The following is a 60,948-nucleotide window of genomic DNA, read 5'->3' on the forward strand; positions in this document are numbered from 1 at the left end:
ATGATAAATTTTAAAAATAGACCTTGGTATAGCTTTATCATGGGGAAAATAGACTCATTATTTTTGCTTTTGTGTTTTTAAATGTCCGTTGTTTTTGTTAATTCCTGCTCAGTGCTTTACCTTTCATGAGTAAATGAGTAGATGAGTAGGCAATTGGACTGAATAGTTGCTATTTCTCCTTCTGTTCTATCCCTGATAAAAGCACCTGTTATGTTCCAGCTAAATAATTGTTTGTTTTTTTAAGATTTGATTTTTAAGTAATGTCTACTCCCAACATGGGGCTTGAACCTACAACCGCAAGATCAAGAGCTGTACACTCCACTGACTGAACCAGTCTGGTGCCAGGCACCCCTAAATAATTGTTTATTATTTTGAGGGTTTATACCCTGCTTTATTTCTAAAACATTTTTTTAAATGTATTTATTTGTTTTGAGAGAGACAGAGACAGTGTGAGTGGGAGAGGGGCAGAGAGACAGAGAGAGGCAGAGAGAGAATCCCAAGCAGCCTCTGCACTATCAGCACAGAGTCTGATGCAGGGCTCCAACTCGGGAAACCCTGAGATCATAACCCCAGCTGAAACCGAGAGTCGGGAGCTTAACCGACTAAGCCACCCAGGTGCCCCTATTTCTAAAAGATTTTAAGTAAGAAAATTGGAATAAAGGGANNNAAGACGAAGACAGAAATGAAGTCAGTTCACCAAATAGCCTCAGCACTTGCCAGCGTCAGGTCACGGATTCGGCCAGTGCAGAACTCCTTTTGACAAGGAGTTCAAAACATCTATGCAGGGCTCTGTCAGAACCTGGCTTTTCTGAGGCTGTGATCATCATCAGAGGGTGTGCGGAGGAGACTTTTCCTTCTTTCGGCATTCATGCTCCAGACTCCAGTGCCCTGTGGGACTAGAGCAGCAGAAATAGCATCAGAAGGGAGGAAGGTGGTCAGCCGATGGGAAGAACAGAGGAGGAAGAATAGCGAGGTTGTAAGGAGAACAAGGCAAGGGATGGGGGGGGTTGGGGCGGGGCGTGGGGGGGGAGGTGCTCAGAAAGTGCACTGGACAGGGCTGCCTGGGTGGCTCAGTCAGTTAAGCGTCAGACCTTCAGTTCAGGTCATGATCTTGTGGTACGTGGGTCCATGGGTTTGAGCCCCACATCCGGCTCTGTGCTGACAGCTCAGAGCCTGGAGCCTGCTTCAGATTCTGTGTCTCCATCTTTCTCTATCCCTTCCTCTCTCACGCTCTGTCTCTCTCTCTCTCAAAAATAAACAAACATATAAAAGAAAAAAAAAAAGTGCACTGGTTAGAGGCCTTCAAGGTTTATCTAAACGTGCACATTTTATCAAAATGTAAGAGCTGTAGCAAGTCAACATCAGCTTAGTTCTACCGAAATTCTTATCGTCCCGTGTGGCCTGCTTTGTCTAAGCCCTGACCTTGGTCAGATTCCTGTTTGGCATCCTGGCTTCATTTTCTGGCCAAGCCCTACTTGGAGATGAGCTCCATAAAGGAAGAAGGGATTGTGCTCATGACAATACATCGTGAAAAAACATTCCAGTTCCTAGCAGAGGGGAGCGTTGTTCTGAGGATGTTGAGGAAACCTGGAGACCATCTTCATGTCTGTGTCAAATGACAATACTTCGCTTTCTGGTATTCTTTGTACATACATTGTCACCTTAAACCCAGATTGAAAAACTCGTCATACTAGGATTACAGCTCTGGTAAGAGATATTTGCTTGTAGGAAGGGGTAAGGACAAAAACACAGTGCTAGAGCAGTGGAGTAAAAATTACCAAAAAACAAAACAGAACAATGTTGTTATAATTGTCTTTCCGTATGCACAAAATCCCAGCCATTGCTCAGCGTCAGAGTCAACTTGTTGTGTTTCGTCTGGTGCAGATAAAGTTATCTTCACTCCAGACAGACCAAACAAACCCTTTCACTTACAGCACAATATTTTTGTCTTTCCAGGCATCCTATAAGCCATTGTTGAGGCAGGTCGTGGAGGAAATATTTAATCCTGAGAAGCCAGATCCGGCGGATATCGAACACATGTCTTCAGGCCTCACTGATCTCCTTAAGACTGGATTTAGCATGTTTATGAAGGTAAAGTAACCATGAAGAGGTAATCCTGACCGTTATGCTCCCTTCACTGGGTGTGAAAGCACGGACACCATGCTCATCCTGGTGAGGACCATATAAGATAACAGCCAGTATTTTGGCTCTTCCGAAATCAGGTACAATCTTTATTTAACTTGGGTTATAAACAGCCCGACCTGCCAGCCTCGTCCAGCTACTTTTGACCTAAGCACCGTGGTCTTTTCCAATCCATTTTAAGGGCACCAGCCCTCCAGGATAGCAGTGATGAAAACTTTTCTCCTCCTGGCGCACAGTTCCACCAGATCCATATACTAGTCACGGCTCTTACCGGTGGTCTGTTGCTCTTAATTCCAGAACTGACATAGGAGAATGAAGAACTCTGCTCAGTCATATGACTAGCATCACCCCAAAAGCCATTTGAAAATGACTTTTGTCTTAGTCCAGCAGACTCCCAGGTGGCAAGTGCTAGACTTTCTCTGGCTTATACCGGGGTAGGTCAAAAATGACGGAACAGCCTTTGCCATGGGGATAAAAGGAGGCAAAGTACACAAATGAGACCTATTTTTAACCTACTATAAAGTTTCTAAATTTAAAAGGATCTAAACAAGATTACAGAGCTGGCCTCCCTGTCGACACCAGGATTTCAGTTGTAATAACTCTTGGAAATAACAAAATGTTTTGCCTACTTCAAAGCGTCTTTGAAATCACGAATTAATCTACATAGAAGATCTGGCCTTTTCAGAGTTCAGTAAATGCATATGCCAGGAAAACCGGTCTACTCTGAAAGCCAGAGGACAGAAGCCAGACAATCAGACTCTAGACAAAGCAGTAAACCGGCTGGAGGGGCCACCGGGTCTCCTTCCTGCTGCCCCCCGTTATCGGCTCTGTCTGCTGCACCGGTGGGGCTGGTAAATTTCCCCTTCTTTATTTTTTTTTTTAAATAATCCATTACAGATCCACTTCTTGAAAATGTTTGGGGGCTCCTGTGTTGAATGTAAGCAACACAGTGGCTCTTCGTGATGGCCAGTCTGTGTAGAGACTTCCAGGCTAGACATGGTCTCAGAAACCTCCTCCAGTTGAGCACCCTCTTCCTTCATTCACAAGCTTGGACTTAGCCCTGAGAAAGACTAAAATAGCACATGTGGACTTTCAGGCGCTAGTCAGTGGGGTCTGAGGGTGGCCCCACAGGTTGCGGCATTCATGGTTCATGGTTGGGCAAGGGTATAGTGTCCACTCCAGCCTGTCCACGCTCTGCCCACCACATGTGTTTCCAGTCTGCCAAGAGACACGGTGCAGGCGAGAGGAGGCCTCTGACTCGGTCTTGTCCAGCGACATTCCATAGAAACACTGTTTCTTAGCAAAAGGATCCTGTGACCAAATACGTTTGGGGAACATGGGGGGAAACCACAAATTGAATTGCTTGGGAAGGCACAGTGCCTTTAATATCCTAATGGACTTTGCAACTATCAGGCCAATAGAGAGCCTCCCTTGTGGGAGAGCAGCCACTTGGTTTTCCATTACTGTTTCATGAAGCATGACACATCACATTTTTAAATTACCCTGTTAAACTCTGCAGAGTGTGTTTTTGCAGCTCTTCCCTGGGATCAGAACCTTCACTGTCTTAAGGATTTGGCCTAGGAAGGTGTGTGGAGGTCTCCTGGGATGCTCTGTTTCCCTCTATTCAGATCCCTGGAGTTAGGGCTCATGAAGAAATGCTCTGGCTCCTTGAGACTGCCCTCAAAAGGAGGTTTCCAAGTAATGAATTTCAGAAAAAGGGGGAATTTGTGATTTCCCAGCAGCTGTCAGAATCCATTCCCCCAGCTGCCAGGCCTCTGCTCTCAGTTGCCAGGCGATGTCATTTGTTTGCAGGGGGTGGGAAGGGTCTCAGTGGGCTGGTCACAAAGCCCTCCCCACCCCTGAACCCCAAGAGAGAGTCATTTGTTCTGTTTCTACATGGGCTTCAATGGCTTCCTACCACACCACGGAACTTGAAAAGGAAAATTACCTCTGGCTTCTACATTCAGGACTCCAATAAAAATAAGTGGAAGAAATGTAAACAAAAACAGCCAGAAGGGCTTTGAAGAATAACTGCAATTCCACAAGGAGCTATGTCTTTGAGATGGAGGGAAACCATGAGGAGAGAGTGTCTTCTCCTCTGCTTAAAGTCCCGCAGAGAGAGAAGATACTAGCTGTGTGTCTAGGATTCTCAGCATGAAACAAAAACTGTGTGAGAGGGGACTCAAGGCTGCCGGGTTTTACCCTTACTAAAGTCAGCGTCTCATCTGTAACCTACTGCAGCTTTTTCCCATGACGTTCCCACATCACTTTCGTGTGCTTTCCTCCATGAAGACTGTCCAGAAAAGTCTCCCATCCCCACCTGCTCTGGTTATCTATTGCTGCACTAGAAGCCATCCCAAAACATTGACTTAACATACTGCGGGTCATTGATTTTGTTCATGAGTCTGCACTCTGGGCAGAGCTCAACAGAGAAGGATCACCTTTAAGATGGCCTCCTCACGCTGTCAGCAAGTTGATGTAGACCATCAGCTGGTAGTTCAGCCTGGCCTGTGAGCCAAGGGACGCAGATCCTCTCCATCTGAGCTTCCTCACAACATGGTGGCTGCATTCCGAGGGCAAGCGTCCTGAAAGAGCCAGATAGAAGCCTCAGAAGTCACACCGCATCCCCTCCATAATACTCTGTTGAGGCACTTGCACAAACCAACCTGGGTTCAAGGAGAAGGGACTTCCTCTCTTCCTCTTGAAAAGATGGTTGTGACCACTTTTGGAAAACACAGTCTGCATTCAGCCTGCATATACCATCCAGCCTGACAGGGTAGTGTTGGGCGAAGTCTAATAGTGTTCCCCCCAGTCCAGAGGACAGAAAATTCACCCCTGCTCCTGACCTGGTTTCAGGAAAAGTGCTTCCAGAAAGGCTTTGATAATGGAAGACCTGCCTGTCTGCCATAACTTTTTTTGAACAATATCATTTCAAAACCAACCAACCCAACAAACAACAAAGCAAAACCTTCCTAAGTGATTAGACACTGCATGACTTTCCTCACCCTCTTCCCTCTCCGCTGTGTCAGGCCCTGGGGAGAAGAGGGAGTATGCCCACAAGATCATTCTTCAGGCAGTTCTGAGAAAGCGTTTCAAGTCAGCCAAAGGCACTCCTCCACCAGAGGGTAGACTTGTGGTTAGCCACATAAAGTCGTGGGCTTCAAAAGGCAATGCCTGTGGGGGAGGGGGCTATCAAAATGGGGAGAAACAGCTCCGGCAGAACCTGACATTCTTCAAACAATCAAGCATTTCTCCAAGCGGCTTGTGCATTGAGTACCTTGATCTCCTTACAGGAAAGCTTGATAGTGATCTAATAAATAAATCGAAACATGCCTTACCCCTCTCGCATCGACGTTAATTTAATTTAAAACTAGCATGTCTAATAGGCAGCACTTTTAAAATGCATTTCTGGAATTTGTGGTTTGGATTTCAGTCTCCTGAAAATAATATATTTTATATCTACTCCATGTGTTTGGCCCCCAACTTGTTTTGACTAAAGGACATGATTTGTCAAGATGTTTTCTGTGTCAGAATTGGAATGAGGAGGGTGGGTTTTATCTAATGAAATTGCATGAGGTCCTTTTACCTCCTTTCCTGTGTTTTTTAAGAAGGATTTTGTTGCTGCTGTTGTTGTTGTTGTTCCATGTCCTACGTGGTCATGCTTCATTGGAAAACAATAAAAGATTTGTGAAAAAGACTCGAAGAAGACCCAGAGCTTGCCTCTGGGCCCTTCTCTGAATTGACAGGAGAGCTCCGTTGTGTTGGGTCCGTAGGAAAAACTGCTCAAGCCTGGAAAAGCTGGTAGTGGGGAGGGGATCAGAACTGAAACTCTTCCAGTTGCAGTGAAGATGCTCAACTGAATCATTTACTGTGGATCATTTATTGTGAAGACTAAGGAGTGTGTCAGGGAAGTCAGTTGCTATGCGGTGGGGCCTCAGGAAGGACTGGGACTGACATCTGGAAAGCCATCAGGAAACCAGACAGTTGTTTGAGACTCGCTCTGGCCTGAGAAGACGTGAAGGACGGTGGCCAGCATATTGTAGGTGCTCAGTGGTAGTTGAATGAATGGGTAGCTGTGCCATAGCTTTTGGTTCTGCTTAAGAGCTCTGCTTTGGCTGAGCCTCCCCTATCTCAGGGCAAGTCTTGGTTCCCAAGGGAGCGTCTCGAATTGGCCCAGCCTTGTTCAGTGGCCCATTCCTGAACCAATCTGAGGGGCAGGATCACACTGTCGCTACGTGGCTGGCCGGGAGCCCACCCCAGCACTGTGAGGATAAAGGAAGCCAGCCACGTATGTGTTAGAGAGATACCTGTGGAGGTATCCACAGCAGGGGCGAAGGATCCCATGGGGATGAAGGACAAAAACGGTGAGCCTCAGATGAGATATGATATCTGATCCTTGAACTATGAGAGCTGGGCATGCATGTGGGTCATCTAGCCCAGCTCTCCATTGTTTACACAGGAAAATAAGACGGAGAGATGAACTGTTGACTTAGGTCCATGATACTTAACGACATTTCTGACAAGAAGAAACCACGTCAGCATTTGGCGTTTGTTGATTAAATCACCACACGTCCTAGAATTCCTGTTTGCAACACTATAACCGTTGTTTATGTTTTCTTCTTCTTAACTATACCTCATACTATGCTTGATTTTTGTCTAACACTAGCTAAATAGGATCCATAAGGTCTTGTGAGATGGATTCTCTCATGGTAGGGATAATCAAGCAACAACAAAAACTGGGTTTGGGCAGCCTACAATTTTTGTCTGCCTGTGAGCAATTGTTGAGAGCCTCTTTTGTGTGCTCCCCACTGTTGCGGGCAAGGAAGACATAGAGACAAACGAGGGAGGTACCCCACTGGCCATGGCAGAGTTCACGTTGTGGAGCCTGTCGTTTGTTAGGGAGATGGACAAGAAAGCTGAGGACTGTGGGGCGGAGAGAGGAGTGGGGTGCCAGGTGGGATGGGAGGGCGCAGAGAAGGAGGGGCCAGGCAGAGAGTCAGAGAAAACTTCCCAGAGGAGTCGAATGCCATCACAGCAACAAAAGTGAGGAACAGTCATCAATGCCATGGCACATTGAAGGAATTACGGATGGGTCCCAGTGGCTAGAGCTGAGGGTGGATGGAGGGAGTGGAAGAATATGAAAAGAGAGCTAAGCAAAAGCCAGCCAGATCAGAAAAGACCAGAGGTCTGAAATTTGACCAAAGCACTGAGGCGCCATTGAATGGTTTTCAGGAACATATAAGCAGTTTATATTTTACAAAGGTGGCCCTGGAGGCAAGTGAGGGGGGAAAGGTGGCCAGACCAGCATCAGGCTGCAGGGGGAAGGTGAGAAGAAGGGGAGACCCAGGGCTCAAGCTGGGCTGGCGGTGTGAGGGCAGGGACGCAGTGCTGGCGGGTTCCATGGGATGGGGTGTTGCTTAGATATGGAAGCAAATGAGAAGACCCTGCCTAGGGTCGTTTACCTGATGTGGGGAGACTGGATGAATGGTGTTGATGTTCCTGAGAAGCAGGAAGGGAGAGTAAGATAAGCTGCATCTGAGAGTTTAGCTTTGCAGCTCAGCAGAACCTGGGCCAACAGTCGCAGTCTGGGGCCGCTGGTGCAGGTGAGCTGTGAACCATGGGCAGAGCCCAGGTCACCCGAGGGTGATTGGGGGACCAGCAGGAGCCAGAGGCCCGAGCAGTCAGGGACACAAGACATATTGGAGCAGGTCAAGCACATGGAGCCCTCTAAGGAGAGTCCAGGGATGAAGGAGAGAAACTGAGGAGGCTTCGAAACTGGACAGAGTGGGGGAAGTTTCTGGAAAGAGGAAGCCATCCACTGCAGCAAATGTGACAGGGGAGCAGGCTGCACCACAGAATGGCTCTGGAAGCATGGAGACCTTCTACAATGCGATTAAATGAGTTCCACCAGGAACCCTGTCATTGGCTGGTGCTGCTAAAGAATGAAAAGTATGCCCTTACGAGATGAACGCTAGTAAACATGCTTTCAGTTTAAAGAATCGCTTTGTAAATGGCAGCGCGTGGAGCGGTCTCACTCTGCAGTGAGAGGGACGTGGATTTCAGTGTCAGCCCTCCAGCTTACTGATTGCGAGCCTTAGGACAAGTTACTCAACCCCTTCAAGCCTCACTGTCTCTCTCTGTAACTTGGAACCTCTACTTCACAGACTCTCAGGATTGCATAAAGTCACCCTGGCCCTGCTCTATTTTCCTTCACGGCATTTGCCACCTTCCTTCCTTACCAGTTTACATATCTACCTTGACATTCTCCCTGACTGAAGTACACACGCCAGCAGGAATTCCTCTCAGGTCCGTCCGCTGCTGAATCCCTAGAGCCGTGTCCCACCGCATAGGAGCTTCTCACTAAATATTTGCTGAATGGATGAATAACTGCGTAAACAGCACAGTGCCAAGTGTTCGATGAAGGCGGCAGTGTGCTTACTAATTTCCGTTGGGACAAATCCATTGCCAAACCATCTTCAGAGTTGGCACAGCTGTTCTCGGGGCCTTGTGCCTTGTAAGGCCAATGGTCCAGTCGCACTTTGTCCCTCCTCCAAGGCTCTGCTCTTGTTGTAGAATGGGGGCCTGCCCCTTGCCTGGGCTGGGGACAAAGGGGTCACACGCAGAGAGAAACCGAGTAGAGGAGATCAGCAGCAGGATCTCCAGAACTCCTGGAAGGTGCCAGGGAAACGGGAAGCAGAGGAAACCCTGCTCCTTGAAACCAATCAGGACGTCAAAGAGCTCTCTCGGGGCCCACAGCTGCACAGGTTTTGGCAGCCTGCATCTCAAAGGCTCGGATGGATGGATGGATGGATGGATGGATGGATGGATGGACGGATGGACAGACGGATGGATGGTGGAGAGAGACTGTCTTCTCTGACCCAGAACCCACGCCTGAAAATCACAGCCAGCAAAGGTCTGGAGAGTGAAGGAAAGAGCAGTGAGACTGACTCGCTTTATTAATCTATGCGTTTGCGATGGCAATAGTAACATGGAAAGCTTTTGTCTTCCATGTGCCTTGCACCATGAACTCACACACAGGCCGCAGCCATGTAGGACCAAATAAGGAATGTGTTGTTCTGATGGAAAAGAGTTTAAAAGACTCTGCCTCCCCATAGCCTGCCCACTCAACATGTTCTAGAAGGAAAGTCTGGTATCAAAACACGAATCTAAACAGCAACCACAAGAGCAAACAGCAACGCACATTAATTGGACCCTTTTATTTGTACCAAAACCAACATTCCCTCAGCTCCTTGGCCCCAGGGCATTGTTCTTTGTTATGAGTGTTCTTTGTTTCCTTTTCATCTTTCAATATATCCTTCCAAGACTCTCGCCAGTGTACTTTAGAGTCCAGACTCTCTTATGGAAAGCTTATGTCTTTTGGGAACATACTGTACCACTTGAAGTTGTGGAGCCAGTTGTCTTTCTGTTACAGGAATAAGTGAGAAACCACTATTTACAGGGCAAGAAGGAGCCTCAGGTTAGCTGCTCAGCCAGCAAGAGCCACACGTGAAGCAAAGAAAGACTTTCTAAAAGATCTCTAAGAACTAAGAAGGGCATCTCCAGTTAACCCGTGGGTCTCATTCATTCCTCTATCCATTTATTGTATCCATGCAACATTTGTTGAAAGTTTACCGTGAGCAAGGTCTGTGCTCAAAGCCACAAATACCAAAACCCCAAGATAAATATGATCAGCCCTCACCCTCCAGCAGCTCACAGTTTAGGAGAGGAGTCAGGCAGGTGTGTAACAAGTCTGCGGTCCAGGTGGACGAGGCCAAGGCAGAGGTACGTGTTAGATTCGGGTCATGGAGCAGGAGTCAAGAGACAATTAGAGAGAACTTTTCAGAGGAGAGGATGCTTTTAAAAGAGAGTTAAGGGGGAAGGAGGTAAAGAAGAGGAGAGGGTACTTTAACACAAAGGAAACTACACATGCTACACAAAACACTATGATGCAGTCATAGTCAAAATACTTAATAACTGTAGTGCCGTGCCGCAGAGGCCAAAACCCGCTGGTATGGTCCCCACCAGTGCCTGTGGCCCCCAGTCTTTCCTACTAACGTGGCCAGTCTCCAGGGTTTGTAGAAAAAAAGCAAAGTACGATGTTGAGTGCTAGAAGTCAGGTAGTTACCCTTGGTGAGGTCATGACGGCAGGGGGCCAAGGTGGGGCTCCAGGGTGCTGACTTGCTATTTCTTGATGGCTCTGTTTAGTTTGTGAAAATAAATCAAACCAAACACTGCGATAAATGCAATTTTCAGGGCCAGTGTTCAATAAAGGGACATATGTTTACCAAAATGTTTTAAAAAAATACCCAAATACCGGGCAGTTAGGCACAGCTCAAATTCTTATGAATGCCTCCAGCAGACAATGTGCATAGAAGACGGAAACAGAGACATGAAGCAAAGCCATGTGGAAAGAGCTTATGTGCTGAGTTAAGGGGCTTGAACTTCAGCCTCAGAGACTCTCAGCCTCTGGAGCTTGGCCCCTGTAGCCCCAGTTGAGTTAATGCATGTAAATTTCTAATTAACAGGCTTGATCTGGGAAATGAAAGAGAGTCAGGTCTGTCAGGTGACTGTCAGGTGTCTGGCTCAGGGGACTGAAGATGGTGATACTGGTAGAAAGTCAACATGGGCAAGGGTGCCTGGGTGGTTCAGTCGGTTAAGCTCCCGACTTTGGCTCAGGTCATGATCTCATGGTCCATGGGTTCAAGCCCTGCATAGGGCTCTGTGCTGATAGAGTGACAGAGAGTGTCTCCCCCACTCACACTCTGTCTCTGTCTCTCTCTCTCAAAAATGAACGTTAAAAAAAATTTTTTTAAGTCAACATGGGCAATAGACTTGGGTGAAGATCATGCATCAAATGTGAAACCTGTTGGGTTTAGGGTCCCGGGAGACACCCAGGTGGGCATGTCCACAGGAACTCAGTAGAGGTGTTTGTGCTAAGGACATAAATTTGGGAAGACTATAAAAGATTGTGGAAGGTGAAGAGTGGTGAGGTCCTTCAGGGATGCTGCATTGAGTGAGAAGAGCAAGGGGCCAAGATGGAGCCCTGGGTTACATGGACATGTAGAGGGGCAGACCAAGAAAAGAGACTCATGAAATTTGAGAAGAAAATGATCAGAAAGGTAGAAAGAGCAGCCAACAGAGAGTGCTATTGGAGTAGCCAAGCAGGGTGTCATCAAGTATGACAGATGCCACAGATATGACCTGTTAGATGAAGACAAAGTAGTGTTCCTTGACTCCTACGTGTGCTGGCCAGGATGGCCTCAGTGAGAGCAAATCCAGGCGAAGAGTGCGACCAAAGCAGGAGTGTCTTGGGCCTGAGTTATGTGGCTTGGAAGAAAGCACTCAGCAGATGCAGAAGAAGCTATAGGACAAGAAGCTAGAGTGGGATGAGGAGTCTGGCTCCCTAAAGACCAGAGTTCCCAATGTTCACCACCACCCACCTGTTAGGGAAAGATTAGACTTCTCTCTCTCTCCCCCCGCCCTCTTCCTCTCCCTGTTCTTCCCCCTCACTCCTTCCCTCTCTCTCTCTCCCTCTCCCTCCCTCATCCCTTCTCGTTCCTTCTCTCCCTCCCTCTCTTCCTCCCTTCTTTCCATTCTGAGTTTTCTCTCCAGAAGCCAAAGCATAGCTTATATAACTGGAAACACTAAATGTATTGCCTTCCTAAGTGTTTTTAAAATAAGATGTTGAGAAGCGTGTATATTCAGGGGAGCCAGGGGAACCCAGGTGAGAAAGGGGCCGGAGCGGGGGCAGGAAGACGGGCCTCCTCCAGGTCTGCTGCCCGCCCTGTGGTCTGGGAGCCGTGTGCGTGGCTGGAAGATGGTCTGGGAGTTAGCATGGATGAGTGGATACACCGCCCGCCTTTCTCCACCCTCCCTTCACGGAGCCACAGCCTGTCTCTCCCACCTCTGGCTGAGGTGGCCGTGAGGGCAGTTGGCAGCATGCCTCCTGCAGTGGCGCCATCAGACACCATGCGGACGCCTGCAGTGATGCCAAGACGGTGCTGTCCTGGCTGGGCCCCCAGCCTGCCCCCCACCCCCGGCCGATGACCATTTGCGACTGGAACTTGGGTCACACCAGTTCTCCTGCCCCCTCCTCCTCAGACCTGCTCTGGCTTCCAGGAAGGGCTCAAAACATAGTGTCCTCAGGAAGTGTCTCCCTGTTGGGCCCTTCCATGAGTCCCTAAGTCTGTGTGTCGGTCATTTTGCCTTTCCTGGGGGATTCTGCAGGTCATCCTAATTTTGGTTTATAAGACTTTGCCTTATTGGTGTAATCATAAGGCCTCAGGAGAATTCTCCATGACATCTAGGGGGCCATTGCATGCGCAGTAGGTTCTCGGCTAAGGTTGGCTTGCTAGACTGTAAGCTCCCAGGGTGGGCGCTGGGCTCATGCTCCTTTTTACCCTCTCCATCACCAGCCCCCAAGGCTCTGACCATCCCTCCATTCCACAGGTACATACTAAGCACCTACTATGTGCCAGACTAGGTAAGCTGAGAATTCAGCGGTGAACCAGATCCCCACTTCTAGAAGAGGAAACAACCAATAAGGAAACAAACACACAAACAGATCCAATAACCACAGACTGTGGCAAGCTCTTCGAAGGAAATACACAGAGCTCTGTGACGACCGAGAGGCGTGTGTATGCCGACACCTGAGAGCAGCCGAGGAGGGAGTAAATAAGTTGCCCCTCAGCCTTCTCTTCCTATTTAACGGCCCCACGACTTAACTTTTCTTTCAGTAAAATGCTCAAAGGGGTATAACACGGTGACATGGTCTGCAGTTTTCTGGTCGGTGGGTTCCCAGCCTGCTAACACACCTGATCCCTCACGAATCACCCTCTCTCTAAGGGTTGTTTACGTCACCTGCACTAGTGGGCGGCAGCCCTGGGGTCCCCTCAGAGGGACAAGAGAGAGGGCACCCAGCTGCTCAGCGCTCTGCCACTGATACCTGGGGGGGTTTCTTTTGCAGGTGAGCCGGCCTCATCCCAGCGACCACCCTCTCCTGATCCTCTTCGTGGTGGGCGGGGTCACTGTCTCAGAAGCCAAAATGATCAAAGACCTCGTGCCGTCCTTGAAGCCAGGAACCCAGGTACTGAGACCTCTGTGAACGAGTCCTGAGGCAGAAGCGAGAGGGTGGGTGAGGGCCCTTTATTCGGCTCCCTGGCGCCTCTCCCCATCTCCATCCTGCCTTCCTTCTCCCACCCACCCCTCCCTCTGCTCCAAGGACAGCTGTCTTCCTGATGGGGGTGGAGGAAGGAGAGCTACCCATTACAGTCCCCTCTTCTGCCTCTGGGCTACGGTGCTAATGCCCCATCCTGATTCCTGAGGGGCCTGTATTCTCGTGTGGCCCGAGGGGTATATAAACTCTTAAGTACTCGAGTTTTCACTGCTTTCCAGGCTCCAGATAACGAGGGCAATCCCAGCAACCATCTTCCCACTGTGGCAGTTAGAGGCATGTTGTCAAGACAGTGACAAATGTTCTATCTTTCTCCTCTGTCGCCTCTTGCCAGGTCCCTCTCATTCCCCCTTGTATGTGGCCCCGTGGTTAAGAACACCAACCTCTTGATTTTATAGGACTGTCTTTGAGTCCTGCCTCTGTCATTCACTAGCCAGCTGCTCTGGGAGAGCGAAGCCTTCAGTTTTCTCATTGATGGAACAGGGTGAGGGTGGCTGTGAATCTTAGATCAGATAAGGGGAGAGAGTGTCCTTCCTAGCACAGTGCCTGACCCTTAGCGCTCAATAAATGGTGACTACTGTTGTTAGCAACCGTCTTTGAGCAGCCTCCACCCTGCTCTGTGGGAGGGGTGCTAGCTGCTGACCTGAGGGCCGGAGCCAAACGGAAGGGGCTTCCGGAGAAGGAGAGCCCCTCTTTCTGGAAGTTCTGATCTGTCCAGGGAGGCTGAGCCTGTAACTCAGTAAGACTTCAAGTCCTTGCTTTAGTGGGCTTCCCAAAGCAGGCCATGGGACAGGGACGTGAGAGCAGGTAGTTTACATGGTCTCAGATGATCCCAAGAAGCAGAAGGCAGGGAATCCGTAAGGAGAGACCGGAGAGAGAGAGAAGCCAGAGAAGAGTGCATTATTGGGCTGGTCTGTGCCACAGGCAGCTGAGGCTGTATCCTCTGGGGACCCGAGGAGCCGGGACCACATAAGACATCTTCCCATTGATTCTCCCCCTCATCCCCATGTGCAACTCGCCTCTGGAGAGCTTAATCTTCAGCTTTGTGCCACCGCTGCAGGCAGCTGAGCAGCTTTCCATGGTCTGGAGAAGGCAAAAGAGATGTAGGGACAGTGCTCTGGGTGGAACGCAGGCTCACGCAGGGGACTGTCCACCACAGCTGCTCAGAAAGCAAATGGGGTTCCAGCCCAGGCCCAGGGCTGGTGGCGCTGGTGCCTTTGGCTCCCACAGCACCCATGGCCGTGTAGCACTGGACTGCCCCCGGACTGCCTCCCATTCGCTGCCCAGTCTCCACGGACAGCCATGGATTCCTTGAGGACAAAAGGCTGGGGCTTCCCAGGCCTGCGCACGTGGCAGGAGCTCTGGAAGCCTCGTGGCCCGCCGGCTCAATTGGCCACAGAGCTGGTCTGGTGTCGCTGAGCGGCCAGGCCACCTGGTGAAGTAGAGAAGGGCCCTGATGGTCTTCAGATGCCCCACTGGGGGACGGACCCGAGTATCTAGGCAGCTACAGTAAGTTCCTGCACAGGGAAATGACCACACATTGGCTGTGACCATTTCTGCCCCTACTACCGCCTGTCGTGGTCATAGCTGGTGAAATTTCTGGCCATGTGGTAAATTCTGCTTCATTTAACACCCTTTCAGCAGTGTCAAGGATCTGTTTAGTGAGCAATCATCTTTTGGAGCAAGACATTTTTTTAAGCCACACACTTCTCGCTGCCCCTAACGAGGCGAACCGAATTCTTAGCTCTCCAGAACAGTGCTGCGTTGTAACACCCCGACGGACATGTTAATCCGCACTCTCAAAGGATAAAATGCAGACGTTTTTAAAGCTGTGTGACCTGCGTTTGACAGCCCAGACCTGGAATCTGCGGCGGCTTGGCTATCATCTGACCGCACGCTCAGAAATCTGCAGAGAGCGTCTCAAAGAATTCAGGGCTTAACGAGCAGCCTGGATTGCTATGTGTCCCTCGTGCAAAAAGTTCCCCTTGAAGAGCTAAGAGGCCCCCAGGGAGACTCCAGAGGCAGCAGGGAAGGCCGGCGGAGGAGGCAGGAGCACCATCGTGCCCTTCTTCTCCAAGCTTCTGCAGGCGGGGGACCACCTGGGCGTTTGCTGGAGTTACGCCCGCGGAAGCAGACCTCCCTCTCTTGACGTCAGAAGACACAGCTGCCCTGTTCAGCAGCCAGCTCTGCCCAGATCTGGGACAGGAGCAGCTTTCTGCTTTTCGAAGTGTGGCGGAAATCAGGCCTCGCTGCTCTAGCTGCACACGGAATGGCATGCGTCCCGGTGTCATTATTGACTCGGACCTCCGTGCGTGTGGAGAACACAGGGGAACTGACGGAAAGGAGTAGGTTCTGCTGAATCTAGGTACCCAACGAACCTTCCACCAAGAAACTAACCCTGACTTGACCGTCGGTATAAACAGCGATAATGTACATATCTAACACTTATATTCTGTCTTTGCCATCCAGCCTGCCCTTGAACATCTCCGGTGATGAGATGCCCCCTCCCCCTGCGGCCTACCTGAGTCTTGAAGGGCCTTACTGATATAACTGTCTCCCCTAGATGCAGCCAAATCAGCCTCCTAGAGCCTCCCCCATTAGCGCTGGTTCTAGCTGGTTCTGGCTCCCGGCCCCACAGAATTGACAGGCAAATCAGGCTCGTCCCTCTCCCACACCTTCTCCCCTGGCTCTGCTCTTCTCCAAACCGAGGCTTTTCGGTCCCGTGACGGGCACCTGGGAGTGCCCTGACGGTGCTGGCGGCTCTCCTCAGCCCCACTCTGCCTCTGCCTCTCACACTCGGTTGGAACGGAGAGCCATGCCTCCGTGTGGACTGGCCCGTGCAGAGGCGGGTGGGGCCCCCTCCTCCTCGTCCCCCAGGCCCAGCACACAGTGTGAGAGATGGATGCTTTCAGCTCGGTGCTCGCTGCTCTACAAGTGTCGACATCAGTGGAGTCGGTGGCCTTTTCTCTCCAAGTTCCTCCGGCTTGCCGGCAAGCCTTACGCGTCCTGGGAGACCCCAGCTAGCCCTTGTCCTTGCCTGCGCCTCAGCCGGAGAGGCTCCGCCATTTGGGCTCCGGAAGGAGCACGGCGCCAACAGGGGTGGGGGTGGGGGTGGGGGAACCGGTGAGCCACGAGGGCGGGAGACGGGCCTTGGGCACACTGGCTACACAGGCCTCGGCTGTCTCACAAGAGTCCACTGCCTCCCTTGGGGTCTTTTCCTACCACTCTTCTGCCTGCTTGCTCCCGTCCAGCGTCAGGACCTGGGCTTTTTTACTATTTTATTCCCAGCACCCCAAACAGGGTGAGGATGGCTGAGTGTCACGATTCAGTGTGAACTACTGGACACTAGAAACTTCCACTTGTAGTATTGTAGTATAAGATAGAAGTAGCTCTTCTGGAGAATTCGCCAGCCTGTCAATTCATTCTGAGATTATGGACAACTAAGGCCAGTCGGACTTTGGTACCAATTGCCACGAATCTCTATCTTCTCTGGATCTACCTGGGTGCTTTTTGGACCCAAATACAGGAATCCACAATCACATCCACTAAGTGGGATTAGTTGATTATTCTGCAAGCATTTGTTGAATATCTGCTGTGTACCAAGCCCTGTTCTTGTGCTAAAAATAGAGCAGGGAGCAAGCCAGACTTGTGCCTGCTTCCGTGGAGCTTCCGCGCTAAGAACGAATGACTGATGTTAAACACGACAACTCCAGCCAGAGGTGAGTGTACTAAGAAGACAGACAGGTGCTGTGGTGGCCATAAGCAGGGGCTCGGGGTGCCTTCAGATGGCACAGCCCCTCCTGGAGGAGAAGCCCCGGGGGCTGAGTTTGAAAGGCATTCAGCGACCAGCTCTTCAAAGGAAACAGAACCCATTGAAGGTGCATCCAGCAACGAATTCTCTTCCACAGGACGTGACAAGGGTGGCGTGAAACAAGGAGTCCAGAGACCACACCTGCACCTGCTCGTCTCGTGGGGCTGTCGTCGTATTCTGCACCTCCACTCTCTGCCCCCGGTTGTTGGACAACGTGCCCGTGAGGCAAAGTGGGCGGCTGCAGAAGGCCCTGGGTCCCAACTACAGAAAAAAAGGGGATCGAAGNCCCCTGGCTCTGGAGTGCATGCGCCTCGCTCCGGCCTCCGTCTCACTCGCCGCCTGGTGTGGGGCCCTGTGCCCAGACGGCTCTGCAGGCTAAACTCTGTGGCTGGATGGGGGCCAAGAGGCCTGTAGAAGCCTGAGATTGTGGGAGGAAAATAACAGGGAGGGACCCTCCCGGAAAACACAGGGACGGGCCAGCTCAGGAGACAGAGGGAGGCCGTGCGGGCAAGCGGGCCCCGCCATCCACTGCTCGTCATAGGCAGGTGCACGTTGCCCTCCCACACTTTCTAGCAGTTCTCTGTTTCTGGAGCTGACCATCTAGTGAGAATGTAATAGGAAAAAAAGGAGATGGAGAAATATGCTCGCACATACACGGTTTTGCATAACTTCAGGGATTTAGGACACCTGAGTCTTGTCTCTAAAACCTGGCTCCAGGTGATTCTGAAACTGATTGAAAGCCCCAAGGAGGAGTCTAGTGACCTCCTTCTGTTTTTTCTCTTTTCAGTTTAGGTTTATTTTATTCTGAAGCTTCTTACTCTGAGGAAAACATTCATGGGATTTTAAATTTATCTTTTTTTAAAAAAAATGTTTTAATGTTTATTTTTGAGAGAGAGAGTGTGAGCAGGGAGGGGCAGAGAGAGGGGGAAACACAGAATCTGAAGCAGGCTCCAGGCTCTCAGTGGTCAGCACAGAGCCCGATGTGGGGCTTGAACCCATGAACTGTGAGATCATGACCAGAGCCGAAGTCAGATGCTTAACCTGCTGAGCCACCCAGGCACCCCAGAATCTCCCACCTTTAAAAGAAAAAAGGAGAAAAACCACTGTCCTACCCTGCTTCTTTCAGTGCACAATGTTAGAAATCAGATGGATGTGGAATCTAAACCCTGGGCTGCCCGCTTCCGCCGTGTAAGCAGAAATAGAACAGGAAGAGGCTGGCATCTACAGATTACAGTGGAGGCCGGCAGGAATGGAAAACGGAAAGAACGCCAGAGGGCAGGGTCAGTGTCGGAGCCTGGCCTGCTTCTGTGGGAGCCCGGGGCCGTCCGAGAACAGAGACTGAATCCTCCTCTTCCCGCTGGAGCGCAGGCGGCTTTCGTGCTTGCTCAGAGGCTCTGGGGAGCACTGGGCTCCTCCACCCCTGTCTCATGGACGGAAGTCCTCATCAGTGCGCTTGGCTGCCTGGCAAAAACCTAGTTCTCTTAAAGGAATTCTCTCCCGTTTAATCTGCCAAGTATCACACCTTTGGTGGCAGTTTATGAAATTTAATTTTATACCTAACAGGCTGATTTCAGGCTCTTGTAAGCATTTTCTTTCTCATTTTTGACTGCCTTTTTGTCCCAATTTGGCTAATTCTTTATAGTTTTTAGAACTATGTTAATCAAATAATACAGAAACTCCTTAGTTGAGTGGGCTGGAACCTCTAAAAATGCTCTGATGAGTCTTAAGACCAAAAGATGCCTAAGATGTGAAAATGCGCCAGGGCTATCAGCTATCACAGGGTAAATGAAGTGTTAGCCATGCAATCCTGCTCGGCTTCCCAGTAGGAGCTCTAGACAAATAGTTGGAGTGATTTGAAACAATTTTCCCAGAGCTATTTGAGCTATCTTTTACTAGAGCCTCCCAGTGTGAAAAGCTTCCTGCTGACCATCGCTAAACTCACTGCCTCCTTCCTTGTCTAACCGTCTTTGTTCATTCATGCAATCATTCACTAACTCACTATATCCAGGACCTGCTACACTTCAGGCACCGTGTTAAAAAACAGCGGGAAGACTCAGTTACGGCAACAAGGAATATAGTGTGAAACCAGCAGCCGTGGGAACGCACGCCATCTTTGGGGAGGGGTGGTCTTGGAAGGCTTCCTGGAGGTGCTGATGCATGAGTAGATTGTTGGAGGACTGAGAGGACCTCAGGCAAAGAGTAGGGTAAGGAAGCATCCTCAAAGTTCCACCTGTGAAATTGCAATAGTGTAGGGTGGCCACAACGTACAACGTAGGGGGTGTGGCAGCGAGGGGATGTGGCAGTGAGGGGGTGCCATCTGGAGGGCCAAGCAGCCATCGGATCCTCCAGTCCTGGGATGCTCTCTAGGAGGGTGGGGTTTATCAGAGGACAGGGAGGAGGCAGTCAGGATTTTAAGCCAATGAGTGATATGGTCAGATTTACACTTGGATAGAGGGAGTGCGGGCCGAGGATGAAAATAGTCAGGATGGTGATGATAAAGAAAACAATAATAGCAGGTACCATTTTAAGCCCTTCTAGAACCTGTCAACTGTGCTAAATAGTTGATATATATGTTCACATGCAATCCTCGTAAATAAACATGCCGAGGGATATCATTCCCACTTTATAGATGAGGACATTGAGGCTCAGAGTGATGAAGCAACTTCTCCCGAGTCATTCCTCCAGCAAGGGGCCCAGTGAGGGTCCAAGTCAGATTAGCCACTCCTAAGCCTGTGCTCTTAACCACTGTACCATCTGGCGAGAGTCCTCGGTCTCAGCTTTCTCCCCTCCTCAGAGACCCCCTAGCTCACTTCACACACAGCCTTGGCTTTCCATCTGTTTCTTTTCAGCCCTCCACAAAGCATGTCTCAGACACCCTCTGATTCAGCCCTTCTAAATACTTGCCTGTTTAGATGTCAGAGGCCTGGTCTTCGGCTCCAGCTCACTGGATGTGATGGATCCCCCCGTCTCCGTCAGCCGTGGCTGCAAGCCCAGCACACGATCTGAGGGATGGATTCTTTCGGCTAGGTTCTCATTGCTCTACAAGTTCGACATCAATGGAGTCTGTTGCCTTTTCTCTCCAAGTTCCTCAGGCTTGCCGGCAAGACTTACGCATCCTGGGAGACTCCTGCGAGCCCTTGTCCTTGCCTGCGCCTCAGCCGGAGAGGCTCCACCATTTAGGCTCTGGAAGGAGCACGGGGACCTGCAGTGGTGGGGGTCACCGGCAAGCCATGAGGGCAGGAGACAGGCCTTGGGTACATTCGCTTTGTCTCTGTGCACACATTCTTAAAAATATCTGAAGAAGGGTTTCTTACCTTGTGGTCTATGAATCCTAGTTGTACACAAGCCTCATCTACAACTATATTCAGAATCTTGTGTGTGTGAACAAACACGCATTTTTCTAGAGAGTTCTTAGCTTTTATAACATTCAGAAGGAGACCTATGACCCAGTCACAAAACCACGTTAAAGGTGCGGCTCACAATTGCTGAGCACCTCCTGTGTCCTACGCACTTGACCTTATGTAAACCTTGCCACGATGCTGCCCGCTCAGGGCTGTTGTTTTCCTTTTTTTTTTCTTCTTTATTTTTGAGAGAGAGAGAGAGACAGCGTGAGCAGGAGAGGGTCAGAGAGAGAGAGAGGGAGACACAGAATCCGAAGACAGGCCCCAGGCTCTGAGCTGTCAGCATAGAGCCCGACACGGGGCTCGAACCCACGAACTGTGAGATCATGACCTGAGTCGAAGTCGGACGCTTAACTGACTGAGCCACCCAGGTGCCCCAGGGCTGTTGTTTTCCATCTGGGACACAAAGCACGAGGCTCCAAGTGAAGTGACTTTCCCCGGGGCACATGGCCAAGCAGCAGTGGAGGGGCCTCTACCTGGCTCTGGGGAGTGTGCGGGCCTGGGAGCCACCATTCTTAGCCACCCTAACGGCTGGGCGTAGAGAACCCTGGGGAGTCAGTAAGAGCCGCACCAGAGCCACACATTCAAATGGTGTCTGCACCTTGTGTGTGCTGATGAGAGCGGATGCTAATAGTCACTTGCTGCTCTCAAACTCTCGTCACATGGCTTCCAGGACAAATGTGAGCTCAGACTTCAGGGCCTTTCTTTCTGCCACAGACATAACTTGGCTGACGTTAACCATATATTGTGTCAGCTCATTCTCAAGAAAAAGTGAAAGAGCTGCTTTCAAAGGCTAATTTTTGTTTTAAACAGAAAACTTTTTAATAATCCACACTTCTTTAACAAGAAGAAGAAAAGTATAAAGTGCTTTCTTCTCTCCTTCTTCCTTTAACTTGGGCCTCATCTGCCTCTCTTCCGCAATGGGGTACGGACTCTGTTTTTGAGCAGTGAGCTGGGCATTGGTTAGGTCATTGGTTTGGGTGCGCCTGGAACGGTTTTGGGGAGCAGGAGGGGAAGCGAGTGAAGCGTGCGGTGCCAGCCTGCCCATAACTGGTGGCAGGTGGCTGGGTGAAGCCCGGTCGTGCCACCAGCCTGGCCGTCCCCTTGGCTCAGAGCTGGGCGGCGGGATTCCGGCTCCAGTCCCTCCCTCTCCATTTCCCATAGTCACCTCCCACGCAGCCGCCTGCGCAAAACCTCACCGGCCCTTACACAGCGCATCACAGACCCAGCCCGGCCCTGGGGAGCAAGTACTACAGAGAGAAATCTGCCCCAGAGGAAAGGTCCAGAATGAAGGAAGCAGGAAGGGTCACCACAGCGACAGGCCAGAGAGGCCCAGAGGTCCCCACAGGCAAGGGGAGTAAAGTGGCCTTGCCCAGACCCCTTGACACTACCAAAGTGACCAGATGGGCACTTGGGCACTGGAGTCAGCCTGCCTGGGTTGTAATCCTAACTCCGCTATCTCCTGTCTGTCCTTGGACAAGTGATTTAACCTTTCTGTACTTTCTTTTCCTTGTCTACAAAATAGGAATACTATTTCTATTTCATAAGATTGTAACAAAGATGAAATGGATGTTAAATGAGATCATCCTCAGTGCCTGGCATGTCATAAGCACCAATAAATATTAGCTAATGGCATCATTATTCCATCATTGTTGTGGGTTGAGTTGTGTCCCCCTCCCAAAAGATCTTGAAATCTGAACACTGTGAGTGTGACCTTATTGGAAATAGGTCTTTGCAGGTGATCGGATTACGAGAGGTCATGAGGGTGAGCTCTACTTCAATATGACTGTGTCTTTATAAAAAGCAGAAACTTGGACGGAGAGGCAGACATGCATAGATAGAGGATGGAGTGAAGACACGGGAGGCTTAGAGGGGAGCATATGGAACTGACGTTCGCTCATAGCCCATGGGAGGAACTAGCCTTGCCAACCCCTTGAGCTTGGACTTCTGGCATTCAGAGCTATGAGATCATAAATTTTGGTTGTTTAAACCACCCAGTTTTGGATACTAGGAAATTAACACAGGCATCATCATCACCACCCACAAGCACATCCACCTCTTGGGTGTGCCTTCTCGGGCTCCCTGAAGGAGCAAAGGCTTCCTGGAGAAGAGAAACCTCTATATTGAGGTCAAATTAGAGGATCACAAAGCTGCAGTATTTGATTGGATTCCATTCAGCAGTAAGGTGGTGGCTGGGCACAGCTAATCTCAGTGACAAGTGGTCAAAGGTTCAGCAAACACAGCCCTGCCTTCCTTCTACCCAGGACTCTAGCATCCACTGGCATTCCAGCTGCCACCTTCTGCCTTATCCCCACGGTCCCCACCCCCCACCCCCCGTCCCTTTCCCNTTCCCCATAGAAACACATTGCCTTTTATGTCTTGTCATCCAGTAACCTGGGATGGGTCTCCCTAACTGTCCCTGTATGTGTGTCCTCTCCTGCCGATAGGTTATCGTGCTGTCCACGCGACTCCTGAAGCCACTTAACATTCCTGAGCTCTTATTCGCAACTGACCGGCTGCATCCAGACCTTGGCTTCTGAGCATCTGTGAGGATGAGACCTACCCGAGCTGGAAATACCAACACTACTTCCCGTCACCATTCAAGATACGCCGCCGGAACCAAAGTCCTCTTACTAATCGTGGGTATGACGGAATTCTGCCCGGAGGGTCCTGGTAGCCACGCAGCAGAGTACTTTGCGTGGATTCCCAACGATTTTTTTTTTTAATTATTTTCATTTTTCTAAAGGTGTCAAACTGTCTTTCAGCTGGCCTCGTTTGACCTACTCCCCTTTTCTCCTTAACCCTCTACTTGTGATCTTCCAGTTTCCAACCGCAAGCTCACTGATTCTAAATAAACGCCTGTTGGCGAGCATTGGTAGATTACAAGCCATTTGATCTGCAGTTGCTCAAGAAAGTTGACGTGCTTTACATCATGCGTGTGAAGATACATTGGTTTTCCTTCAGATTACGTAACTGGGGAGGGGCCATTGCAAATGGAATCTGAGACCTTGCCAAAAAGGCAAGGAAGGGAGAGTGGGTGGCAGCTAGGACCAGACAAAGCCCGGCACCGTCCCGGTGTGCTCACCAGGCCAGCCCACCAGTCCACTCGCAACAGAGGTGGAGAGAGGTCGACTGGAGGCCTGTCCCTGCCTCTAAAAGGTGTCCTCCCCTCCCAAAGGAAAGCCCCATAAAGATACCTGGTCCAACACAGTCTAGATGGGAGCCCCGCTCCCTGGGACTCGTATGAGGTAGTGTTTCTATTGAAATAGAAAGCTCTCTTTTCTGTTTGCCCAACTTTTCCTTCTGGTCATAGCAGAAAAACCTAGACCCAACTAGGGAAATTATTTAAGAACTCTGGCGAAAAGTAACTGCGTCATCCACACATCTATAGGGGTATGGTTTGTGGACCTTTCTGGCGTCTCTAAAAGATGTTTGTAATAAAGAAAGCTGACAAACAGTTCGAGAGTGGGTGAAACAGGTAGGGGGAGTCAAATGTAGATCAAAACACTCGCGTGTCTCTAATTTTAGTTCTCTGCAAACTAATGTTATTTTAGGGGCACCTGGGTGGCTCCGTCAGTTAGGCGTCCGACTTCGGCTCAGGTCATGATCTCACAGTTCATGAGTTCGAGCCCTGCTATGGGCTCTGTGCTGACAGCTCAGAGCCTTGAGCCTGCTTTAGATTCTTTGTCTCCTTTCTCTCTGCTCCTGCCCCATTTGTGCTCTGTCTCTCTCTCAAATATAAACAGTTTAAATTTTTTTTTTTAATGTTTTATTTATTTCTAGGAGAGAGAGAGAGAGAGAGCGTGAGCAGGGGAGGGTCAGAGAGAGAGGGAGTCACAGACTCTGAAACAGGCTCCAGGCTCCGAGCTGGCAGTCAGCACAGAGCCCGACGTGGGGCTCGAACCCATGAACCGCGAGATCATGACCTAAGCGAAAGCCGGGCACTTAACCGACTAAGCCACCCAGGCGCCCCTCAAATATAAACAGTTTAAAAAAATTTTAATAATAATGTTATTGTAGAAAAAAACTGTGAAGTTGGAAATCATTCTGAGATACCATCAAAGCAGGTTTTATAGACACCAATGTTCTTTCTTTTTTCTTTTTTTTTTTTTTTTGTGGTCCAAGTATGTTTTCCCCCTAACACGGGTTCTCTCATGGTGCTAAAATACAGTGACTCCAGATGCTTCTTTCATTCCCCTAATCTAGAAGTCTGAATTTGAATAAGGAAGAAAATGGCAAGCCCGAAAGAAGTGATCATCAAAGCAGAGATCACTATTTTCCAAAATAAGAAAAAAAATGTGTAATCTGTTCTGTGTCTCAGTGTATATCCATTCATTTATTCAGCCATTCATTCATTTCCAAATATTGAGTGGCAGGTCCCAGGCACTCCTCTAGGTTGCGGCCATGTTCGTGAATGAGCCAGACGCGCCCCTGACTTTGTGGCTCTCACGGAATGAGCCACTGGGGCTTCTCCTGATGTCCCAGCACTTTGTGAGTATCTGCTCAAGGTTAAATGTTAAACCATATGTCCGGATGGAAAGGAAACTTTCTGGAAATACAGAAACCAAACTGCTAACAAGTAGTTACATCTAGGAAGGAGTATAGGTGGGAGGCCTCAGAAAAGGGCGAGTCTCACTCTTGACATACTTCTGTGTGGTTTGAATTTTCTTCACAGCAAACATGTAGATGTGTATTGCTTTTGTGGCTTTAATGTATTTGTACAAGTTAATTTTTTTCTCTAAAAAACAATGCTCCAAAGCTTCTAATATGGAATTAACGAAAGAAGGAAGTTCCTAATTGTACACATTGTCCTTTAGCAATTACCATGGCCCCCAAATGCTCTCAATACTGTATTAAATATGGTCAAAGGCAGTCTCTGTGTGGCGGGGGGAGATGTCACAAGTTAGGTTTATCACCATCTTTTTCCATCTCTGCGGTCACTGGTTGGAGGAATTGAGCTAAAAGAGGCAATTAGGCAGTGGAAGCCTTTGCAGAAAAGAGGAAGTTCATGGTGGCCAGAGTTTGGTTTGAATAAGAAGGTGGGAGACACAGGACAGAACCCTGTCCCTTGAATTAAAAGCAGGAGCATAATGGAGACTTGGTATAAATCCTGCAAAGGGCCTTCATCAGATAAGGAAAAAGAAGGGACTCAGGAAATGGCATGTTGGCCCCTTGTTAGAACCTCCTAAAAGCCCTTTGGTGTTGCCTTCTTCTTGTGCTCGCTGCCCAGGAGTGGGAGAGGACAAGTGACAAAGGGATCGTGCCCTTGACCTCCTACGAAGGTCGGTGGACAGTGCTCCACAGTCTTCCCTGGCTTCATTCTCACCTGTGCCACAAACAGTGGTGTGGACCTCGCAGAGCCTGAGGGCCTCCGTGTGGAAATTGCACGTACTAATGCAAGGTGCCCACCTCATGGGAGAGGCTGCTGTAGATGGAAGCCAGCCCTACATGGCAGCTCACACATGACACCAAGGACTGGGCTTTTACCAGCGGGGACACCAAAGAAGTCTCCTCGTGAAAGGAGAAAGTCTCAACAGGAGAATAATGTCAAACGAAGACAGAAAATTAAGAGACATTGCTGGGGGCCATGGAAGATGAGAAAAGAGAGGAGGAAGAACACCTCGAATTTTAAGACAGTATCACCCAGAGGCCAGGGGCCTGTGGCTTGGATTCCAATCCCATCTCTTCCACACTGCAATTCACTTCTTCTGGCCTCAGCAGACTGAAATCTTATGATCATAAGGCCAACCTCATCAGGTCGGTGTGAGAATGAAAATGACAAGTCCATGTAAAGCACTTAGAACATGGCACACGGCAAGCTGGCCAAGAGCCTATGAGAATCACCATTATTGGTGGCAAATGTCTACTGATTGCCCATTCAGGGCCTCATGTTGTCTCTAATAGAAATTTCTCCATCACCAATGTTAGCCATGAAGTTTGTGTGGATTCTGAACTTGACCTCCTAAGGCTGACGTCCCATTCGACCCCGTGCAAATGTGCCAATTCTAAATGTACCAATTCTAAAGGCTCTGAAGGTGCCCTAACGGGCTGAGCTGAGTGGCAGTGCTGGTGTCTCCTCTCTCAGGCCCGGGGCTGAGTGCTCGCCGCCTGCACTCTGGCCAGCGGAGCCAAAACAAGCACGCACAGATGCAGACCTTCCGCCAAGGACCTCAGAGGCCACTCTTTATAAACACAATTGATAGAGGTGTAAATACCGTGTAGCAATTGACTTCTGCCTTTGTAAACCTCCCTTCTGGAGTCCACTTCCCGGCAAACACTGCGGGCACAGCAGAGTGTTTGGAAGTGCTGAGGAGGGTGTCAGCCAAAGGTTGTCCCCAGAGGGCCAGGGCTATGGAAATGGCTCTGTTTACACCAGGGCCGCTTCCATTACAGAGTTATCCCAATAACAAAGAATCCCATCGCTCCCCTCAAGATCACTGTTATTTATTTTACCTTGGTTAGCAGAACCAGGATTTCAATAACAAGTAATCCAGTGTTATACAAGTTGTCTGCCATCCCTCCTCAAAAAACATATAAAAAAGAAAACAAGAAACCTCCAACTCTCTCTTAAACGGAATTTGTAAAAGACAAAACCAGATGATGGAGGGTATTTGAGAAGGGAGAGGGGGTAGCTGGGATCTTGCCACAATCAGTAATAACCCTCATCCTGTTCTCTTCACACCGAATTAGCAAAGTAAGGAGGACAGCAAGAACTTTCTGGAAACTTCTCTCTTTAGACTGTAAAGGGAGTGCAGAAAACATTAGTTTTCCTAGTGTATTTCTTCTAATAAGTAAAGCCCTATAATTCCGTCTTGGCCATCCCCTGAGGGCCTGTGTTAACTTACCGGCAGAGACTCTGCCGGGCAATCCCCACACCCCACCCCTGCAGAGGCAGGACCAGGAGTGACCCAACTGCTCCTCTCTGAGGGATTTGCCCACAAGCTTGTTCAGAAAACGCATTTGTCTTCTCCCTCTCCGGTGTGATGTCAGAGTACTCTGGGTCTCCAGAACGACGGGCACCCTGTGAGCACGCGCACCCCCCACCCCCTTCCAAGCAGGCAGGGGCTGGCCAGAGCCCAGGCGGGCTGGAAGGTTCTCCCACCCCGACACACTGTGCAGCGGGCGGGCCGCACAGCACTCCGAATGGTTTTGATTTGTGGCAGGGAGGAAACGGGAAAGCCAGACAGCAAGACAGACACGGATCCGGTGGTGAGGCTGTGGGCTGTGCCGGCCCCCGCCCCTGCCCGCGTCTTTATTACCGAGCTGGGACTGGGGGCCAGGGAGCGAGGATGATGGCAACAGCAGATGTGGCCGGTCAGGGGGGCCGGGGGCCGGGGCGGAGCCACAAACCCAAGGCCACCACAGGGGGATGGAGGAAAGTGGGCCAGGGCATGAGGGACCAGGGTCTGCCAGACAAAGAGGAGAGTGCCCAGGGACACTTTGCTTGGAGGAGGGAAGCAGGGAAGCTGTGGCTGGTGGCCCAGGGACTAGGCTGTGGCTCCAGACAGGCGTGGGGGGTGGGGGAGTCCCGGATCGGCTACTTAGGAGCTGGACTTTGGAGCTTCCCCTCTCCCTGTCTGCAGAAGGGACAAAAACTGTCTATGGGGTTGGTGTGGGGAACATTATTATTTCACATATCTCCTACAGCCTGACACAGGTTTCAATAAACAGAAGCATTCATTGTTACTACTTGTGTGGCCCTGAGCAGGTGATGTACCCTGAGCCTCAGTTTCCTCATCTTTAAAATGGGAGTGCTAGTATTACCTTCCTCATAGGGTCCTTCAGAAGATGATAGGAGATCATTTTTAACCTGGCACATTATAAGTGCTCAATCAGTTTTAATTCCTTTCCTTTCTCCTTCACCCTCCCATCCCTCCCATTCCTTCCCCTGGTGGCCAAGGAGGTGGTCCCCATCCTAGGTGGGAGACGGCCCTTTCTCAGTGCCATATGGTTGCAGTTCAGAAATTTTTAAACAAACACACAGGGATTAAGAAGTACTAATAATGAAAGAGATGAGCAAAGGTAATGAAACATGAAGCTGAATTCGTGAGAAGAAAATATGGTGTGTTCCAGAACTATAAATATTTAAGTTAGCCTGAGACACTGCCCAGAACTCGGACCTGGGAGGTTTTCCAGCAAGGTCTCTCTCACAAACACTTCATTCCCCTGGAGAGAGGACAGCTTTGAGACCCCCTTCCCACCCTAACTTCTGAGGTAAAGTAAGAGAGAGTGAGTCCGGCACAGTGGGAAAGTGAGAGCTAGTTGGTCAGGACGTGAAGCTCACAAGGGAGGGAACGGCCCAGAGGTCTGCAGGCTTGGAGAACAGACAGAAGGGGGTGGGGGAGGAAACAGTGTGCCAGTAATTAATGGAGGTACAGCACTGCTCAGCACCTTTCCAAGATAAAGCTGCCAGGAATACCGTGTCTTCTTTAATTCCAGAACATGGTAGAAGGCCACTGCTAAGTACATAAAGGTTAACCTCTTATTCACTGGACATTGTGAATACAACCACGTGAAATCAATAAAACTAAAGGCGAGCAGAAAGTCATTGGAGGTGATTGTCTGTGCCTTTGAACTGAGATGTTTTTAGAATCGCACGTGAATACCATTTCTCTCCCTGCCCCCAACACACATCGCCTTCTCAGAGGTTGGGTTGGGTTATAGGTTCTAAAGTGTGGAAAACTGGCCTCCGTATAAGGAAGGTTTGGGACGTCACCGGAAAGCCTGTCAAGAGCAGGCAGGATATTTACCGTGTGGGAAAACAGATTTGGAAGTCTGGCACCATAATACAGTAGGCCCTCAATGGCCGGCCATTTTGACTGCCTCCCTGGGTCCCCTGGCCAAGCGGTACCCTGTATATAAAGTATTCTAATAAGAACACTGCATACGTTCAGAAAGCATTGATTCCTGTCCTTTGTGCAAACTTGAGGACATCAGTCAAAACTCAGAGCCTATCTTCCTCACCTGTAAATGGTAGTACTTCCTCCCGTCTGAGGTACCATAAGGATTAAATGAGATCACACATGTGAAAGCCTTCCTCAGAGGTGTCATTATTTGCCCTTACAGACGGTAACTCAGCGTGGCTCCTGCATGAAAGGTCTCCCAGTCCCAGAAGGAAGAGAAACCTGGCAGTTTCAGCGCATACATTTGTGGCAGCAGAGACACAGGAAGGGCTCCTGACCAGCCCCAGACCAACAGCTGCGAGCTTCTATGAGAAGAAAGCACACCTCTTGAAAGCCGCATACCCCAAGAAGTTTGCCAAATAAACCACATGTATAGAGGAGCATCAACTTGTACAGAAGCGCGTGATCTTCGAGGCTTCGCTGAGACATCTTAACAGCGTAAGACAGAGCGGGACACTCGTCTTCACTTTAGCTGGAGGGTCATGAAGGGAATGAATAGGAGACACACTCCTCTTGACTAGAAAGCACCACATTACAGCTACAGCGCTCATTAGCTGGTCCGTGAGCCTGTCTCCTCATCTGTAAAAGGGGGTGACGAGGATGCACCTCATCGGTTTGCTGTGAGACTGAAGAGATAACCTAGGAAGGCACTGAGGGACCCTTTGTCTGAAGGACAGAAGGTGAACATTTCAATGGAGACCAGGCCAGATGTCTGCTCTTTCAAAATGAGATTTATTGTACATAAAATAAATTAATTACAGTTTAAGCCAAAGCACGAGTGGCTTTTTAAAGTGCATCTGTGTAGGGGATTTGGCAGCAGCCCCTGTATCTGTTCACTTTCTGTTAAGACAGTGTTTTCTGTACTTAAGCCACACTCGGCCGGGCCTAGGAAGCAACCCAACGTCATTGCTCTGAGCCATTTACACAAATCGCATTAAAATCAATGAACACAGTTTGTTTTTCTCCTGTACCTGATGCAACAGCTAAAAATTAAAAAAAATAAAAAAAAATTATACAGTCTCACAATTACTCAGTCGGGCTGAAGAGTTTGAGTTCTTGACCATTTAACACCTGCTCAACTAAATGTACTCCTCCTGTGTCAGGAGGAAGCAGCCCTTCCTGCCAGATGTAGAAGCTCCCGGATGTCCGTCCATATACATAACATCTGGCCCATAAACCCCGCCCCCTTTTTGGGGGTGGGAGTAGTATTTCCCCCCTTGTTCTTTTAAGAAGAAATTGTGGGTGCCCTTCAGCTTAGAAAGGCATTCTGTAAGGAACAGTGTTCCAGAGATGCAAATCAGACTTGTAAGAGAAAAAGCATTCCTTCCTCTTGGGGGGTGGGAGTGGGGGAGAAAAGGGAAAAAAGAAAGAAGAGAAAACCTGGAAAGGCTGGGAGTGCTTCAGCTGTTCTCTCATTCCCACCGTCAACCACATTATAGTTGCGGAAACTACAGCTGACCATCACTTACAAGGTCAAGAACAAAATCCAATGCCGCCCTCCCCACTCCAGAGGAAAAGACACAGAGCGCGTTTCACATGCTCGGAGTGGCTCAGTGGGCTCGTTCAAGCCTCGTGCGTTCTGTCCCCGGCTCAGAATGCTTCCGTGTCGGTGGCAGTCCCACAGACCCCTCCCAGCCCCTCCGCTCCGGCTCCTTCTAGAACCATGACTGGCTGCCGGCACCCAGCATTCCTGCGCTGGAAGAACCACCAACCCTCTTCCTGGGAAGACCGGACCCCCCTGAGAGTCCCTGCGTCAGACGGAGGTGACAGTCCTCACTTTGGCAGAGAGGGCTTGCTTGAATCTCCTCTTCAAGTCCTGCATGTTGGGGGACTTGGGCCTGGGAATGAGGGAGGTCCTCCGCTTCTCCGGTGTGCTGCTGGGCTGCTGTTTGTGGCTCACTTCCTTGCACAGGACGTGGAAGGCGCTGTAGACATCGTTGTAATTTTCACTGACCGACACTTCGTAGAACGAGCAGCCCAGCACGCTGGCCAGCTGCAGTCCGAGCTGGGGGTCCACCTGCTTGATGTGCAGCAGGTCGGCTTTGTTGGCCACGACCACCATGGGCAGCCGCGTGCCCAGGTGCAGCTGCTGCACGTGCTGGTGGAGCTGGCCGATGAGTTCGTAGCTCTTGTGGTCGGTGATGGAGAACACCATCACCACGGCGTCAGCCCAGCGGATGCACCGATTCAGCTGCTCGCTGCAGCGCAGGCCGTTCTCGTGGACCTGGAAGAGAGGGACAACGGCAAGGTCAACGGTGAGTGCCGCAGAGAGGCCCCGGCGTGGCTGGACAGCGGATTCCAAAGAGCCCTTGACGTAACGCCAGGTTGCGGGCCATAAACAAGTTATATCCGTGCACACTTCAGCTTTCTGGACGATATGTTGACCCAGCTGCACACACGGTTGGAATAAATAACAGTGCAGCTCGCCACACTCAAGTGGAAAATTGACCTGCAGAGAACTCCATGCAGGGAGACTTTGTAGTTGCACAAAATGGGAAATTAACTGGCTAGACAGTAAGTCTGGGGAAGTAAAGATAGGAGCTGGAAGCATTTAAACCTGGAGAACTGCCCAGTTCAAGAGGGAAAAAAAACACACCCACATACACCAGCACGGCTCTTTTGTCTATAGAGTAACTTTCCACGATGTAAAAGTGATCCCAAGCATTTGTGGACTTCACCTAGATGTTGGACTTTTAATGCCAAACACACACATGTAAAAACCGCTCTTTTTGACCACAGCGGGGAAACTTTGCCAATTCTGAGCATGTCTAGTTTGGTCTTTCCTCCCAGATGGAATCCTCCCAAGAGAAGACCTCTGCCCCTTGGCCAAATCTCCCAAATTAAGCCAGGCAGAGACTGATCAATGGCCAAATACAACGGAAGTGACAAGCAACATGTAAAAGCCTAGATGTGACTCCCCGAAATTTCTCTCCTCTTTAGCATAAGACATCCTGAGAGCTGACCGATTCCAAAGCCTGACTTCATCTCGAACCACAGAGCTCCTTACCTGAATACCTGGTGTGTCTTGAACCTGAATAGCCAGGGTTTCACCTTCTATTTGGACTTGTCTGGTATAGAGATTACCTGTAAAGGCCAAAAAAAAAAGATTTTCCTTCTTGTGTAACTTTTAAAACATCGTGGGATTGTTTAAAGAGAAAAGATAATATAACCTGAACCAGTGCACAAAAATAAACTATAGTTTATTCTATTTAATGAGCTCATTTCTTTTAAACAACTGCAATGTTAACCCCAGATTAGTGGCTTTATTAAATCCAAGGCAAGGTTTACAGAATTTTGGAAACTGATTTGTCGAATCTTAAATGGAGTTTCTATATTTAGAGCATTTCCTTGAAGTAAATGTTCTTGTTCAGCATTCATGGCGTTCGTTTTAATTTTAGTACTTTATTACTCTTTGATGTAAATTTAATCATTAGGTGCAACAGCTTGGTAGGCAAATACTGTTCCCAAATGCACAGCCACCATTATCAGTTGGAATAAAAACGTGACACGATGGTAGCGAAATCTACATCAAAGCAGAAGTCTGCAATGCCTTATCTTGGGAAGGTTGATACAGCACAGTTCGAATAATCCCCTTAGGTACTAAATATGGTCTAAGGATTTAAGCAATTTGCTAGCAGAGCACAGGTAGAAAGCCCTTAAGCCTCCCCAGTGGCCATCCTTAATCAGAGAGATTGAAATACCGTCTTCTCGTTTATTTGGGAGCTTTCCTCCTCAAATTCTACCATCCAGTTATTTTTTTCTTTGTTAAGAAAAGAGAACTTTAGGTTTACAACTGCTTTCCTTTGGCCTTTGCTTTAAAAGGTCACCTCTGAAAGGCAGCCAACAGAGAGGGAGGGGGTGGGGGAGGAGTTGGCCATCTTTTTTTTTTTTTTATGACTTTTGCAGGAGTGTTTTGAAGGGAGAGGCTCTTGAGTACAAAGGGTGCTTCCAACTGGGGTCCCTATAGTTAAAACATACCAAGGAGAATACTTTCAGGCACTTGATAAAATGATGAATGGGCTTGGAATGGAATGAGGCCAGATGGCAGTTATGGGAGGGGGGGGCGCACGGGAGGGGGCAAGCAAAACTGGAAGTGGCAGGATCCTGACGCCCAGACTGTCACTGTGAAGGAGCCTGCCTGAGGGACCCTGCAGTACTGTGCAAGCTGAGAAGGCGCTCCCCAAATTTTGCATCTGCTCACCTGCGTTCCTTTCGTAGTCCCCAATGAATCGTTTGGTGAGGAAGCGGACCACCAGAGCTGCCGGGCAGAAGAGAAAAAGGAGAGATCGAGTTCACTCTGGCATCAGCAGTTAAATTGGTCTCCACCCCACCCCCAGCCCAGGAAACAGCTCTCCCAGAGAAAAAAAGGCCGGGTGGCCCCCAAGTGAAATTCCTACCCTGCAGCTCCTTGACCCTTTTTGCAGACACAACGGAGAGGGGCTAGAAGGCATCATGAATTACGGCTCTGTCCAGCTGGAAGGGTCATTTGGCCCACCCGCCCGCTCTGGGCCGCCTGAGCCACACCTAAGCCTTCCAGGAGACGAATGTCTTCCCCAACCTTAAAGACCTCCGGGAGGGGTTCGGCTCCCTAAGTTCCCTTTCGGTTCCAGCCACTGCCAGAGGCTCAAGAACCCCAAAGTTCTAATCCCAGATGCGCCGGCGGTGCCCGGAAGGTGGCCTGGCCATTCTGGATCTCAGTTTCCCTCATCTGTCCAAGAAGGGGGTTGGAGGCGATGCTGGTTCAGGTCCTTCCGGAGGAGCAGCGGATCAGGAGGGGACGGGGGGTCAGCTGCAGGTCCCACCTCTCCCCCACGCCTCGCTCACACGTCCAGCCCCAGGGACAAGCGGGTTCTCGCCCGAGCGCGAAGACTCACCGGTCTTGCCCACGCCACTGGCGCCCACCACCGCGATCTTGACCAGGCGGCGACCCGCCGCCCCCAGGCAGCAGTCGGCGGCGGCGGCGGCGGCGCTGCCCGGGACGGGATACTCGGCGATGGTGCACATGTTCTGAATGAGGCGCATCGCCGCTCCAGCCGGGGCTGCACCGCGCGGGACCTGCGGGGCGGGAGGACGCGTGTGCCGCGCTGGAGCCCGTGGGAGGACCCTGCCCGAGGGGTCCGCGGGATAAAGGCACCAGAGCGCAGCCGCCGGAGCCACCCCGGCCAGCTCCAGATCGGGACTGGGACTGCCTCCGGGCTGCGCGCGCGCTGTTTTCTCCAGGGCCCGCCCCGCCCCCTGCCCCCCGCGGCCCCTCCCGGGGCGCNCGTGCGCCCACGCTCGGGAAATCTGCAGGTCAGGGCCTCGGGGGTGTGAGCGCTTGGGGTCGGAAACACGCGGTCTGGCTGCCTGGATCCGTGCAGTCTCTTAAATTTGGGGCGTAGTTGCACTGACTTGAGTGCGCCCCAATCGTAGATTTGGCTATGATGGCAGTTAGTTACAGAGACCCCATATCCACTCCCCTGAGATGTGACCTTTAACTTCGGGACAAAGTAATGTCAGCACCCATTTTGTTCTAGAACCACGTTGTCCGACTCCAGCGCGCAGGGCAGCAGATCACTCAGCCTCTGACTAGGTCACGTGAACACACAGCCGGGCGGGTAGCTGTGCTGCGCACTCAGAGGCAAATCACAAGGTAATTATAGCACAAGCTTTCTAGCGCTTCACACACAGTCACACCTCCTCAGAGAGCTGTGAAATGGAAAGAAAACAGTAACCCCAGCTGTCTCTGGACACCGAGGGCTGGGAGACGGGACCGGGTTCCGCAGCTCTTAGTTTCTGGTTATCAGGAAAGGCAAGACTTGACGGTTAACGGACTTAACGCCAGGGGAGCCGTGGGCTTGCGCTCATTAAATCCCAAGGTCAAGCCCCTTACGTTCTCTTTAGGGAATGTCTTCAGTGGCAGGCCCCGTGCAGGCAACATTCTGTAGCCGGAACTGACTGCAGAATGTCACCGGACACTCGGGCTGGCCAACTCCCTCTCCCCCTCCTAACCGCTCTCCTCCCCACCCTTCTAACCCCGTAGGCCCCCAGGTGTTCCAGAAGCTTTTTATCCTGGTGGCTAATGGCAGCCAACAGTGTGGCTTTGTGGCCACTCCTACATTAAAGGTTGAAATACAAAAAATAAGATAAACCAATTCCCTAATCTGTACGTGTCCCGCATCTGGTTTGATCACCCCTGATAACCTGAACTTAACTGACCAAGTATTTGACAGAGTTTATTAAGCTGACCCAGCGCAGACTCTGAGATGAACCCTCTTGTCTTTCAGTTTAGGTATTTATGGGAATTCAGAGGGGATGGAAGGGTAATCTAAAACTGCATGGTAGTAAGTCGAAGAGGGGAAACATAATTAGCAAGACACACGACCTTCGCAATAAACATAATAAAAGGTTGACTTCCAGGAAGATCACAAGAATGAAATAAATTTGCCATTTGAGTTAGAAGGAAAAAGAGCATTTCCAATATGCACCAGGTCTTTCTGCGTGGTTTAAATCAGGCTTGAATTTTGTTTTCTATCAAATCAAACTTAGCAAGACTATAATTACAGGTAATCATGTACTTTTTAACTCCTCCCCCAAAGAAGCCTGTAATTCTGTGATGCTTACATAGTTAAATTGTGTAGTCTAAAGTTTTTAACTGCTTTTGACACACACACGCACACTCGTACACAGACATGACAAAAATTGTCAGAGGAATTTTACTTTGAATCATTTTCGCTTCTGGAGCTTGATTTTCATGACCACGAGCTGGGACCAAACCTATGATTTTTCTGTCTGAAAAATCACACACGCAAAGGCTGGATTTGGTATTCTTATTTTAGGTCTAAATGATCTGGCTGTGCTTTAAAGAACACAAAAAAGAAAGACACAAGAGAAAGTTAGAAAAAGAAAAGGGAGCTCTTCAAATTCAAAAAAAAAAAAACAAAAATACACCTAGCAAATCACACACCTCCACCCTGCCTGCTTCCGATGCTAACACTGAGTTACCCCTTCTTGGAAATTTGTAGAACTAATAAAAAGGAAGGGGGAGGGGCAGGGGAATTGATATATACTGAAAGCGTGTTTTCTTCCCGACTAGGGATTCAGCGTACGCGAATCTCACTTTACCTTCACAGCAGTCCCAGGAGGTAGATTTGATCATTATTTGCACTTGCAGTTATGTTTTGCTGCTTAGGAGACCACACCAGACCTTAGTGGCTCACGGTCCTGTGGGCTGCCTGTGTCCTGCTGGGCGGTCCTCGCTTGGGTCCATGTTGTAGTTGGATGGCAGCTTTGGCTGAAGTCACCTGCAGGCTCATCTGGGCTGGATGTCCAAGATGGCTTCTTCATCCACATGTCTGTACTTCAGCTGGAAGGACTGGGAGAGCTGACACTAGCTGGCGTCTCTCTCACCATCCGACCTCTCTCTGTGGTTAGCTCAGGCTCCCGTACAGCATGGCGGGTAGCTTCCCTTAGTATCCTAAGACAGGAAGCAGAAGCTGCCAATCTCTCTCTTTTTTTTTTTTAATGTTTATCTTTGAGAGACAGAGACAGAGTGCAAGCAAGGGAGGAGCAGAGAGAGAGGGAGACCTAGAATCTGAAACAGGCTCCAGGCTCCAAGCTGTCAGCACAGAACCTGATGTAGGGCTCGAACTCATGAACCGGGACATCATGACCAGAGCTGAAGTCAGATACTTAACCGACTGAGCCATCCTGGTGCCCCAGGAAGCTGCCAGTCTCTTAAGAGCTATGCATGTAAATGGGCACAGCATCACTTCTGCTATATTCCATTGGTCAAGGAATCACAGAGCCCGCCCAGATTAACAGTCAAGGTGCAGGGACACAGATCCCACCCTTAGATGGGAATAGTGTGAAGCAATTTGCCGCCCTGTAATGCCTCACACTTACAAATGAGAAAACAGAGTCTTAGGTTAAAATTCCTCCAAGACCACATATCGTATAAGGGACAGGGCCAAAGTCGAGAAGGATGAATAACATAGAAAATAGCCAGGGTGTTCACAATGAGATGGCCTCCTGTGATACTACAATGCTGCAAAGTGGTTTGTTTGGGGGACGGAGGGGGACAAGAGGGGGTTGAGCTAAAAGAGATGAGGATGAGGGTTGAGGAACATGAGAGACCCAGGGAGGAAAAGAAATATTTTGCAAAGTCCCGGTTTTGCCCCGGCACTTGGAGTTTGTATCACCTCCTTTGATCTTTCAAGCTGATCTTTGATCTGCTAGGCCGTCTTTGGGCTTCCGAGACAATCCAGTTTCTGGAAGCCCTTAGAACAGCAGAATATAAATTCAATACTAAATGTCTGGGACATGAGTATAGCAGGCACAATGATTTTATCCTGGGTCTACACTGGGAAACGGGACAGACACGGTCTTTGCCATCACTGCAGTGACATTTAGCATGAGTGACAGAGAAATGAATGAGCAATTTCAATACAGGGTGAGAAAATGCTTCGATAGGGACAATTCAGGAGCCACGGGATTACATGATGGATCAAAAAACCTGGACGGTGGGAGTCAAGAATGTGAAAACTTTCGAGTGGTTGAAAATGTTGCGTGTTGTGTACAGGTACTCGTGTGTACACATGCACGTAGGCACCTGTTTGAGCGAGTATGAAAGAGACCTCAGAGGTGGGGAGTGTGGACTGATGTGGGCTAATCTGGGGGGAAACAGCATTTGCCAGTAGACAGTAGGTGCTCCGTAATAAAAGGCTAATCTGGGGGGAAACAGCATTTGCCAGTAGACAGTAGGTGCCTTACCTTGAGAGAATCCTGAGGGTCAGAGGGAAGCATCCTCCTGCTTTCCCAAGACGGGCACAATTATTGACAAAATAAGCCCCAGGAGTTGTGCACGGTCCTCCCTTCCTGCGCGGGATTGCACCCCACGGAAGTCAAATGACCTTCTCCTCTGTCCACGTCAGCAAGGGCTGCTCCCACATCAGACTCCCTGAGCATCCATCCAGACCTTTGTTTTAGACTTTTGTCAACTCCACCTGTTCAGATCCAATAAACAGATGCCTCTTTAGCAATTTATATAGAAAAATTAATGTGGGCAGTTACCTGCATTTGATGTTGCCAGAAGGCCTCGAGTCCCAGCCGGTAGGCCGAGCCTGCAGAAATGACTCCCAGAGCTGCGGGACCGGCCCACCCAGGGAGCTCTACCTCTTCCAACTCTGCTGTTTCTCAAAACCCACAAAGCTAGTGACTGGACGTGGCAGAAAAGCCCAGAGTCTCCACAGTGGAGCCTGACAGCAGAAAGCAACAGAGCCACAGAGAGATGGTGTCCTCCCCGCTTCCGCCTTGCAAATCGTATCTGAGAGCATCTAGTTAATGAAATTAATTTGGACCCGTTACCCGAGATGCAAGGCAGTCTGGGAGATGTGTTTAGCTTCCCGGTCTCCGCGGCACACGCGAAATGGACAGAAGTGCCACTGTGAGCCCAGCATTCCCTCCTTCCTACCCCAGCAGCCCAAAGCACTTGCAGGCCTGGAAAAAGAGGGATCTGCCTCCCCCCAGACATTTAATTTTCAGTTATAAAAGAGTATAATGAAGTTTTCAACTGACTGCTTTGAAACCACTGTTTTCCTGCCTTCTATGTATCGACACCCATCTCTGCTTTTTTAAGCTTTTTCCACAGTCCACCACAGAGAAAGTCCATTGATCTCACTTGCACAGAATCCTTTTCCATTCTTTAGTAAGAGCACCCCAGTATTCCCTTTGCTATATCCCCTACCCACTTTCACGTGGCAGTGGGCGGGGATACCGGTCCCTAATTCCGGAAGTGGATACCAATAAACCCCAGGGATTTACTCGGGGCTGGGCCAGTGAAATTCCTCCTTGAGAGTTTTGTTGGTAAAGGATGCTTCCTTTGCATCCGGTGTTAATCAGCTGGTGGAAAGTGAGCCCGGAGCTCCAAGAAGCCATCACAGCAGCCTTTGGGGAAGTCTGCTTCAGAGCAGTGCCAACCCAGAAGAAAGCAAGGGGGGCCGGGGAAGCACACTGATGGCACCTTTATAGCCCTGTATTAAGTCAGACCCCAAAATCCAGATTTACCCCTTGAAATTCCCAGTCACAAGAGTCAACACGGTCACTTTTGAAATTAAGCTGCTTTGAGTTAGATCTCCGTCACTTGTGCCGAACAAGCCCTCACACATCCTGTTTGGGTGGAGTCCTGGTCTCTGCCAAGGCCTCCTTGAGATTGACCTCTAGCATCGGCAACATCCCTCCTTCAGAACCTGAAGCTCAGCCATTCCTCCATCACTGAAGGTCATGGCTATCGAGCCGCCCCTGACTTTTATTACATCTTTGTGGACACCCTCTCAGTGTAGGCTGCAAACTGCAGAAACAAACACACAACTGAAAAGGATATTAGTACATCCAGACAATGGAACAGTCAGCACCAAAAAAAAAAAAAAAAAAAAAAAACAAACAAAAAAAAAAAAAAAANAAAAAAAAAAAAAAGAGCTATCACAACACAAAAAGACATGAACGAAACTTAAATGCATACTATTAAGTGAAAGAAGCCGATCTGAAAAGACTACGTACTATTTATTCTGACTCTGTGACATTGCGGGAAAGGCAAACCTAAGAAGGTAAAAAGATCGATGGTTGCAGGGGGGAGCAGGGATGGAAGAACCAACAGATGACTTTTAAGGCAGTGAAACTACTCTGTGTGACAGTGGATACGTGTCACCATGCGTTTGTCCAAACCCCTAGAATATACAACACCAAGAGTGAACCCTAATATAAACTTTGGGCTTTGGGTGATAGTGACGTGTCAATACAGGTTCATGGGTCGAAACAAAGTACCACTCTGATGGGGGACGTTGAGAGTGAGGGGGCCATGCGTATGTGCGGGCAGGGGCTCCAAATGGGAAACCTGTACCTTCTGCTCAATTTTGCTGTGCATCTAATATTTAGTCCAACCCCTTTTTACGATATTCCTCCTAAGAGATTGTCCAACCTACTCAAGACTACTTCCAGTGATGGGGGACTCCCCACATTTATGCTGATTTTGTATCTTTTCTCCTGCAGCTTCCTACCTTGGAGACCGATGTTGACTCACCACTCGAGAGCCTACCAAACACCTGATCTATTGCTCCGTAGTCATTTTCCTTTGGAAAGGACGAATGCACTGGTAAGGGGAACGGAGGGGTAGTTGCCTGTGACATGGAATTGTGCAGGAACCGCAAACACAGGAGGCATGTCTCCCGCATCTGTGTTGAGGATGACTAGTGATTTTAACATTCAGTTTTAAAACTTAAAAAGACCTGGATGCAAGGGGGAGGGAACAAACTTTAAGCTGTTTGTGTTCTAAGAGATCTCTGAGTATGAAAATAGAAATAGATATAACTAGCTGCATAATATAAGGTTTCACCCAATGGCTCTATGCAGTGTGTGTTAGATGTCTCCGCTACATAGAGCTCTGCCTGGTACACAGTGGGTGTTCGGTGGGGTTGTTTTTTTAATTGTCAGCTTTCCCTTTAGTTGAAGCTGTACTGAAAGACAGAATCACTAGGTTCAAAAGACAAAGTGGGAGGGAAGGCAAGTTGGAACTCAATTAAATAAAAAGAGTACACACACACACACACACACACACACACACACCCCTCTTGCCATCACAAAGATCACCTATTGACTAGAACACTTTAACTTTGAAAAAAGTAAGATCTTTAGGTTCCTGGAAAGGGCCCTCCCTCCCCCTCCCACATACTTGCTTGGTTTCCATGGTAGCAAATGGCCCACATTTCCCCCTTTCCACACTGGGGGGATGGGGGGGGAGAGGGACTAGGGTTCTACAGTTATATCCCCTTGCTACTCTAGCAGATGTTATATTTCTTATTCTGGAAGGTTTCCTCCACCTCTTTCTTTTTTTCAATGCAATATATAAACTGAAAGTAAAAGAAAAAGTGAAAATAATCCTTTTTCATCAAGGCAAAGTCTGATATTTTCTTCTCCTTTCACTTAACAACCCAAGTCATTTACCTGGGAATCTAGACGATGAATTTGATAAGAGATCTGATGACCATAACTCAGAATAAATTCAAGTTTTAAACATTACTTGGAAGAGCTAGTGAATTTCCACTGAGTTTTCACTGAAGAGTAAAAAGTTCACGGTGCCCATTTTCCCAAAGAACAAGGAACATCAGGAAACTGACATTACTGCATTATTAATGTAGCCATTGTTAGGAGTCCGTTTAGTTAAATGAAACCTGATAGTGCCAATGTTCTTGGAGGTAATTTCCTTCTTCTTTTCATGCCTACGAGCACGCCCCTCTGCCCCTTCCCGTTCTCACTCATCCTCTGTGCAGAAAACAAAGAAACCGAGAGAAGTTTCAGCCTTGGTTCCCCAGGAATGAGTGCCCTTGGGACATTCAACAAGATACTATGATGAGGAAATATGCCCAAGCAGAAAGGTTCAGAAAGATTCAGACAATTGAGCCAATTGTTGGACAGAATCTTGGGTTTCAGATTCCTAAGTAGATTGGACACACCTAGTATTTGCCCTCGAACTTCCCCTCAGGGTGCCATAAAGGTCACAAAAGGACTTCCTAGCCATCCTTATTGGTCTATGCATAGAGGACAAAGCCTCTCCCCGCTGCCTCAGCTCCTCAGCGGACTGTGTAAAACTAAGAGGAAATCACAACTCTTCCTAACTATCCACCTGTGTTATGAGGAAAGACCAAGCTTCCCTTCCCTCCATTCCTCAAAGTGCCACTGGCCAGTGGAATGAAGAGGAATGAAGTCTTGTTTGCGGCCAAACCCACTGATTCTCATTGCTTTAATCCAGCTCTCAGAATTACAGTACCCATCAGATACTTTCTAAGCCCTACTTAGCACCTCTGGGTCAGGCCATTCAGGAGCATCTAAAGCATCCCAGGCCATGGTGTGAATTACGGAGGTGGAGTCCCAAGTTCGCAGAGATGCAGAAGTTACTTGGTCAGTGAAGATGCAAATGGGGTTGTGATCATTTCTTAAAGGACTATGAAACTCAGTCCCCACCGAGGCGCATTACCATTCTAACTGTAGTCTATGAAAATGGAGGAGTTTCATCAAGATCCTTCCTTCCAATTAAAAAAGAAAAGACTAGCAGAGGAGAAAAAGTTGATGGGATGGCTTTTAGGATATGCACAAATGACTCATGCACTCACTCCATTTGACAAGGCTTCTATATATAGAAACAACCTTGCTCCAAAATAGAAGTTGCCCACAGCAGAACGGAGCTCATACAGGAATTCTACATCCCAAGCATGAGGAACCAAAGATTGGTATGCCGGAGCATTTCTGCTGGGGACGTTATGTGAAGCCCATTAATGATTCATTTGGAATGTAAAGCTTTCCAATCCAGGTCCTTAAGTTTTTCAAGATAGGAAAACTCCAGTGTAGTTTGAGAGATTTTGTCATGGGCTCGAAAACCAAACAACAACAAAAATGTTCCTTTCTTCTTCTTTTTTTTTTTTTTTTTGGTCGCACAGAATGTGTGCCCCCATGCTAACTGGAAAATATATTTAGCTCAGTGGTAAATGAAATAGAACAGATGTTGTGACATACGCTATGTTAACTATCCAGCGAGATCAGGCATATGAAAATGCCCTGTGAATTATATAGCTTTGCTACCTTCTGGATGAGAATGAAGCGAAGAGTTATTGCTCCAGCTGGTTTGTCCCTTAAGCAGTTATGGGAAGTGGCGTATTTATAACTCTGTCAACTCCTCTCCCGAATTCTTCTTTACCTGGGCCCAGATGAGGAGATAGGCTGGAAAGAGCGAGCTGAAGCCTTTCTTGTGCTCCTTTGCCAAAACACACAGGAGAGCCAAGAGCCAGGGAGGGCATTCCACTGCTCCCTGTCTGCAGGCAAGAGATGGAACGATTTATTTTGGAAGCACGAGTGCACTGCATTGTCAACAGGCCCCACCGTGGGTCTTAAGGAGGCTCCCTGCGCTCACAGCGCCCACCAGGCCCAGGAACAGGGCGGAGAATGATGTCCAGACTGCCGCCCTGTGCAGCTGCAGGCTCAGGGGGCTTCTCCTTCACCAGGATGACACGGGGACCCTGAGGAGGCCCCTTCCTTAGCACAGGCTGCCGTGCCCGTTCCCTCCATCCTTCCCCTTCAGTTTGCCTCCAGGCCCAGTGCACTTGGATGTGTGCTCCATTTGACAGGCTCCATTATTTGTCCGTTTATTGTCCAACTGTCCGCACTAGAGTGCAAGCTCCGTGACAGTCGGGATCTTGTTTTCTCCTCTGCTCTATCTACAGAAGCTACAGAGTGCTTAGTACAGGGCACAGAGTAGCGCTTCATAGGTGCTTGTGAATGAATGTATGAATGAACGAATCTGTGCATTTCATATGCTACGAGAAAGGCGGCAATAAAGGGGTCTGAGGAAGCTGGAGGTGTGGAAGGGGAGGCCTGGGGGGCCAGGACTGGAGGGATGGGGACGAGAACACAGAGGTGAGACAGGATGTCTGGCCGCTCCAGGCAGTGGCTCAGTCTTGGCTCACTCCTTCCGCTGATGGCAGGAGACGGACAAAGAGGATTGGCTTGCGGTCCGAGGTGATGTCAACGTGACAGTGGACAAAGGGCTGCCGATGGCCAGCTCACATATCAGGGGAATGGACTTAGGTCAGGGACCCAGGATGGGAGGCAGGACTGGGAAGTGCAGAGTGGGAGTGGGGAAGGCTTGGGGGGAGCGCACGCACTGAGCATGCCCTGGAGAACCACAGCACAAGCTGAAATGACAGAACAGGAATATAGTGTGTGCTTGAGGCACCAACACGCTCTCCGGGGAAGTAGAAACAGAGAAAGGGGTTGGTGTCTCGAGGAACCAAGGGGGTGACTTTATCAGGATTTTGGTGAGTGCCTGATTCTGGAATCCAGGTGGGGAGTGAGTCAAGGATGGCCATGAGGAGCCCGCCTGTAGGGAGAGCTCTGGGAAATAATTCCTGAAGCTTCTCGAGGGCCAGCCACTGTGCTGCACACCATGGGACCAGTGGCTGTGCCCTGCACACTAAGTCTGTGAAGCGACAAACAGGCTGGACTGTAAGCTCACAAGGGCAGGTACTGTGATTATTTTTTCCCACCCCCGTCTTCTCTGCATCTAGCAAGTGCCTGGCATATACTAGGTCAATAAGTAGTTATTGAATAAAATAAATGAACCGAGGAGACTCTGTGTAAGTACGGGCAGATGCGACTTGCTATGGTCCGCTATCTCATGTGCCTCTTGGGAGACTTGCGTGCCTTCCCCTACAAGGAGAAGTAAGGCTGATTATGCACATACGGTGTCCCAGGCGCTGTTTCAAGTGCTCCGTACATACTGACTCATTTCATCGTTACCACAAACCTACAAGACAAGCCCAATACTGTTGTCCTGCCTGCTCACAGATGTGGGACTCAGACCCAAGAAAGATATGCAGTTTGCTCAAGATGACACAGGTGGGAAGTGGGAATCGCAACATCTGAACCTAGACAGTCTGGTTCCAGGGTGCCACAGCTCACACCCTGATGCCCACTTCTCCAAAGGGGCTACCGTCTAGTTACCCTGCGCAAAGTCCCAGCTTGCGCTGGGATAAAGTCCCTCCGCCTTTATCTCACCTTTTCATCTTTCGTGCAGCTTGCAGGTGGAGGAGGTTTGTACTTGGAATGGAATGTGTGAAATGTAAGGATGAGGAGGGCACCGGAGTCCCCAGCTGTGCGTGGAGTGGGGAGAGCTGGGTAGAGGCTGCAGTTGTTAAAAGTGACTTCACATCCAACCTGTCAGGGCAAGAGCATCTCCGCCCAGAGCTGTGTGGATCACAGCTAGGGGACCGTGATTCCACCAGGAGGTCACCTACATGGATTTGGGGTCAGAGCATAGGACTAGTTACCTGGAAAAGCAATGCCAAAACCAAGAATTTCAGCTTATTCCTCGTAGGGGAGGAGAGAAGAGTACTGATCTTTGAATTTAACTTAAGCATTCAATGCAATCAGTTCTTCATTTTGCCCAGAGGTCTCAAGGTCAGAAAAAGAAATCATTCAGAATTGAGTCTGTGAAGTGGAGTTCAATTTACCGCCAAGGTACTCGGCAAAGTTGCAAAGTGCTATTAAAAAAAAAAGTCTGTGTCTCGTTGTTTTGCTTTTCCACCTTCTGTCTTTCTGTTACATAACAGCAGCTCCATTCAGAGGAGGGATAAGGCTTCACAATAAGCCCGGCACAGTGACCAGCAGCACATTTGCTGAACACTGGTGGCTGTTGACAAATGCCACAGCTCCACTTGAGCATTTAATCATCCACAAAACCTCCGATTGCTTCATATGCTCTGCCCATGTGACCATTATGTATGGAGAACGGGTTCCAGCGGGGGGTTGGAGGAGAGGATTCTATTTCTGTCTTAGGCAGGAAGTTCGTTCTGCTTCCCCGGCAAACTTACTTACCTTCAATTGTCCTTATCAACATGATGCTGAAAAGTTAATAAAGTTGGTTCTTTTGCAAATCTTAAAAGAAAAAGAAGATACTCTAGAGATACTAAGTCTTTAGCTATGAAGTAGGGTTAGTCAAGTTTATTGGCTCAATCGCCACGTGTGTGTGAGGCCATCTGAAGGTCACTGAATTAATTGACATGATCCCTGCCTCCAAGTAATGGGTAGTCTAGTTAGGAAGACGAGATCTACAGAGGAAAGAAAGGTTGATTTATTACGATGCATAAAAAAACCTTGCCGAGTTTAGGGCATCTGGGTGGCTCAGTCGGTTAAGCGTCCGACTTCAGCTCAGGTCATGATCTCACAGTTCCTGAGGTCAGACCCCGCACTGGGCTCTGCGCTGACAGCTCAGAACGTGGAGCCTGCTTTAGATTCTGTGTCTCCCTCTCTCTCTTCGCCTCCTCCATTCATGCTCTGTCTCTCTCTCAAAAAATTTATCAAATATTTTTAAAAATGTTAATCATGTCAAGTTATACTTAAGGAGAAAGGGGAAAATGAATAGGGCTGCAGTGGCCATGGGGGGCTCTTTGGAAGAGTTGGGAGTTGAGGTGGACCTTGAAGGAGAAGAAGGGATGGATGAGGGATTGCATTTGAAGGAGGAATTAGCATGGCCTCATGGAGAGAGTGGAGGAGGCTTCACCAATGGAATAATTCACGTTGGGATGGGGTGTCGGAACTCAGAGGGAAGAGTAAAATGACATCAGATTGTGGAAGGATTTGGAAGCTAGAAAGCAGAGAGTTTACACTTGGGTGTTGGTACTTGGTATATGATAGGGCCCAAACTCAGTGGTGAACCTCTCTCACAGTAGCCAGCTGCCCCTACTGGCAAGACAGGGGCCCTCCAGAGCCTGCTACAACCAAAGGGTTTGAGGGACCAAAAGAATCAAGAAAAGAAACATTGTGGCCATGGCTAATGTCAGAAATGGACCCCAATGCAATGATCGACTTGAATCATGGTCCATTTCTGACATTTGTTATTGCACCGGAAAGAAGAAGCTAACACTACAGACCCAGGGGCCTTGATGTCCCAGGGTCAGAAGTCCTTGCAGTATCAAGCAGGAGTAAAAGAAAGCTGTGGGGGGTGGGGGGGTGGGGGGGAGAGGGTGAAGAGTGGCCACAAATCTGCAGAGGGAGGGTGATGAGGGCCAGGAACCTAACGAATTGGCTGGTTGAGCAGAACTTGTCCAGATGCTCAAAGAAGCAGTGAAATTTCTTACGTGGAAAACAGTTTGATATGGCAACAGATTTAATCCAGAGGCTGATAACATTTAGCCACTGTTTATAAATAGAATTTAAAGGCAAGCTAGTAAAAAGGAGGGCAATAGATGTCCAAATAGGGAAGCCAAAGCATGGCCAACCGAGATTTCTTTCATTCATTCATCCGTCTATTCATTAGCAAAAGAAATTAAGTGCAGTTGCCTAGTTGTCCAATTCCAGGGGACCTCATTCACGTTGTTTTCTATATAAATGGCACCCCGTGAGCACCATGTAGAGGAAACATGAATGGTGACTTTGGAGCTGTGCACCCGGCCAGCTGGATTGCATGCCAGCCATGTGCCTGGCATTGCTGTAGGTGCAGATGAATATGGGTTTTGGGGTGAGTCCAAGAATAGGAACCAGCCAACCAGCCAAGGTTGGAGGTTGGAAGGGCGTAGAAAGACAAAAGAGCAAGATACACATGCACAAGGCCCCCGGGGAAATCCTGCCAGACCGCAGGACGGCCCCACTCTTATTTGAGCTACTCATTCTTGTCCTCCCGCTTAGGATAGATGTGAAGAAAGCTGAAGGCAGAAGGGGGTGAAGAAATAGATGGAAATCGAAGCATATTTATAGACACATGCTAGATTCATAAAATCTCCCCTACAGACCCTCCAACCGGGTAGCCCTCCTTCCATGACCAAAGGTCAGCATGTTGTATGTACAAATAGGATCAGCCCCCCAGGAGGCAGACCAGACATCGGAAATGGCTTGATTGCCAAGCCTGTGCTGTGGAATAGATAAATGGCTTTACTCCCTCTGGAAGGCTGCTGGTGGAGAATAATTTGAGACCTGTGATGACACCTTTCTCTTTACCTCATTAAACACTTACTTGCCTGAGAAAGGTGAAGTCAGTAAAAATTTATGAGCTGCCTTGGCCCTAATTTCTGCAAAACTTCAACTCTGCCTTCTCATTGGCTGCATGATTTACTGAATGTGAGTTAATGGCCGCAAGCCTGGTACCCGGACAGCACAGGGACGCTTTCCGGAAGTCGCTATTAATGGCACATTGATGGCTTATATAGTAGTAAACTGGCCGCAATATCACAGCGGATGTCTAATTGCTGAAAACGATGAAAAGAGATGTCATTGAATAGAGAGTCTGAGCCAGCAAAGCAATAGAAAGCCTGAGTGTTTTCACAGAGAGCCTCTGCTCACAGCTGTCTCTTACTCAAGCTGAAATCCCTCGATGCTTGGGTCATTGTGGGAGATGGGGTCAGTCGCAGTGTCAACCTTTGATGCTGCAGAATAATCCATGACTCCGTTAGCTACGAGAGCAGGACTGGTCTCGGCGAGGGAGCAGAGGAACCACAAAGCTGGTTGGAGTGGTTTTCATTTTATCTAGGGAGGAGAGGAAAAGAATCTCTCTTTTCAAATTAGTCAGAAACAAAAAATGACAGAAACTTAATTCAAACTGGTTAAAGGATCAGAATGGAATTTCTGGGCTTGTGTAACTGGAAAATCCAAAGGTACATTTGGCGGTTTCAAGCATGGCTGGGTTTATAGGCTCCAACAACATCCATGGGTCCAAAGATCTCCTGTTGGCTTCTCCTCCCTTGCCTGCCTGCCTGCCTTCCCAGGCTGGCTTTGGCCACGTGTTTGTCCCTGGAAGCCCCAGGCTGACATCAGCCACACAGCTAGAGACTCTCGGCCAGAAGAGAAGACCTCTTTCCCAGTAATTCCAGCAACACTTCCAGAACCAGGTCGATTTGGCCTGGCTCAAGCTTTGCACAGTGGCAGTATCATAGCCAATGAGGTTTATTCGAGGCGTGACTATTGCTAATTGAAAACTTTTCGATTTGGCCTGGCTCAGGTTACAGGCCCAACTCAGTTATCAATTGTCTTGTCCAAGAGGATAGAAAATGCTGATTGTCCAGGTCTAGACCACATGCCAACCCTGCAGCATCATGAGTGGGGTCAGCCCCTCTGAATTGCTTGCGCCGGGGGTTTGAACACTCCCGGACATAAATGGTAAGACGGATGGCCAGGCAGGTAACAGAGCAGATATCCAACTTATGCCCTCCCCCATACATAAATGAATATTCTCTTCCGGGGTCTTGACTTCTATGGGGCCTGTCTCCTGTTGTTGAAATAGAATGGGGTCTGCCCAGGCCAGGACGTGCTGCCGTAGAGCCCTCAGGGAGCTTTCTGATTCTCTTCCTTGCAGGTAGCTTTGTGTCTCTGAAAGACGGGAAGATGGAATTAGATGGATGGCATTTCTAATATCTGGCCCACAGGCACTGGACAATCAAAACTCCGTGGGGGCAGATCTTGCATCTCCAGATCTAAGTTTCACCTCTACTGCCTGCTTCCCCTGCGATCTTAGGGTTAGTCTAAGGAATTACTACAGACTCCCCACCTCAAAGACTGGTGAGGATGTGAACCCTTGAAATTACAAGATGGATTATTAGCAGTATTAACAATAGCTGCAATTTACTGAGCCCCTACCACATGTCAGATAATACATACATTATTTATATTACTTGTGCTTTGTTTTTATTAAGTTTTATTTATTTATTTGTTTGTTTATTTATTTATTTATAGAGACAGAAAAGGCTCAGGTGCATGCAGGAAAGAGAGAGAGAATGTGAGGGAGGGTCACAAAGAGAGAGAGGGAGACAGAGAATCCTAAGCAGGCTCCACACTATCAGCACAGAGCCCAAGGTGGGGCTTGATCTCACAATCTGTGAGATCAGTGACCTGAGCCGAAAGCAAAGGTCTGACACTCAGTGGACTGAGCCACCCAGGCGCCACTATGACTTTCATTTTTAAGTTAGAAAAATGAGTGAGCCATCATAGGGCTGTATTTGAACCCAGGTCTTTTTTTTTTTTTTTTAATGTTTATTCATTTTTTGAGAGAGATGGAGACAGAGCATGAGTGGAGGAGGGGCAGAAAGAGAGGAAGACACAGAATCTGAAGAAGGCTCCAGGCTCTGAGCTGTCAGCCCAGAGCCTGACATGAGGCTCCAACCCACAAACTTCAAGACTGTGACCTGAGTCAAAGTCGGATGCTTAACCAACTGAGCCACCCAGGTGCCCCTGAACCCAGGTCTTTTTGACCCGGAAGCTCACCTTCCTTCCACCATCCTCCATGATCTCGGTGGCAAATATTACAGGTTGTCCCTAGATACCATGTTCATCTCCCCTACCCCCCCCATCCTTTCTTCCTAACCAACAAGATCCTCTTTTGTCCTGAGAAGTGTGCCCAGCCCAAAAGAGTGCACCATGATTCATCATTGCCAACTGTAACTGTCCCATTTCCCTCTGCTAGATATTCACTCTCCCAGACTCCCTTGCCACCAAGAGTGGCCAATGAGAGATAATGGAAAGCGTTTTGGAATCACCTTCTAGCTGGATGAAAGAAATATAGTTTTGTTTCCTGCCCACTCCTGCCCCATTCTTTTCTGCGTGAGACATTGGTGTGATGGCAAAATGCTTGGAGCTGTGGCAACCATCTGGCGCTCAGAAGGCAGCAAGCACAAGGACACAAAGTCCACCCAGTGGCAATGGGGAGGCTGGCTCTTTGTTGTTAGCTCTGGATCAGTGAACAAGGCATGAAAACATGCATCTCCGCCCAAGACTTCTATAAGTAACTAGTAAGAAATGTCCTTTCATTTTAAATGATCGCTGCCAAGAGCAATCCAAACTGGTACAGCCTCGAGTTTTCATTTCATGAATTCGTTTCATGAATCTGAAGAGTGAAGGAATCGAGCAAACAACACAGGGACAAATCGGGATGACAGAGATGTGAGAGTAAAGAGACAATGGCTCTGGTTGCGCTGACTGCATAGTACCCATGGCGGTCACCTCTCTGTACCTCACCCTTCTCTTCTGTAAAATGAAGTTGTTGGATTAGAACATTTCTAAGGTCTCCCCATGACTCTGATGTTCCCTGATCCTCAGACCACTGAAGCAGGGCTGTTTGGGGGCCCTGGAGACTATGGGGTCCAACAGAAGGAAGGACGAGAAGTACTTAGGGAGATTTCCAGAGGCCTTGACCCAACGCAGCACACTGTAAAATATGGCCCGGGGGCCAGGGGGTCCTCGGCTGAGTTCACAAATCCGTTTTAATCAGGAATGACTTTGGAAATATCTATCCACCTGAGCCATCAGAGTGGCCTGTCTGGAGGGACCCTGGCCACCTTCCTGTCACCACCCTGGACAGCTTTCCCATCACATCTGCTGCCCTATACTCCCGCCAAGGCTTGTTTTGCAGCATAGACTAAAATCTCTTGCTCCCACTCTAGCTACCTGGAACTTTCCTGAAAAAAAAAAAAATGTTTTTCAAAGATTTTCAAAGATCGTTTCCTACAATTGCTTTGTAGCTTCTGTGATCTCCACCACTTCCATGTCCCTTCATCCTCTCTGCCACCACCATATCCCATCTCCTCTACTGCTACCATTAAAACCACCATAACCACTGAAATGAGCACAAGGTGATGGCTGACATTGCCTCTCTCTCCTAAACAGAGGTAGGTCAGCACCCCGGCAGCAGAGCAGGGAGGGGAGGGCACAGGTGGGGGAGCACATGGAGTTCTCTTCCGATGGCTCCCTTCTTACAGTAAGGTGGGAAGCAAGACCATGGCCTGAGCGTGAGGATAGGGAAGTAGGGAAGGGGAGTGGAGGAGGGAGGGGAGGCATGACTCAGTCATGGGGCAGCTGGTGGAGGTCCTACAACACATACGGGGATTCCTGAGCAGACTCAGAGCTGACCTGACGTTAGTGATCAAGAATGTACAGGGAAAGGAGCCTCCGTGGATGAGTGCTTTTCTCCAACTTTCTTCATCAGCCTGCACGCAGACATGGAATAGGATTTAAGGAGGGTTCATTTTTGCCAAGAAAGTACAGTGAAAAGAGAGAGAAGGAAAGGGGTCGAGGGGTTTTATAAGGAAGTGATTATAAACATGAACCGTGGATACAAGCTGGAGGTAGAATTTGGAAAAGGAGTGAAGTGGGTGCAGTAAACTGCCTAATGGAGTCTTCTACCCCCAGAGGCCAAAGACCTCTCAGTTTGAGATGAGCTGCTGGAGGAAGGGAGCAGGAGAACTGGAGAGTGGTGGTCAGAGCAGGGCTTGGGAGGCAAATGAAGAAGGGGGTGCAGTTGTTCGTCACGACCAGAGTATGATAAAATATGGCGCCCGGTGTTGAAAATGCAGGCAAAGGCTTAACATTTCTTGAAGTCTCCACTTCCAGACCTAAGGCCTGAAACCCCAAAGGCACCATCTTCCATTTCCCACCAAACTGATCCATATAAGCCACTAACTGGAAGCTTTTATCCAAGTAGACAAACTTCAAAACCTTTCTTCTTTCTTCCCTGTCTCGGTAGCCAACTCCCCGCAGGAGCCTGGCTCTGTGGGAATGGACCCAAGTGCCAGAAAGAGTGTCAGGACAGGGCCTTGGGTGAGGAGGACCCCAGGCGTAGGGGTGGTTCTGGAAATGGAGGTGGAAATGGAGGCTTAGTCCCAGAACAAGGTGAGGGCTCGGGAGTTAGAAAGAAGTGGTCACAAGATCACATTGAGCCAGGCCTCTTAGGCCGAGGGCACGTTCTTCGGGGCCGAGAATCCCTCTCATTGCCTGGGCCAGGGAGAGTCCTGAGTCTGGGTGGTGGTGAAAGCCCAGGAATGGGGCAGAGCTGTGTCTGGCTGTAAAGGTTAGAAGGTGGGGCATTGTGTTCATAGTCAGGATTCCAGGGCTGGAAGGAACGTTACAGAGCAGCAGCTATGGTTAGATGTGGCTACGCATAACAGAAGTCTGAGGTGGAAACCTCAGGTGGTCTACACTGGATGGTCACAGTCACTCCACAGCTGTCAGGGGACTGGGCTCATGTGTTGCCCAAATGCACCACCTACCTTACCTGTGGCTTCCATTCTACTGATGTTATTTGAGGCAAGTTGCTTTATCTTCCTGAGCCTCAGTTGCTTCATCTGAAGAATAGGACTCCTAACAATATCTACCTCATGAGGCTAATGAGCGGACAGACTAAGGCAATATATAAAAAGTGCTTTGCCCCAGGGCCAACATGATAAACCTTAGCTGTTATTTATTTTGTTCAGAACTAGTCCAGTGCCAGGTATGCAGTTGGAGCTCAATAAATATGGGGCTCACTACATCTCTGTGGAATTGAACATTAATTATTGTCATGATTATTGCGGACTTCATACAGTGCTCACAGGCTATGTCCAGACCGGCTACATTTACACAGCGCTTAGGAAGGACCCGTCTTTATTTCTGGATGACCATCGCCTGAATTGAAACTGACCTGGGGAGCCGTTGTCAAAGGGCAGCTGATGGAGGGACCAGCCCACATCTGCCCAGCAGGGTCCAGGGACAGCCGCGTCAGCCGGCCTGGACGCTGCTAACGGCTTTGGTTCGCCTGCCAGGCTCCCCCGCTCGTGCTCCTCTGGGAAGGAAGCAGACAGGAGACACGACTGAATCCTTGGGAAGACAGGGCGTGCCAGAGGCTGGGAGCCTGGGAAGGAGGGGAAGGGGGTGGGCACCGAGGGGACCTGTTCACGGAGTCTGGGCACTGACCCGGGAGTCTTTCTCCTTCCTTGTACCCTTGGCTGTCTGCGGGCGTGCGACCTACACTTCAGATGGCCTGCACTTCCTTTCTCCCGGAGTCACAGAGGGATTGTGGCGAGAAAGCTCACAGGAGTCAACACAAGCCTGATAATATGAAAACCATATGAAAACTTGGCGGCGTCCCATGTCAGCCTAATGGGCTTTTCCAGACGTCCCAAGCCCACAGACATCGGCCTTTTGTGAGGTCCGGGGGGAGGGGGGCGGCTGGCTCCCTCGCTCCCATTCCACGAAGACATAATTGAAAAGGAAAGAGAAACAAGAAAGGCTGCCAGACTCTTTTCTCTCATCTCTGTGCTTCGAAAGCCTCCGACACAGAGTGATGTCAGGCGCTTTGAAAGATGAATATGGACGGAGTGTTTCCGGCCCGCCAGGCTCGCCCACACGGTTCTCCTTATTCTCACCTGATCCTGATGAGACACCTCACGCCCATTTCAAACTGAGGTCTGTGAGGTTTGGGCACGTCAAGTGACCATGGTGACACAGCCAAGACACGGTGGGGCCCGTGCAGCCCCATCCGGCCGAAAAGCTTGACCTTCCATTATTCAGAGCTGCGTCCCAGAAGACCTCCGGTTATTTCAAACAAATTCACCAACATTCAAAATTTTGCCTCAAGGCTTAGCTTTCAGAAAAAGATGGTTTTGTTCCAGACAGAAATCGAGACGTCATTTTATTTTCCCCTCTCAGGCTTATTAATCTTTGGACAATCCTCTGATGTGCCAATTGTTATTTATACCTGGAGTTACTGCATCGCAAAGCCTGTTGGGGTGGAAGGGAGACTATTTCTTAGAGCTGTCATTATGCGGTGCTAAAATTAAACATTCTTCCAGGGCAACTGGGAGGGGAAAAAAAGAAAGGAAACAATGAAATCAGAAAGTGAGATAAATGGCTGTGTAAGTTTAGTGGCTTCTTCTTCAGATTCCCAAAGACCAGAAAAACAAGCTCGATGTGCACGTACGTACGCAGACTGTGATCTGCCTGTAATCTACAATTGTTCACACATCCAAATATATCTCCTTGGGGTGGTGTCTTGAAAATAACTTCGAGCTATTTTAAATGTTTGAGAGAGAGTGCACGCAGGGGAGGGGCAGAGAGGGGAGGCGGACAGCAGGCTCCACACTGATAGCAGTGAGCCCGACATGAGGCTCGAACTCATGAACCGGGAGACCACATCCTGAGCCAAAGGTGGCCACTCAACCGACTGAGCCACACAGGTGCCCCCAAATGACTGTAAAACTCGACCAGCCTGGGCAAGACCGACAAGCCCCAGGCGTTCCAAATTTCTCTCCCATGGACTTGGGGGATGGCCACCTGGAGACAGAGCCTGACGCCAGAAGCTAGCGGGGCTTCACCTGAGCCCGGACCATTTCGGGGGACACCAGGATCTGCTTCAACTTCTTCATGAAAAGACTCATGAGGGCATCTGGGTGGCTCAGTCAGTTAAGCGTCCGACTTCAGCTCAGGTCATGATCTCACAGTTCGTGGGTTCGAGCCCCGTGTCAGGCTCTGTGCTGACTGCTAGCTCAGACCCTGGAGTCTGCTTCGGATTCTGTGTATCCCTCTCTCTCTGAACCTCCCTTGCTCATGCTCTCTCTCTCTCTCAGAAATAAATAAAAAACATTAAAAAGTTAAAAAAAAAAAAAAAAGACTCATGAAGGAGTCCCACGCCTAACTGGGAGGAGAGAAGGAAAAAGAGCCGCAGGAGCCAAAGCCGTCAAAATACAGGGGTGAAACACCCAAATGTCCACAGCGGGAGCCCCATTTAAGGAATCCCCACACGGCTGACAGAGGGGCGCTATTCAGCTGTTACGAAGGAACTAGATCTACAAAAATTAATGCAGAACAATTTTTGTTCTTGTTTTCCATTTATAACACACCTTTCTCTTGCGAATTTTTAAAAAAATCTGTTTATTTTTGAGAGAGAGCGTGCATAGGAGTGGGACAGACAGAAAAGGAGAGAGAGAGAGAATCCCAAGCAGGCTCCACACTACCAGCACAGAGTCCCCCTTGGGGCTCAAACTCACAAACCGTGAGATCATGCCCTGAGCCGCAGTCAGATGCTTAACCGACTGAGCACCCAGGTGCCTCTTTATTGTACATTGTTTAAAAGTACAGACCAATATATAATATCTACTGTGGGATTTTTTTAAATTGGAAGTTATCCGTATCTGTAGCTTTCTGTCTCTCCATTTGTGCATATCTATATTAGTATCTATATACACACATGTGCTTTGACCATCCCTTGATTGATAGCTAATAAGTTGGTAACGATGGCTGTTTCTAGACAAATTAGACTTTTTAGAGAAATTTGACTTTCGAGGACCAAAAAAATGTGTTTTTCGCTATATATACCCATGTATGGTATTTGAATCGTAAAGCTTTTTAAAAATGATTTTTTATGTCACTCACATAGATTTGGCAGTTATTTCATACCAGATACTATTAGTCTAAGCCCTTCATATGTAGAACCTCATCTGTCCCTCGCTATACCCCTACGAAGGAGAAACCATTATGGTGACAATTTTACAGAGGAGGAAACAGGTACAGAGGAGCTCTAGCGCTCGTCGGTGGTACAGCTCACCTCTGATCCCACGCAGAGAGGCTCCAAATACCGTGTGTACGTAATGCTTTTAAAACATAATCAAGGCACTATTTCTTTTTTAATGTCAGGGGGAGTCCTTGCAGCCATTTCTGACCCGGAGGGTGATGTCACCCCTGGGTCCACGACTGCCAGGTCCAGTCCCCAACAGGGACAGGGAGGGGTGGGTGGGCTTTGGAAGGGGGTGGGGGTGGTGAGGCAGGGTGTACCATATACCCAGTGCCCAGGTTCCCTAGGCTCCTCAGAGAAGCAGCTGGGGATTCATTTTCCTGCAGCCCTTGATCCCTATTATTCTATTGCTAATTTAAAAATAAATAAAGGAGATTTTGCTTTAAGCCTCCGTTCTGTTAGCATACCAAGAGAAGGAAATTAAAGGAGAGTGTCTCCTGGTCCCCCGTGGATGGAGGGAAACTGAAACCCACCACCATCTCCCCCATCGCATTAAAGAAGCACATTGTGTTGTCTAAACCGGTCCAGGCCACAGTGAGAATGGCACTGTCCCCAAAGTCACCGCAGCCCTGCATCAGGTCCGGCTGAGCGGCCATCTGGCCGCAACCCCCACAGTACTCTACTTATGCTCAGAGCAGTACTAATTGCCTCGTTAACAAAGCTCCTCTCAAGAGAATGAAATTTAAGCAGAGGAATATCAGAGTGCATTTCCAGAGAAGTGAGTTGATCCAGAGACTGATAGTGTTTCCAGCAGCCGGGTCTCCGAAGGCCCACAGAGCAAATAAAGAACATTTTAATGGTACCGTCAGGAGGACACGGCTTGTCAAGGCAAATTTGCAAGCAGGAAAGGGGCAGGGACCATTCTTGTCTAGACATCTGATTAGTGGGAAATTGTAGGATTATGAGCAGTGTGGATTTTTCTGGCTGCTATTTCTGAGGAGGTCAGGCTTTCCTGCGCAAAGGGCTGGATGAGAGAACCATTTGTCTGTGGGAGAAAATGCTGACTGGCCCTCATCCTCCCTGGGGTTTCAGCAGCCTACTGGGGACAAAGAGAGAATGCACGGGTAGATTTAACCCTGCAGCGGCTTGGGCTGGGGCCGCGTGTCTGGGAGGGGTCTGGGGCTCAGAGAGACTCCGCTCTGAAAATCCCACCCTCTTCCGGACCTTCATCATCAGCCTCAGCTTGCCTCCTGATCATGCTGCTCGGTCTTGCTTAAAGAACAGTCCACCTTTTGTACCCCTCCGACGGTGCCCAGAATAACACGGGGACCGCAGCACTGCGGGGGCGGGACGTGTGGATGGGGGGATGGGCAAATAATGCCTGCTGGGGTAGCAATGAAGCCCGTGAACTGCGGGTGTGTGGGGGAAAATCACATGGCCTGGGTAATGGGGGCAACTCTGGAGGTGACCACTGGGTTCTAAAAGGAATGGACTCATGGGGCCCTGAGTGGCTCTCAGTTGGTTAAGCGTCTGACTCTTGATTTCCGCTTGAGTCATGATCTCACCGGCTGTGGGATTCAGCCCCATGGAGGGCTCTGCACTGAGCCTGGAGCCTGCTTGGGATTCTCTCTCTCTCTCTCTCTCTCTCTGCCCTCTGCCTCTCCCCATGCTTGTGCTCTCTCCAAATAAATAAACATTTAAAAGAATAAAATAAAGGGAATGGGCTGGAATCAGGAACCTTGGGGATCTAGGATAGGTTCCGCGTCTTGGAAGTGAGGGTATTAACCTTATCCCTGTCCTTGTGCTGCCCGAGTTCTTACCATCCGCCATCACTACCCCGGGCTGCATACTTTGGCTGTGACCTAAGATAAGGCACAGACGGGCACAGCGTTAATGCCTTTTGTGGTCCTCCCCTGCATTGACTATGGCCGTCCTGTTCTGAGCGCTTGATAATATATTAACTTATTTAATCTTTCCAATCATCCTGTCAAGTAGGTACTCATATGCCTTATTATTATACACATCTTAACACAGGAAATCGAGGCACTGTGAGCTTAAGCCACCGGCCTCTCTCCCTCTCCCCCACAGTCTCCCTGCTCCTGTCTCAGTCAAATGATGAACAAGGGAAATCTGTTCATCTACACACAGATGCGATTTGAAAAGTAGGTGGGTGAGGAAAGGTAAGAGGTAGAAGGCATCCAGGCGAGCTGTTCTTCCTTGTTGGGGTGACCGATCAAAATGTGTGAGATGGAAATGGCCAAGGGCAAAGGGGAATGTTCCTTTTTCCTCTGGGTTGTAATCTTGCCAAAGCAAGCTGAGAGCCATTGGCCAACTCGTTCTAAAGGTTAATTCGGCACAACTTCATGGGGGGTCCCGGGGTTGTGTTCCAGCCTGAAGTGACTACAGGGCTGGAGCTGTAGAATCACACCATCCAGGCGGGGCTCAGGTCAGAAAGGTTCTGCGCTGCTGACTAGTCAGTGACCTACTTACCTTCTGGGCTTGGTTTCTAGTCTGTCTATGTTGTTTGGCGTCAATAACCACAAATGCTTTCTGCAAGGGCATTCCTGGCTGTGGGCCGCCCAGAAGCGAGTGAGGAAGGGGCTGCAAGGGCCAGGCAGCACCTGTTTATTGAGGGCAATTCTCCAAAGAAGCCGGACATCTGGGAGCCATTGGCAGCTGACATCACATCAGCTTGGGGTGAGTGTGGGGCTGGGAGAAGAATCTGAAAGGGGCAACAATGGCATCTACCTTGGAGGGGGAAAGGGTAAAGTGCAGGGCAGGGGGGAGGTAAAATTCTAAATGATGGACAGGAAGAGCTCGCCGAGAAAGTACCCAGAGGGAGTGAAGGTGCTGACTCTGTGACCAAGGCAGGGAGGGGTGTGTTGGGGGAGAGATTCAAGAAGAGGAAAGAGTTTTAGTCAATGCAAGGACTCTGGGCTGGTAGTGGCCCCAGGTGCTGAAGGAGAAGCAAGGAGTCTGGACCAGAGCAGCATCGGGGGATGGGGGCAGAAGATGAGGTCTGCCATGTCATGGGGAGGAGGAGACCAATCATAGGGGTGCTTGTGGATCCTACCTAGCTAGGACTATGACTCCCTTCTGAGGATCAAGAAGCCACTGGAAGTTTCTGGACAGAGGACTGACATGATCCCACTTGTATTTTAACAAGTTCATTCTGGCTAACGTGTCGAGAGTAGACAGAAGAGGTCAAGATGGAAGCTGGGAGGCCAATTAGGAGGTCACGCAATAATCCGAGTGAGAGAAGAAAGTGACGTGGACCAAGGCAGTGGCAGTGAGGGTGGTGAGAGCGGTCAAAGTCTGGGAATAGTTTGAAAGTTGGACCAGTAAGATTTTCTGAGAGTCTGAACGCTGGGTAGGAGAGAGAGGGCAGTCAAGGGTGTCTCCAGCTTTTGGGCTGAAATATTGAAAGATGGTTTCCATTAACTGAGAGAGGGAAGCTGTAGGTGAGGTATTTGCCAGGGGGTGATTGTAAGTTCTGTTTGGACAAGTTGAGTTCATGGCGTCCATTGCACATCCAAGTCAAGATGTTGACCGAGTGACAACTGGACATCAATGTGGGAGTCAGAGGCAAAAAGATGGTACTGAAGCAATCAGATCCTACAGGGTATGAATAGAAATAAAAAGAAAACAGCATCCACTGGTGTTCATTGACATGAAGCCATGGAGCCCCCCAGTGGATATATGGGTGCCTCCCTAATGGCCTAGGCCACATCTACTTTGATGACCCCAATGCACTCACTTATGGTGATGCCACAGGACACATTACTGATCCATAGAAACCCTCACCTTGGAGCATCAGAATATGTTTCAGAATCATAAATAAAGATATATTCAGACTTAAACAATACTTCTATCAAAAACTTACATTTTCAAGAAAGATAAGGTAGAAGTTTGGCAGCTGATCATAGGTTTTGTAGACCTGCTATCAGTCAAGCTGCACACACTGCACTCTCAAGCATTTCAAACAGGATCCTGTCTGTAAAAATAATGCACCAGCTTTTTATCAGTGCACCTGTTGCTTAATGTTTCACCTGTCCCCAGTGTAGATACTCAAGGTCTTCCGATCAGATCACCCCTGGGAAATGTCACCTGCCAAGCTGCCCATCAAGGCCCTCCGTGCCTGGGAAGGAGAGGAGGAGGACCATGGAAGCAAATTTTCCTCTACCTCTGGCACCCTGTTCCCCAACACCATGCGTGACTCCATCCTGTCCCGGAAGCCTCTCCTCTGGTCACATGCAGATGGAAGCACACCACTGCAGGAAGACACTAAAGAAAAGAAGTACCTTTCCAAAAGTTGCTCTCATTTGGAAGCCTTTTGTAAAGCCCCTGTGCTGTGCTAGAAAGAACTCGGACCTGAGCGGCCCTCCACCCAAGTTCTGCTGTGAACCAGCCAGGTGACTTTGGAAGTGTGTTTGACCTACTTGTATCTTGGTCCCCTCATCTATAACATCTGAATCTGAAAGTCCTATGCAGTTGTTTTGAAGATTAAAGGACAAGGAAGAATGTCACAAAATAAGGTATTGTTTTATTGTGTGTTATGTTAACAACACAGCTCTTCGTTATTATTACTGCTGTTGTCATTCTCGTTACTGAATTGACCCTGGGCCGAGTCGCTCTGTGATCTTGCGCAGGTCAGTTCACTTCTCAAAGCTCTGGGCTCCTGCACCCCACAGCAATGGACACAAAACACCCCACTCCAGGGTCTGAGACCGGGGGAGACCCCCACAGTGGTA

The 60,948-nt window shown here is 49.2% G+C and overlaps 2 protein-coding genes, 2 long non-coding RNA genes and 1 pseudogene across 4 annotated transcripts in view; 4 read left to right on the forward strand and 1 right to left on the reverse strand.

Annotated features, from left to right (window-relative positions):
* The window catches only part of SCFD2 (sec1 family domain containing 2), a 394,702-nt gene extending 371,289 nt beyond the window's left edge, over positions 1-23,413 (forward strand). Inside the window, exons 7-9 of the mRNA XM_077757780.1 lie at positions 1,957-2,091; positions 13,109-13,228; positions 22,975-23,413. Of these exons, the coding sequence (XP_077613906.1) occupies positions 1,957-2,091; positions 13,109-13,228; positions 22,975-23,067 (348 nt within the window). The 3' untranslated portion in view covers positions 23,068-23,413. The remainder of the gene's footprint in view (positions 1-1,956; positions 2,092-13,108; positions 13,229-22,974) is intronic.
* Positions 23,414-30,141: 6,728 nt separating this feature from the next.
* On the reverse strand, positions 30,142-34,625 carry RASL11B (RAS like family 11 member B). Its single transcript, XM_077757781.1, has 4 exons — positions 34,305-34,625; positions 33,632-33,688; positions 32,438-32,514; positions 30,142-31,654 (listed from the first exon to the last, which is right to left on the reverse strand). The coding sequence occupies exons 1-4, from the start codon at positions 34,450-34,452 to the stop codon at positions 31,184-31,186; spliced, it is 753 nt and encodes a 250-aa protein (XP_077613907.1). The 5' UTR covers positions 34,453-34,625; the 3' UTR covers positions 30,142-31,183.
* Positions 34,626-34,692: 67 nt separating this feature from the next.
* LOC144226390 (uncharacterized) lies at positions 34,693-49,612 on the forward strand. Its single transcript, XR_013333622.1, has 4 exons — positions 34,693-34,722; positions 34,947-35,062; positions 40,456-40,558; positions 49,298-49,612. It is a non-coding gene; the product is annotated as an uncharacterized LOC144226390 (long non-coding RNA).
* LOC144226414 (U4 spliceosomal RNA) lies at positions 48,853-48,983 on the forward strand (annotated as a pseudogene).
* Positions 49,613-56,211: 6,599 nt separating the features above from the next.
* Positions 56,212-60,725, forward strand: LOC144226391 (uncharacterized). Its single transcript, XR_013333623.1, has 3 exons — positions 56,212-56,326; positions 58,286-58,377; positions 60,257-60,725. It is a non-coding gene; the product is annotated as an uncharacterized LOC144226391 (long non-coding RNA).
* Positions 60,726-60,948: the final 223 nt, after the last annotated feature.

The sequence above is a fragment of the Crocuta crocuta genome, unplaced genomic scaffold (assembly GCF_008692635.1).
Source record: "Crocuta crocuta isolate KB4526 unplaced genomic scaffold, BGI_CrCroc_1.0 scaffold282, whole genome shotgun sequence".
Lineage (NCBI taxonomy): Eukaryota > Metazoa > Chordata > Mammalia > Carnivora > Hyaenidae > Crocuta > Crocuta crocuta.

Bases quoted from the DNA above. Each gene is read 5' to 3' on its own strand.
- RASL11B (XM_077757781.1), bottom strand. From the start codon at position 34,452: ATGCGCCTCATTCAGAACATGTGCACCATCGCCGAGTATCCCGTCCCG. The intron at 33,689-34,304 runs GTGAGTCTTCGC...TCTGCCCGGCAG, and splicing joins CAGTGGCGTGGGCAAGACCG to CTCTGGTGGTCCGCTTCCTC. The intron at 31,655-32,437 runs GTAAGGAGCTCT...CCTCTCTTCCAG, and splicing joins AAGACACACCAGGTATTCAG to GTCCACGAGAACGGCCTGCG.